Source organism: Trifolium pratense, linkage group LG6 (genome assembly GCF_020283565.1).
Source record: "Trifolium pratense cultivar HEN17-A07 linkage group LG6, ARS_RC_1.1, whole genome shotgun sequence".
In the NCBI taxonomy this organism is placed as follows: Eukaryota; Viridiplantae; Streptophyta; class Magnoliopsida; order Fabales; family Fabaceae; genus Trifolium; species Trifolium pratense.
Genome location: NC_060064.1, coordinates 33474829 through 33546335, shown reverse-complemented (window position 1 = coordinate 33546335; position 71507 = coordinate 33474829). Strand labels below are relative to the sequence as shown.

The following is a 71507-nucleotide window of genomic DNA, read 5'->3' as shown; positions in this document are numbered from 1 at the left end:
CAAAATTTGGAAGAACAAGAGGGGCATAGTTTGCAACAAAACCAACCACTAATATCTTCGCGTAATTTCCTTTTCTCTCTTTCTTTTCTTAAAAAAAATAGAAAGTAAAACTTCACAACAAATTAAAAATGGCTCATAATTCAAAATTGTTCGCTTTTTAAGTTCATTGAAAAACTGATTATTTGGTCTATAATATAAGTCAAATACATCAGTTTTTCAATGAACTTAAAATATTATTTTTTTTGTTTATAATAATGACCGAAGAGAGTCCCAATGTTATGGGAGATGTTGTGAACAACTTGTTTACAATCAAGTTCGATAGACACCGCCGCTAAACCTCGATCACTAATCCAAATTATCGTCTCTCTTATACTGCATGCCCGCCTCTCGTAGACATTCCTTCTTTTTTTGGTTTTCATCACCAGATTCAAGTCCACCGGACCGCCTAAATTGGTTCGACGTTCAGTTCTGACATTAAGTGATTTCACCCTCCTCCCGATCGAACTGTGTTCCTCCCTATAAAGTCTAACGTCAATCACCACCTGACCAACTAACTATTGGGTGTCCATATTCTTTTCCATTTCTATAAGAATCAATATTAATAAAAAATAATAGTTATACCTGTACCAAAAAAAAAATAGTAGTAGTTATACTTATTTAAGACTTTCTAAATTTAAACTGTTTTAGTTCTGCTAAATAAATGGGATCGTTATATATAATCATAATACTACAATATTCTTTCAATTTTTTAAAAATCTAAAATGTATATAAAAATATTGACATAATTCTCCAAAATTTGTATTCTAAAATTCTTCGGTTTAATGAAAATATCTAAGTGAGTTGCATAGAAGCAAGAATTTATTCCTAAAAAAAATATCATTGAAGATGCTATAAGTAAATATTCTCTCCGTCCCAAAATATAAATAAAAGTTGATCAACAAAAATAAATATATATGATCCAAATATTTAACTAGACATATTATGCCACTGAGGGAAAAGTTGATCAAGTTTTTTTTGACACATTTTTACTTATATTATGCCACCGAGGGAGTACACATATATTGATCTTAAGAACATTAAATATGTAACATGCTTTATCACTACAAGAAAAATGTCATTTATTGGCGGCCATAAACCCTCTAAAAGTGAGGAAAACCGCCAGTAAATAACAAAACTGACCAAATTTACTGGCGGCCACAATTCGCCAATAAATAGTTCGTCTGTAAATTTATTGAGGGCCCAAACCGCCACAAAGTGGAAAGCTGAACGTTGACACATTATAGGCGGCCCAAGCCGCCAGGAACTCCTGATAATTAAAAAAAATTAATAAATTGAAATCAGATTCAGATTTTTTTTTTTTTTTAACCAGAAGCATATCTGTTTGTTGGCATGCTAGATCTAGTAATATTCCTTGTTCTTGTTCTTCATGTAATAGAAACTAGATCTGATTTTTTCATGAAACGGAACAAAGAAACCGCGAGCAACCAATTTTTTTCATTCTTCTTGTTCTTCTTGCAAAGCGATGATGTTTGGTTTCTGAACAATGAAACCACAGGGAGGAACGTTTGTTCGAAAAATTGTTGATTGATATTTTTGGATTCTGGTTGTAGAAATAATCGTAATGTTCTTTGTAACGAGAGGTGAAAGGGATGTCGTAGTCGCGGGAGATTTTCCCGATCGGAAGTTTAGTTGAGTGTGGTGTGGTGACTGGTGAGGTTGGAGAGAAATTGAAACGGATGATTTGATTGGTGGAAGAAAGGTGGTGGTGGAAGATTTGAAAAGTTTGATGAGGTGGAGAGTTTTGATTGGTGTATGAGGAAATTGTTGGTGGGAGGGAGTTAAGAGAATAGAGGAAGCCATGGCTGTTGAGTTTGGTGAGTGATGATGTTGCCCTGTGTTCATCCTCGTGAAGAAGTGGAGACAGCTGTGTTTCTCATGCGTTGATTTCTTTTGTTTTTTTTAATATTGGAAAAGATACTGGCGGCTTAGGCCGCCTTTAATTATGTGACAAAATTTTACTGACGGCCTAAGCCGCCACTAAATAACAGCATTTTACTCGTTTCAAGAAGATGTAATTATTGACGGTTTGGTCTGCCAAAAAAGTTTTGTGAGGGTTTTTTTTCATTTTTAGAGGGCTTAAACCGCCAGGAAGTTATTGAGGGCCAAAACCGCCAGTAAATTCTGCCAATAAATTGAAGTATTCTTGTAGTGTATGTACTCCTATTTTTTATTACTAGAACTTTGACCCATGCACCGCATGGGTCTAATTAGGTGTAATATGTAACAATAAAAAATAAAATACAAAAATTCTAAGAGCATTTTCAATAAGAGTAGTATAGGGAATTTCATGGACTAATTATTCTATATTTATTTATGTGCTTATTTTATATTTTATATATTTTTTAAATAAATTTGGAACCACATCATTTTGTTTACTTATTAAAAAAAATTGCTGATAACTAAAGGTTAAAAAATTGATGATAATTAAAGGTTAAAAAAAAATTTAAGACATAATCAATAACATAAACTTAAGTAGACATCCATAAATAAATAAAAATTGTGATTAATTATGTCGTTCAAATTTATTGAAAACGGGGTTAACATATTAGGATTCCTAAATTCTTTCATAATTGAAGCACATGTTTTAGCGGTTGAAAGATTTTATTGTAAGTAAGAGATGCAAGTTCGATGACAAATCTGTATTTTTTTTTTAATATAAAGCTGCAATAAAAAGAAAGAGAAAATGAGAGGGAAAAAATTTTGGTTTAGGGTTAGCTTATGTTAGCAAGCTTATAATATAAGAGATTATTGGTTTTTAATTGTTTAAATTGTGCAATGAAAATTGATGGTGCTTAATTGTCGTATGAAATCTTTCCTATGAAAGTTGATGGAGCTTAACACTTTGTGGACATAATTTACATCACAATTGGTCTGCTAGTGCATATTGTATCAATTGATCATTGGTTAATATTAAATCTGCAATATTAAAATCAAAATAATGAATGTGATTAGTGACATGACTATGGTTGTGTTTTGTTGTATTGCAAAAAAAAATTTGATTTAGCAGAATTGAGTTTGATAATAACTTTTCAAATTACACGTGATAATAACTTTCCAAATCTCACATGATAATTATTCTCTAAATTTATGATCCGGTAGAAAAAAAATAATTGATCAGGAAAGACATAAAAATATTTCGTAATGAATAATATAGTCAACAATAATTTTGATATGATATACTTTTAAAATTGATGGTGCTTATCAATTATTGCACATAATTTTAATCACAATTGGTATATTTGCCATAGTGGTTGGAAATATTGTCTTTCATTGAAGGTTTGTGGGTTCGAATCCTAGTTAAGACAAAATTGTATTATTTTTTAATAAAAATTGCAAGATAAAATGGAGGGAAAACAGGAAAACAAATTAGGGTTTAGAGTTTGCTTGTGTTACACGGTATATAAAAAATTATTATATCGGCACACCAATAAGTATTGTGAAGTTTTATCAAACTCAAACTTCTAAATGTCACCAACGTTGGGCCTATGACGATCCATGTAAGCATGGGAGGCTGTACCGAAGTACTTCTCATTGAGTTATCTTGGAGATGTGAGAATTTCGCAGTGGTATGAATAAGAAGCGTCTTCAGAAATTAAAACCAAGTCATCTTTGTTCATGTGTATGAGAATTAATTTAGAATATTTATCAACAATAGTGACGTAAAAATGTAAAATATTGAACAACGAACACTTGTTCCTCATGTATAATAGTTAATTTAAATATTTTTTTTCAACAACATTATTTCTTGTATCATTTAAATTTTTCATCGCGAACAACTTATTTCCCGTATATAATAGTTAGTTTAAAATTTTGATAAACAATAACTTGTTTCTTGTTTACAATAGTTAATTAAATGTTTTCATCAGGAAAAAATATTCCCAATATATAATATTTAATTTAAGTTTTCATGAGCAAATACCTTGTTCCCCATATATAATAGCTAATTTAAATTTTTCTTTGACAACGACGTATTCCGCGTGAATATTAATTAATGAATTCTTTATAATAATCCATGTAATAATATTTCCCGGTGAGATTATTGTTACCTCTTATTTACATATATGGATATGGATTTTTTTTAAAACAATTCTCTCATTTTAGTCTTGTTTTTATTTGTCTTGGTCCAAACAAAAACCAAGTGATAACGATATTTTAACTAATCTCTTTAGGACAAATATTTATTGAGTAGAGTTGAATACTTATTCCTCGTAAATATTTTCAATAACTTTGAGACTATTCTTACTTCTCACTTTTGATTTACACATACAATTTTATGCATAATTCTTTCCATCCTCTTCCAATTTGTGTGCTCACTTTATAATTGAAATTTGGACAACATCAAGATGCTCATAACATAGTAGTATATTGTTGCATTTAATAGATTTAATATAATCTCCGAATTTTTTAAAATGGTAGATATACAAATCAAATTTGACATATAATAATTTGAAAAAATTATAAATAAAGGACAAAAGTTGAAAAAGTAATAAGAATAACCAAACTAATATTAAGATTCATAAATTAAAATTAGAAGATAGTAGACCATAGATATATGTTTTAAAGATACACATGTGAATTAGAAACAATTTACAAATAAAATATTAAAATTGCCAAAACTAAATGAAAACAACAAAATATTAAGCATGTTTACACATGCAACATGTGAAATAAAAACTACAAATGTTATAAAAGAGAAATAAGGATCACAATATGTTTCTTGGATTGATCGGTTGACTACCAAGATTTTCAAGTGTTTTGATCAGTGGATAATTATCTCGTGTAAGTGCAATTGATTTATGTCATTAACACACATAACACATTGTTGGAATTACTATTTTAAATTATATAAATTTTATTTATGACAAACATTGCATTTTAAATAGTTTATGGACTTTTGTCAAAAAAAAAGTTTATGGACCGATCGAGTCACTATCAACATTTTCAAGTGTGTTGATCGGTGAACAACTCTCTTGTAAATGTGCAATCTATTTGTATCGTTGACACACATTGTTGCAATCACTAAGTTTACAATTTTATTTTTTTGTTCTCTGTATGATATTAAGTCTAAAATATTGTCAAAAAATATATATATTTTAAGTTAAAAAATTTATTTGAGATATCTGGTTTCATATTTGTCTTGTGTATAATAGTTATTTTATAAAATTTACCGGTGAAAACTTATCCCGTGTATAATAGATATTTTAGATTTTTATCGGCAACAATGTATCTCCTGTATAAATTTATCAGTGAAAATTTCCCCCTGCATAATTTATTTTTTTATTAGTAAAGGTGTTTCCTGTGTATAGTACTACTCTGTCCCAAAATATAAGGGAAAATTGGTCAAAGAAAGTTGATGTATTTGGTTAAAAATTTGGACTAGATACATCAACTTTAGTTGACCAATTTTCCCTTATATTTTGGGACGGAGGGAGTAGTTATTAAAATATTTCATCAAAAACAACTTGCTCCTAGTGTATAATGAATAGTAGTAAATTTGAATTTGTCATTAACAACAACTTATTTCCCTTGTATAATAGTTAATATTAATTTTTCTTTCGCGACTACTTGTTCATTGTGTATATAATAGTTACTTAAATTTTTCATCGGCAGAAACTTATTCCTCGTGTATAATAGTTAATTTAAATTGTCCAGCAAAAATAATTTGTTTCCTATGTATATATAAGTAAATATTTGAATTTTTTATAGGCAACATTTTGTCCCTGTATAATTTAAATTGTTAATTTATTATTACTTAATTTATTATAGCGAACCTATTAATTAATAATAATAACAAATAAGAAAATTAAAAAAGTAAGGTAAACTGTATATAATTAACTTTATTTTGGTCAAATAAGAAAATTAAAAAAGTTGTAATAAAATGAAACAGACTTAAAAAAAAAAAAAGAGTGCCTTTATTATAAAAAATAAAATAAAAATATAGTAGTGCTAGTTTGAGCAACTAAGATAAGATTAAGAGTGCCTTTATTATAAAAAATAAAATAAAAATATAGTAGTGCTAGTTTGTGCAACACTGTATGATGTCCATCAAAAGTTGTCATAACATATAACTTTTTAATAGTCTATGAGAGTAGTTATTAGTTAGCTTCTACTTGCATGTTTCCAACACATACATATACAGTACGTTTCTATGATTTGATTGAAGTCCAATATTTTACCATTGCTCTACCATTCTTGCTCGAACCTCGGTGTAGACTATGTGACTTTTACAATTATATATTCCGCAGAAGTTACAATTCTAATTTTTTTGAGAGCTAATCCAGCCCCGCAAAAAAATTTTATGTTTGTATTAAAACAATTTAATTTATATATATCGTCGGCGTAAAGTTATTTTATACATACATTAATAATATATTGACACTTCAAGTAATATGTTTTAGTACGGTGTAAATGTCAACCAATGACAACCATGTATTGCGCCATGTCACCCTACTTCACCCCACTTTCTTCATATGACAAAAATTGGTGATTTCTTAGTGGATGACCGTGTAAAATTATTTTACACCATCAATACATATCAATTAAACTCTATGTTTTAAAACACATAAGTGATTATTTTATGGAAAATGCTAAACAGTGTCCCGGGATGGTCTTTAAGCTTTTAAAATAGTAAGTTTTTTTTTGCAAATTTTGATGAAAATGTGTGAAGTCAACGCATCAGAAATTGAAATGTGTTACTTTTTGAATAAATTATTTCCATAAAAGGAATGCTCAAAGAGTACTCCGGATGCACTCGCTAGCAAACTCTTATTTTATTATGTTATTTTTTTTATAAGAAGTGTTATTATATATTATTAAAATTGTTTAAAATAATTGTTCGCATTCTCCAATGCAATGTTAGCAAAAGAAATGAAATTGCACAGTTTGATTAAGATGGGTCACGTAAACCAACTCATATCTTTCTTCTCAATACACATTTCTCTCTATTACCGTGAACCACCAACACTACTTCTTTCCGGTCACAACCAATTTTTTCCGGCGACCTTTAGGAAAAAATAACTACATATTATTTATCCTCTTCTTCTCCTCTATATTTCTATCAACTCAGATTTTAAAAAGGAGCTTACTTCCATAACTGTAATATTTATAGTCTGTCTGTCCGGTTAGTTTGAAAGTTGAAATGAAATATAGTAATACTCCCTCCGGTCCTTTTTATAAGGAACACTTAGGGCAAAAAATTTGGTCCTTTTTATAAGAAACTTTGACCAATTTTCAAATGTTTTAAATGTTCAATTTCACTTATGCCCTTATTTATTATGAGAGAGAATTTAAAAATAAGTAAGTTAGTTGAATAAAGAGTAATTAAATAAGGGTATACATGGAATAAATTTAAATTTATAAGAGTATTAAATGAAAATAACTATGTTAAATGTGCTTTATTGGTCTGTGTGATTTTTTCAAAGTGTTCCTTATAAAAAGGACCGGAGGGAGTAATATTGTAGAAGTTGAAATTATGAAGAGGGAGAAGTTTTGAATTTCAAATTTGAATTAAAGTAAAAGTAGAAAGGAGAGAGAGAGTTTGGGTGTGGGAGGAAACATAATCTTTTCTTCCTTTCATAAAGCAAAAGTCAAATCAATGTATTTTTGTGGCAATTGGGTAGTGTGTATGAGTTTTGAAATTTCGAAAATGACCTTCAGTTTGTTAATGAAATATTTAAATTTATGTTGTTTCAATGTGGGGTTAAAATAGACAGTTTGTGTAAAATATGGTGAGGAGGAATGTGGTGAAGTTTAGAATTCACTACCAAAAATAACCCTACTTGTTAGTCTAAAACTATTTTTCAGAATTTTTTTTTAGGGTCAATCAAGTAATTTTGACAGCATATTGTTGCCTTAGATTAGTAATTAGTAATAGATAGATTTTGATTTTTTATGGAGGAGACATAAAGTCTCATCTCAACTGTCACACTTAGACTTGTGAATTTTATTTTAATAATAATAATGTAATGTAAGTAATTAATTTTGCCAACTCACTTGTCATGTCTCACTTAACTTTATTCAGTTTATCCTTACACACTTCCATTCATATCATCTTACATTAATATTTTTTTTCCTTACACAGAGTTATGGATTTGTTTTTTCTTGTGTAAGGAAACTTGTTATGCATGAAATGAAATAAAAAAAGCAGAAAAAAATAAAAATCTAGAATAACAAATTATGAATGATGTTTGGTATAACTTTATGTAGCATTTGTCATGATGAATCTAAAGAAAAAAATGGAGTTTACTAAACACAATATGAAGGATTGACAAAAATGAAGAACATAAATTATCAAAGAAACTATTATATATCTTCACGCTTGTTTTTCTTCGGAAAATGAACAAACTTCCTGCAAAATAAACAACAAAGAAACATGAAGATCAGAATAGAAAAAAAAAATTAGATAAATATTTAAACTTCCTGCAAACTTTCAGCTATATTTTTCTTTTATTTGATTTTTTATCAGATGCCTCATGTACAATATTTAAAAAAAAAAAATTATCCAAAAGAAAGTTATTCTGCAACATAAAGTTTACTCAGGTTAGTAAAATAAAAAAATAAAAAAACTTTATTAATTTTCCCCGTATTCTTCGTTTTTTAGTATGATTTTTTTTTTTCATATCTCTTTACTCCCCATTCTTCTTTACATAGTTTTTTTTTTCTTGAATTTCGGTGTGAAAATTGGTTGAGGGCAATCTCAAGCTCCATTTATTTTTATCAATTTATAAAGTTGTGAGAGTACAAAGATTTTTCTTATTAATTTGATTTTATTATTGGACCATTTTTTTATTGCATTAAAAAATGTGTCTGCTTAGTAAGCTAGTGTGAAGATTTTATTATTTAAAAAAAGAAATGATATCAAAAGGAAAAAACAATACTAATGTGTTGTGTCTTTGAGAGCACGGAGTAGTCTTATCTTAGTAGCTTAGTACACTGCAAATCTACTTTTTTTTTAGTCATTATCTATTGTTTTTTCCATCTACTTTTTCTAGTTATATTTGCTTCCATATACTATCATGATCTCCCACCCTAGAATTGGCCTTGCTTTAGAGTGTAAATGATGTTAGGAACTTAAAATTTTTTCTTTTGGCAATCTATATTTTTTTATTGTCATTGTCATGAATGAAATATAGTTGATTTTGTCACTTTTTTAGATCTTAAGAAAGAACAAACTTTTAAATCTCTTTGTAATATGGGTGTTTCTATTTATTTATTTATTTATTATATCGGTTCCTCTTGACATTTTATTTAGATGAAATAAGGAATAAAATGAACAAATACTGAAAAAACAAAAATGATGAAGATTATAGTGAAAAAACAAATATGATGAACAAATAGTGAAAAAACAAATATGATGAACAAATATTTCTTGTCGATGAAGTAGAAGCAAAACTTGCAATTTATTGAAGATTATATGTAAAAAATAAATACATGAAGAAGATAAATCAACAAAGTGTATGTTTGGTTTGGAGTTTGCAGTGCTTGAACGAACGTTTTTCTCCTTAAACGTGGTTTTGTCCTCTTTATATCTTGTTTGGGTTCATGCATTTTAACGTGATTCTCTCTTGCAAACTTGATTATATTGGAAGCTGCAAATTGAAGCTTCTGCGTTGAAGCCAAAACCAATTCTTTATTTATGCTTTGCTAACAAATACATAACTCCTTTTCTTCCTTTATTACTCTTATATGATGGGGCCAAAATCATGACTCGGGTTTTGTAACGCCCTAGTTGCTTTTATTTATTTTATTAAATATAGAGTCTATTTATTTGATTTATTGTATTTATGTGATGTATTTTTAATTGAATGGCTTTATTTTTTTTAATTAATTGTAAGGAGAAGAGTAGTAAAGGGAATAAGTAGAGTTAAGGGGTTGGAATTGGAGTTAGATGGAAATAATAGTATTAAGTGGAATTATTAGGAATTAAATAAGGAAGTGGGAGGTTAAGAAATAGAAGTCACAAAAGAGAAAAACTCTTTCACGTAAAAACAAAAAAAAAAGGGTTTTGGAGAAAAGGGAGAAGCACCAAGAGAGAAGAGGCTTAGAGAATCAAGAGCAGCTGTAGGATTGTTCGTTCATCAAACCTAAGGTAAGGGTGAGAATTTATACTTTAATTATAAGCATGTAGTTCTGAAAATTGATTTAGTATGAGAATTGATGAAAATTGGGAAAACTAGGTTAACTATGAATTTGATTAATAATGGAATAAGAAGCCCCTGAATCATGTTAGAATAACTGTTGTTAGATGATTAGTGATATTGGGTGTTTGATTTCTAAAAAACTAAGAGAGTCTAAGGAGATTATATGAAAAAGGGTTATTATTAAAAAGTGGTTAAATTATGATGAACGGTGAATTTTAGTGAAACTTTAGCTTCTGTACCCGAGTTTGAAATAACAACTGGTATTGATCGGTAAGAAATTGGTCTTAGGTGTAAACACGAAAAATGTAGATACAGATGTTAGCTTTCGAATGGCTTTGGTTTGATACAAAAATTCCTTGTGAATAATTTTATATGAATTTACGAAGTTGTATGATGAATTAGGATGTTGTGGAGTAGAATCCTTGTCGTCGAGTCAAGGTCATATGAGTTGTAAGAAGTTGTCTAAGTTGATTAAGTTGCTGGTTGTCTTGGCATTTTACAGAGTCCACATATGCATTAAAGTTGAGGGCTTGATTCCCTGTGAGCCTATGCTCAAACCCGTTGGGGGCTTGATGCCCTGTGAGCCTACGCTCAAAATTTGTTCGGGGCTTGATGCCCTGATTGGTACCACATGCACGCCGCATAGTCAAGTCGTCTAAGTTGTTTAAGTTGGAGTCATGTTATCTAAGTCGACGAAGCATTGTCGTGTTATCGAGTTGTGATAGAATTAATGAGAGGCATTGAAAAGTTGTGTAGTTAAATGAAGAAATAATATGTTGATGTTTATGATGTTTTAAATTACTAATTCTATGTTGATGAATTATATCCTTATTATTACTGTATATGTATCTCACCCCTTCTGCTGAAATTGCCGCCTTGTGGGCAAGTGCAGATATTCAAGACTAGCTGAAGTTGTGAGTCGACTCCCTCATGGTCTTATGATGCTCTGATACGTAACGGGGCGGGTTTTAATGTTGGATTGTCCTTGTTACGTATTTTTCCTTGAGATTTTATGTTGAAACCATTTAGTTGGATTTTTGTATTAATGTTGAACACGTTGAGGCCTTAGAGCCATATTTTGGTTGAAAAGATTTATGAACACTATTTCCGCTGCGAGGATATTAAAAATGTTATCAGATGATGTTTGATTCATTAATAGAAAATTTTACTCTATTATTTAAGTATTTTACGAAGTGTAGCATTCCGTATACGTTGAAATACTCTAATTTATATGTATGATTTATATTGTTGGGAATACGGGGTGTTACAGGTTTTATCTATAACCATTTCTCCTCTTTATTTACTAGAACGTGAACCTGTAACAAAATACTTATATATTTATATCTTGTTTGGGTTCATGCCTTTTAACGTGATTCTCTCTTGCAAACTTGATTATATTGGAAGCTGCAAATTGAAGCTTCTGCGTTGAAGCCAAAACCAATTCTTTATTTATGCTTTGCTAACAAATACATAACTCCTTTTCTTCCTTTATTACCCTTATATGATGGGGCCAAAATCATGACTCGGGTTTTATCTATAACCATTTCTCCTCTTTATTTGCTAGAACGTGAACCTGTAACAAAATACTTATATATTTAATATATTTAATAGTTTAATTGATATGCATTGACAGTGTAAAATAGTTTTGCACGATCGTCCAATAAACAATCACCATTTTGCCATGTCATATCAAGAAAATTGGGTGAAGTGGAGTGATGTGTCGGAAAACATGGTTGATATTGGTTACCGTCGGTGCATATCAATTAAATCCAAATTTAAATATTTAACTAAAAAAATCTGAAGAAAAATACTTGACTAAAATTGAATAAAAAATTGATACACGTTAAAACCCATTTTGGTCATTTACACACCTAAAAGTAATTTTGGCATAAAGTATCCAAACAACATTTTTCATACAAATCACTTCTAACATAAAGGTATCCAAACATAAATCACTTTACACTGAACTCACTTTTAACCAAAATCAATTCTGTCCAACTCAATTCTACCAAACTCAATTCTAGTCACCGCCAAACCAAACACACACAAAGAAAAAAAATGAGTTTGATCATAATCTTCATACTTTTCCGACGTTCTTCTTTTACTCATATTTTGGTTCATACAGTTCCTACAAAATAAGAAGAAAATAAATGGAGTTTAGAAAAGATTAAAAAGACGACAAAATATAAATAAAAAAAGTGAGAAAGATGAATAATGAAAGAGTTAATTTGTATTGAGTGATATATAACAAAAAAATTAATTTGAAATTTGAATTTGCGTTTTCTCTCCCTCCAAATTGTTTTGACAGTGTAGTTGAGCAAGAAAAAAAAAATATAGCTATGACAAATGAAATGACAACCTTCCCACTTTTCTTTGTTTCTCTCTCTAAGAGCAAGTTTTCACATGTACATTGGTTTAATAAAGCTTAATATTTTGATTAAATAATTAAAGTTTAAAATGATGAATTTGAAGAAGATATGTTAGCTTGTTTTTGTTGTAATGTTGCAAAAAATCTATTTTCTCTCCCGTCTATTCTTTCCAAAGAAAATGAATATTACATGTCAAATATCGAAAGAACAAATAAAAAATAATGAAAACGAAATTGTTATTATAGATTTTTTTGTAATTCTTTTTATGTAAAATCATAATAAACTTTTTAAATGAGATAAGTAAGTAGTAGTCAAATCTTTTGTCTTTCAATTTGTTGCTTGCAAACATCAATTTGGATAAGTGACTCAAAGTCAAATCACATGTGAAGTGATGGGAAGATGACTAATAATTACTTTCAGAATATTTATTATAATATAAAATTAATACACCTATATGAAATTTGTAAAACTCAAAGAAATTACATGAATCTTGTGCATACATGAATATTGTTCTTTTAAATCGAATTATGGCAAAATTTCTCTTTTAGAATCTTATATCTCAATATAATGAATGTATATTGGGCTCGGAGGACCATTATGTGCCATAAATCGAATTTTGGCAAAATTTCTTTTTTAGAATCTTATATCTCAATATAATGAATGTATATTGGGCTCGGAGGACCATTATATGCCATAAATCGAATTTTGGCAAAATTTCTTTTTTAGAATCTTATATCTCAATATAATGAATGTATATTGGGCTCGGAGGACCATTATGTGCCATAAATCGAATTTTGGCAAAATTTTTTTTTTTGAATCTTATATCTCAATATAATGAATCTATATTGGGCTCGGAGAACCATTCTGTGGACGTTGACTTTTTCGTCCCATTACGAACTTGTGAAAGTTCAATAAATCCAAACTACCGAAAACTCGGCCATAAATCGAATTTTAGCAAAATTTCTTTTTTAGAATCTTATATCTCAATATAACGAATGTATATTGGACTCGGAGGACCATTATGTGCCATAAATCGAATTTTGGCAAAATTTCTTTTTTAGAATCTTATATCTCAATATAATGAATGTATATTGGGCTCGGAGGACCATATTGTGTCATAAATTGAATTATGGCAAAATTTCTTTTTTAGAATCTTATATCTCAATATAATGAATGTATATTGGGCTCGGAGTACCATTATGTGCCATAAATCAAATTTTGGCAAAATTTCTTTTTTAGAATCTTATATCTCAATATAATGAATGTATATTGGACTCGGAGGACCATTATGTGCCATAAATCGAATTTTGGCAAAATTTGTTTTTTAGAATCTTATATCTCAATATAATGAATGTATATTGGGCTCGGATGACCATATTGTGTCATAAATCGAATTTTGGCAAAATTTCTTTTTTAGAATCTTATATCTCAATATAATGAATCTTATAACTCATTTTTACTTATATTATGCCACCGAGGGAGTACACATATATTGATCTTAAGAACATTAAATATGTAACATGTTTTATGTACTCCTATTTTTTATTATATGATGTAACAAAATTGTCACGTGTTGACTACTTAGTTTACTAAACATGATCTATTTCGTGGAAAAAGAGCACACACAATTTGACTTCACCAATCATCTTCTTTCACATGAATCTGAATAGGAACAAATAATTACAAATCTCAATAAACCAAACTAAAGTCTAGTATTCTTAAACAACATCACCATCATCTAGACAATTTCGTCACACATTTATGGCTTTCACAAGTCATAACATAAATCACCTGTTCATTAATTTCCTCATATTCTGCACCTTTTGTTCATGTTGTAGTTCAGTCAACGACACAATTACATCATCCAAGTCACTCAAAGACCAAGAGACAATAACCTCAAACAACAAAGACTTCAAGCTAGGATTTTTCAGTCCAATAAATTCAACCAACCGTTACTTAGGAATTTGGTACATCAATGAAACCAACAACATATGGATTGCAAACAGAGATCAACCTCTTAAAGATTCATCTGGAATAGTCACAATTGACACAAATGGAAATCTTGTAATACTGAACAATCAAAATGGTACCATCATTTGGACAACAAATATTTCAAATACTTCAACAAATTCAACAGCTCAACTTGATGATTTAGGAAACTTGATTCTAAGAGACATCAATTCTGGAAGAACAATATGGGATAGTTTCTCACACCCTGCAGATGCAGGTGTTCCAACAATGAAAATTTCTACTAACAAAGTAACAGGTAAGCAAATAGTTTTTGTATCAAGAAAAAGTGACAATGATCCTTCTTCGGGACATTTTTCGATTAGTCTTGAAAGATTGGATGCCCCAGAAGTTTTTATTTGGCATGATAAAAAGATTCATTGGAGAAGTGGTCCATGGAACGGAACAGGTTTTATCGGATCGCCAATAACGTTAACCAAGTATTTATCAGGATGGCATTTATCTGCCATCAATGATGAAACTAATTTAATTTACACTTTCGAAGACAAAACTATATTTGCAATTCTCTCATTGACACCACAAGGAAAACTTAAGTTGGTTGAGTATAAGAATAAAAAGGTAATTTTTAGTATTACTGAAGAAAAAAATGAGTGTGATTTATATGGAAAATGTGGACCGTTTGGGAATTGTGATAAAACTAGTGTACCAATTTGTAGTTGTTTTGAAGGGTTTGAGCCAAAGAATATGGTGGAATGGAATTTAAGAAATTGGACCAATGGTTGTGTGAGGAAAGAAAGATTGAAGTGTGAGATGTTGAAGAATGGATCAAGTGAAGTGAAACAAGATGGTTTTTCTGTGAAACATAATATGAAAGTTCCTGATTTTATTGATTTTATTGACAGCTCAGATGGTAATCAAAATAAGTGTGGAACAGATTGTTTGAAAAATTGTTCTTGTTTGGCACATGCATACGATCCTTACATAGGGTGTATGTATTGGAGTCGAGAGTTAGTTGATTTGCAGAAATTTTCTCCTGGTGCTGGAGTTGATCTCTTCATCCGTGTACCGGCTGAATTAGGTATGATTTCTCTCTTTCTTTCTAAGAATCTTTTGCTTTTGTTTCGAGTAAGATTATCTAGTTTATCTTCTAAAAAGAAATTAATTTTTTTAAGTCAGAGTCTAAAACACATTTGTAGAACATTTAATTTAACCACTCATTCTAATATGTTGGGTACAGCTGCAGTTGCAGATAATAAAAAGAAAAAAGGGCACAACAACAGTTTTATAATCATTCCTACTGTTGGAGGGATAGGAGCACTTACCTTAGTTATATGTGCTTATCTTTTGTGGAGCAAATGTTGTGCTAGACATAAAGGTAGATTTGCATTATTTCTATTTCTTTCTTAAATTTATGAACATTGAGTCATTGACATTTTGCAAGTCCAATAGTGTAAGTTTAAGGGTGAACAATATCGTTTTTTAATTTATTTATATATGAGTTATTTATTTTTGTAAATTTTTACATTATTTTTTGTGCTGACTATATATATTCATGTTAACAAACTGACAAACGTATTCAGAAAGACACTCTCAAAACTCGATTATGAGAAGACAAAAACAAATGAAATTGGATGAGCTACCACTATATGATTTTAAAAAGCTCGAAACTGCCACAAACAATTTTCACATTGATAACATGCTTGGGAAGGGAGGTTTTGGCCCCGTATACAAGGTGAACTTTGTCTAAAATTTTGTATGTAATTTTTTGCACTGTACTCTGCTATAAATTCAATACAGTAATAAATATTCTTCACGCTATCTAGGGCATAATGGAAGATGGTCAAGAAATTGCGGTGAAAAGACTCTCAAAAACATCTGGACAAGGAATAGAAGAATTCATGAATGAAGTATTGGTGATTTCAAAACTTCAACATCGAAATCTTGTAAGACTTCTTGGTTGTTGTGTTGAAAGACGCGAGCAAATGTTGGTTTATGAGTTGATGCCAAATAAGAGTTTGGATGCTTTTCTCTTTGGTAAGTTCTTTTGCCTCTTTTGTATTCTTACTACAAATTAAAATTGTTAGCTAACTTGGTGGTATAGTTCGAAACAATGATGTGCCTAAGTTGTTTTTCAGCTTATATATAATTTATCCGCAATACTTCTTATATTGTAAATCCAAATGTCTCCTAAATATGTTTGTTTCTGTTTATAGTTCTTAAAGTACCCAATTTGGCCTCACATTAATTTTTTTTGGTTTTTTTAAGATCCAATACAAAAGAAAATTTTAGATTGGAGAAAGAGGTCAAACATAATCGAAGGAATAGCTCGAGGTATACTCTATCTTCACAGAGACTCGAGACTAAAGATCATACATAGAGATTTGAAAGCAAGCAACATCTTACTTGATGGCGACATGATTCCAAAAATATCAGACTTTGGTTTAGCTAGAATTGTTAAAGGTGGAGACGATGATGAAGCTAACACAAACAGGGTTGTTGGAACATAGTAAGTAGTTAACTCATTCGATATTATAATGTTGTAATCAATATTACAAATGAATGGTTTAATTTTTACTTGGGTTATTATAATATATGTTCTAAATGCAGTGGTTATATGCCGCCTGAATATGCAATGGAGGGACTTTTCTCTGAGAAATCAGATGTCTATAGCTTTGGAGTTTTATTGCTAGAGATTGTTAGCGGAAGAAGAAACAGTAACTTTTATAACAACGAGGATTCTCTTAGCCTTGTAGGCTTTGTAAGTCTATATAACCCATGCCCTCAATACATGAGATAATAAGTGTTAGAAATACACTGTCATCACTTTATTATTGTCTAAAATTTATGTGGATTTCACTGATCTATTGGGGAAGAAGGCTACTTTAAATTTAACCAACAATAGTGTTGGAAGCATATTCATAAAGAATTTCACTATTATTATTAATAATTTTATTATTATGTTTTTCTAATTAGGCATGGAAGCTATGGTTAGAGGACAACATTATATCTCTAATAGATCCAGAAGTATGGGATGCATGCTTTGAGAGCAACATGTTGAGGTGCATACACATAGGACTACTTTGTGTGCAAGAACTTCCAAGAGAAAGGCCAAATATATCAACTGTTGTTTTGATGCTTATAAGTGAGATTACGCATCTTCCTCCTCCAGGGAAAGTTGCATTTGTTTACAGACGAAGTACACAATCTTCTCAAAAAAGTCATCAATCTAACTCAAACAACAATGTAACTCTGAGTGAAGTTCAAGGCAGATAAATTAATATGCATGGGATCAAAACTATGACATGTGAAGTTAGTGTAATGAAGAACAAGTTGGCTATGGTAATTTGGTGTTAATGGCTAAACCGTAACAATTGGGTTACAACTAGGTACCAGAACAAGGAAACTCCTATACTGTTCGGACTAAATATGTGATGCAGGCTAAGGTGGGAGAGGCTGCAAAACTCCAGCATGTTATTTTTGGGACAAATTGCAAAGTTCTTATTGATGTTGTTTATGGGACCAGATGTGATATATTAGTTAATTTGGGTGTATCGTTTCAAATATTAAGATTTTAAGTTTTATTTGTTACCATGATGATATAGGTACGAAATTTCCACCACCGTTACCAAAACTAAACCTATGGGGCCTACAAAGTGAGTTCTCTCCTCCCAACTGAATTCTTGTCATACACGGGAGTCAGGAATCGGACCACCTGCTTAAGCGGCCCAAGACTCTTACCACTTTGTGGTGAAAGTAACATGCTAAGAAAGAAGCAGCAGATACCAATATCATGGTCAAGATCTTACGCTTAATCTCATCTCTACAATTCCTATAAAACCTTGAAGAACACCGAAAATATCCCTGGTGTTGGTGACATGCCAGCAGCTGAGGAGTAGGCCTAGACTAAGGGAGCAACTTAGTCATTAAATTTAATTATTATAGAAAGAATGAACTAATTTAATTGTTATTAGTTTGATTCTCACACTAAACCAAAGCATTTCATTCGTGAGTAATTTCGATACAAGATGAACAATAACAAAATACTCGATGACTAGCATTAAAACCAATATGCTAGATTCAAATCTGGTTTGTAAGCAAAATTAAATTTAGCAAACCATTAACAATATATGTTATATCCTGTAAAATATATATATATATATATATATATATATATATATATATATATATTAAAAATGCGGCCTTCCCATAGAATAAGTTCTAGCAAAAAGAAGGTGTAGTAGCAAAAATGTGGGGGGTGCAATTATACACGTACACCTATATTCTTCATACCTTGAAGCCAAAAATTTATGTATCCATTTTGTTCTCAAGTCTTCCTTCCGATCTACAGGTCAACGCGTAGTATTTAAATGTGTTACTATCTGACATGATTTCTACGATAATGAATTCAAAGATTCCCCAATTTTTTAATGTCAACTAAAATATTGTGTTCACATCATGTTCTTTTGTTTGTTACTCTTTTTCTAGTAAACTGTTAAGGATAATGACGTAACTAAAAATGTCATTAGAAGAAAATGTATATGCTCGATCCCGTTGAATTGAAATCTTAAGTTAACCTTTGCTAACATTGACTTTCAGTGGCTATCACTAACAGTTGTCCTTTTACATCTTGTAAGTTTCAACTTTCAATTTCGATAAGGAAAGTAATTTCTGCTTAAACAATCACGATCAAACAATTCATAAATTATTGTTTGCTTTTGTAAGTTCATAAATTAATTCATTTTAAATTGTCTATTTTCTAACTCTAAACTGTATTAATTCTTTGGTAAAAAAATATTATTTTATATTCCGACAAACAGTAAATTGTTCTGGTGGTAAGGGTCTTGAGGCTATTAACAAGATGTCAATAGTTTGATTTATGACTCGTTAGAATGTAAGAATTCACTTTTTGTGTTGTACATATTCGTAAAAACTTCGTACTTATATTAATAATAATTAAAAAAAACATATGTAATGACACCGATGTAATATATGAGTAATGTTATGTAATTCTTTTCTTACTAATATTTGTTCGTCTTGTGCAAAAACCTGATTAATAATATATTTTGCCATAAAAAAAATGTATGAGTAATGTTACACCATATGTACGTAATACGTATTGTTTGCGAAAACTCAAATAATTTGAAGTTTGGTCGAGAGCTAGACAAAGTCTGGCCACAAAGGGTTTATTTCTTGAATTGAATTTCTACTACTGTTTAACGATGATTTATACTTGTCAAAAAATTTGTAAGATACATAGATGAGTTCTCTTCTCCCATTTCAATTTATCCACAAGAGTCACCTCTAAGAGTCTTTTTTTTTTTTTGGAAAAGTCACCTCTAAGAATCTATTTAAATTTTAAACAGTTTAACCACTTAAATCAATTCATTAATGTTGAATTGGCTAATCCTTCCATCCTTAGACTCGTTCAAAGTTTGATGAATAAGTAAAGTCTAAAAATCAATAATCACAAATTAATGTAGTATTATTAACTCAAGAACACGCTCACAAAAATAGAGTGAGTGAAATGACTCAAATCCATCACGGAAACTCACCTTAGCCACAAAAGAGTCTTCTTTGCAACAAAACAAAGACAAACATTAGTGATGAGTGTCACATGTTATTTGTTTCCACCAAGCTACAAATCATTGATCTAAGAATTGCTTGTGAATGAAATTCAAACTCACAATCACAACGTCGGCATTATAATAAGTTAATAATAATTATTAACTATTTTCTTTTCTTTGTCGACTTTTTTTTTATAATTATTATCACTTCTCTCGGAATCAATATCAATATTACTATATATGTATCATAAAATTTCCCTAATTTTATACAAGTAACCATCATTTTAAGTTACATCTCATAAATAAAATTTACAAGAAATTATAAGCAAGGGACAAAAAAAATCATTTTATCTAGGCTTTTGTACTTCGAGATCGACTCTTGCATAATGCAAGTCTAAGGACCGACTATACTTTGTTAAGTTGGAGTTGGACTTAATTGACTTAGTTTTGAGTGTTACCCGTCAACACTTATAATGATTGGTCACACTCCAAATTGTCACTAGTTGACTTTAGTGGAAAAATAGCTACCCCATGACATGAGCAGACACAATTTGGCTTCTTAATAAACAATCTCAACGACTACACAATATGTCACCAAACTAAAATCTAGTATTCCTCAAAAAACATCATCATATTTTTGTTACACATCTATGGCTTCCCTAAATCATAACATAAATCACTTGTTCATTACTTTGCTCATATTTTGTACCTTTTTTTCATGTTATAGTTCACTCAACGACACAATTACATCATCCAAATCACTCAAAGACCAACAAACAATAACCTCAAACAACACAAACTTCAAGCTAGGATTTTTCAGCCCAATAAATTCAACAAACCGTTACCTAGGAATTTGGTACATCAATGAAACCAACAACATATGGATTGCAAACAGAGATCAACCTCTTAAAGATTCAAATGGAATAGTCTCAATTGACAAAGATGGAAATCTTGTAATATTGAACAATCAAAATGGTACCATCATTTGGACAACAAATATTTCAAATACTTCAACAAATTCAACAGCTCAACTTAATGATTCAGGAAACTTGATTCTAAGGGACAACAATTCTGGAATAATAATTTGGGATAGTTTCTCACACCCTGCAGATGCAGCTGTTCCAACTATGAGAATTTCTACTAATAAAATAACAGGTAAGAAAATAGCTTTTGTAGCAAGAAAAAGTGACAATGATCCTTCTTCAGGACCATTTTCAGCCAGTATTGAAAGATTGGGTACCCCGGAAGTGTTTATTTGGCATGATACAAATATTCATTGGAGAACTGGTCCATGGAATGGAAGAGTTTTTCTCGGATCGCCAAGAATGTTAACCTTGTATTTATCCGGTTGGCGTTTAGTTCAGGACGATGATGAAACTTATTTAACTTACGATTTCAACGACAAAACTATGTTTGCAATTCTCTCATTGACACCACATGGAAAACTTAGGTTGTTTGAATATAGGAATAAAAAGGTAACTGTTAATATTACTGTTGGTCAAAATGAGTGTGATTTATATGGAAAATGTGGACCTTTTGGGAATTGTGATAATTCTAGAGTACCAATTTGTAGCTGTTTTGAGGGGTTTGAGCCAACGAATTTGGTGGAGTGGAGTTTAAATAACTGGACTAATGGTTGTGTGAGGAAAGAAGGATTTAACTTCAAGTGTGAGATGTTGAAGATTAATGGATCAAGTGAATTCAAACAAGATGGATTTTTGGTGAAACAAAATATGAAAGTTCCTGATTTTATTGAGAGATCAGATGGTGATCAAAACAAGTGTGGACCAGATTGTTTGGCAAATTGTTCTTGTTTGGCACATGCATACGATCCTAACATAGGTTGTATGTATTGGAGTCGAGAGTTAGTTGATTTGCAAAAATTTCCTTTTGGAGGAGTTGATCTCTTCATTCGTGTACCGGCTGAAATAGGTATCATTTTTCTCTTTTTAAGATTATTTTTCTTTTGTTTCAAGGAAGATTATCTAGTTTAACCACTCATTCTAATATGTTGGGTACAACTGCAGTTGCAGATAATAAAAAGAAAAAAGAGCTCAACAAGAGTTTTATAATCATTCCTATTGTTGGAGGGATAGGAGCATTTACCTTGGTTATATGTGCTTACCTTTTGTGGAGGAAATGTTCTGCTAGACATAGAGGTAAATTTTCCTTATTTCTATTTCTTTCTTAAATTGAAGAGCATTGAGTCATTGACTATATTAAAATCATTTTTCTTGAGATTTGATGAGGGTGAGCTAATATATTAAAATCAACATATGATAAACTAACAATTAAGGGTGACCTAAATGCTTTTTATTTATATAGAGAATAATTTTTGAAGATTTTTACAGTATTTTTTGTGTTGACTATATGTGTTCTTGTTAACAAACTGACAAACGCATTCAGAAAGACATCCTCAAAAATCGATTATGAGAGGACAAAATCAAATGAAATTGGATGAGCTACCACTATATGATTTCAAAAAGCTCGAAACTGCCACAAACAGTTTTCACATTGGTAATATGCTCGGAAAGGGAGGTTTTGGACCAGTATACAAGGTGATTTTGTCTAAGAATTTGTATGTCATTTTTTGTATTATACCATAAATTCAATATTAAAATATTTGTCACACTACCTAGGGAATAATGGAAGATGGTCATGAAATTGCGGTGAAAAGACTCTCAAAAGCATCTGGACAAGGAATAGAAGAATTCATGAATGAAGTATTAGTGATTTCAAAACTTCAACATCGAAATCTTGTGAGACTTCTTGGTTGTTGTGTTGAAAACGGCGAACAAATTTTGGTTTATGAGTTCATGCCAAATAAGAGTTTGGATGCCTTTCTCTTTGGTAAGTTCTTTTTCCTCTTTTGTATTCTTACTTCAAATTAAAATTGTTAGCTCACTTGTGGTAGATTGAAAAAATATTGAATAATTTCTTCACATGCTAACTAATTTTTGAACACTCCTCCTGTTCAAAAATTTTTGAACACTCCTTATATCTTGCCCCTAGGTTGTTTTTCAGTTTATATATAAGTTTATCCTCATTAGCTCTTCAATTGTCCAGATAGTTTATTCATCAGCACTTAATTATGTTGTATATCCGAATATGTTTGTTTTTATTTGTAGTTGTTAAAGTACACAATTTGGAATCACTTTAATTTATTTTATTTTTTTAAGATCCACTACAAAACAAAATTTTAGATTGGAGAAAGAGGTCAAACATAATCGAAGGAATAGCTCGAGGTATACTCTATCTTCATAGAGACTCGAGACTAAAGATCATACATAGAGATTTGAAAGCAAGCAACATCTTACTTGATGGTGACATGATTCCAAAAATATCAGACTTTGGTTTAGCTAGAATTGTTAAAGGAGGCGAAGATGACGAAGCTAACACAAACAGAGTTGTTGGAACATAGTATGTAATCCTGTACCATTTGACTTTATAATGTTAGAATTGGTGATTTGACTTTTACTTGTGTTATTATAACATATGTTCAAAATGCAGTGGTTATATGCCGCCTGAATATGCAATGGAGGGACTTTTCTCTGAGAAATCAGATGTCTATAGCTTTGGGGTTTTATTGCTAGAGATTGTTAGCGGAAGAAGAAATAGTAGCTTTTATAACCACGAGGATTCTCTTAGTCTCATAGGCTTTGTAAGTCTATATATTTCATGCCCTTAATACATATGAGATACCAAGTGCTAGAAATACACTCAAGTCTCAACACTTTATTATAGTCTAAAATTTATGTGGATTTCACTGATCTATTAGGGGAAAAGCCTACTTAAATTTTAAACAATAATAGTGTTGGAAGCATATTCACAAATAATCTCACTATTTTTATGTTTTTCTTATTAGGCATGGAAGCTATGGTTAGAAGACAACATTATATCTCTAATAGATCCAGAAGTATGGGATGCATGCAATGAGAGCAGCATGTTGAGGTGCATACAAATAGGACTTCTTTGTGTGCAAGAACTTCCAAGAGAAAGACCAAATATATCAACTGTTGTTTTGATGCTCATAAGTGAGATTACACATCTTCCTCCTCCAGGGAAAGTTGCATTTGTTTACAAGCAAAATCCAAGTACAAAATCTTCTCAAAAAAGTCATGAATCTAACTCAAACAACAATGTAACTCTGAGTGAAGTTCATGGCAGATAAACTATGACATGTGAAGTTAGTGTGATGAAGACCAAGCTGCTAAGGTGATTATATTGTTCGGACTAAATTTGTGATGCAGGCTAAGAAGGGAGAGGCTGCAACATTCCAGCATGTTCTTTTTGAGACAAATTGCAAAGTTCTTATTGATGTTGTTTATGGGACCAGCTGTGATATATGAGTTAATTTGGGTTTCTCTTTTTATATATTAAGATTTTATGTTTTTGTTACCATGATATAGGTACGAGTTTCCACCGCCATTACCGATGACTAATTTCCGTCAAGGAACCTGTGTGACACACAAAGTGAGTTATCTCCTCCCAACTGATTTTTTTCCATACATGGAGTCAGGAATCGAACTTCTGACCACCTGCTTAAGGGGCCAGGACCCTTACCACTTTGTGGTGAAAGTAACATGCTAGGAAAGAAACAGCAGATAACATGGTCAAGAGCCATAAACATGATCTTACACTTAATCTCATCTCTAAAATTCCACTAAAACCTGGAAAAACACCGAGAATATCTCTGGTGTTGGTGACATGCCTGCAGGGTACCCTCTGTTTATGAGTAGTAGGCTTAGTCTTAGAGAGCAACAACTTAGTCATTAAATTATGAGTGCAATTACAGCTAACCAAATAAGAAGGGGCAGAAGTTGCTACAAAACCAACCACTAATATTTTAGACACTCCGACTAACACATTTTCAGCAACATACTCTGCTGGATTTACAATTTAAAATTATTCACATGAATAAATACATGAATTTAGAAGCTCGTGATCTCGTGAAAATCATCTAATTTTTCTAAATATGTAGAATTTTACAAGCACAAGAAACACAATAACCTCAACCATTACAAGCATTAACAACTTAATTTCATACAAAACTAATTAAAACCTATCATACTTCGTTTCATTTACATAAAGTTTGGTTGAAACATTTTAGCAAACAGAAAATGAGCATTGTACTATGAGGCACAACAACAGCAAAATCAAAACAACATAATACAAAAATGACTTCAACTGAACTATGTTTTCAACGTGAAAAAGAAAACAAGATATTAGAACAATGAGATTACCTTTGGCGGAAACTGGCAGACGGAGATGCGAAACACCTGATCATGCAATCCCATGAGAAAGATCGTAGAGTACTCATATCATATCATATGTTTAGTACAGTGATATGTAGGATACAGTTGAATGATTTATAGGTGTACCCTACAAATTAACATAAGTTTTTTATTTCTTCACGGTGATAAATTTGGTAACTTGTTGTTTCAAATTTTGGTTTTTATAGTTGTTGGATAAGTCGAATCTTGTTTGGCGCGGATTAAGCTTTCTTAAGGTTGAATTAAGTCAGAGAAGCCATACCTCAAGCGAGTAGCTTTTCTTTTTCACTATTAACTACTATTAAAAATTAAAAAAATTAAGAGGAGAGGGTAACGATTAAAAAGAAAACAATTATTGTAAAAAAAAAAAAAAAAAACACGTATAGTCAACAAATTATAGCTCAATCAACAAAAAAAATATTGAAATTGTTTAGACTCTATAATTTGAGTTCGAATCTCGGCTCCCGTACTTTTATGTGAGTTACGTATTTTTAAAAATAACACTAGTAATATATAGAATCGAAAAAATATATAATATAAAATAAAAGAAATAATAAATACAATATTGTGAAGAAAAATTGTTGATGTGTCAAATTTTAAATAAAAAATATGACCAAAAGAATGTAGGGTACTTGACCTAAGTATTTTCCTATTGTGAATGAGTATGACATTTGTTGGTTCAGTTTGAAGTTTGAAATTTTTATTACTCAATTTGAACTTTGAACTTAAAATAAACATTTTTTTTTTGTTGCAAAATAAACATTTTATTTAAGTAAACGTAACTCATTTTATTTCATCAAAAGATAATAGATGAAATATAATTTAGAGGTACAAAAAACGTATTAGGGATAGACTGTAATACATTATTGTATATGACCAAATTGTTAAAAAAAAAAAATAAAGGACAAAAATGTTACAAAAAAAAAGAAGATAAAAAACCTTTAGTGTAATTTTTCCTATTTTTATTAAAAACATAGGTAAAAAAATGGCACAAGGCTCTTTTATACTCCCTTCGGTCACAATTATAAGTAAAAAATTACTTTTTAGGTTTATTAAAAAGTTGATGTATCTGACCTATACTATGGACCAAATACATATATTTATCAATGAATCTAAAAAGATGTTTTTTGCTTATAATAGTAACCGGAGAGGATATTTTATATCTCAGTCAGAAAAAAAAATGTTACATTAAAAAAAGGAAAATGTTAAACAGTGTCCCCGGGGCACTGGTTAAGCATCTTAATGTAGAAATTTTGTCTTGAAAATTGTGCATTCAATACATTGAAATTGTACAAAATTGTTTTATTACCATTAATTTTATATTTTCTTTCTTTTTTTAGCATGCTTAACAAGTGCCTCAGGACACTATTTAACATGACCCTTAAAAAAATACTCGTGTATATATATTAAACATGCAACCCTCCCATAGAAACATCGAGGCCTAACTCATCATCACAAAACCGACTTGTAAGGTGATGATTGCCTCCTCTTTATAAACTCTTATCAAGAATCCTATCTATCCGATGTGAGACTAAATCCCACCGAGTGTTGGTTGCTAACACCCTCCCTCACACTTCAGCCGGGCGAATGGGCTTGAAGCGTGGCCGATGGAGGAAGCCCAACGATAGACTCGATAGACTCTGATACCATGTCACGAATATCGAGGTTTAACTCATCCTCACAAAACCGGCTTGTAAAGTGAGAATTGTCTCCTCTTTATAAACTCTTATCAAGAATCTTATCTATGTGGGACTAAAAGCTCTAGCTCTAGCAATCCCGTGAGCTTAGCTCGGTTGGTTGGACATCGCATTATATATGCAGGGGGCCAGGGTTCGAACCCTGGTCATCCCACTTATCCACCTTATGGGTGGAATTTCTAGCCAATAGGCTCTTTGAAAGGAAAAAAAAAAAAAAACAGCTCTAGCAAAAAGGTGTATTAGGAAGAAAGTGGGGTGCAAATATAGACTGCACCTATATTCTTATTACCTTCAAACCAAAAATTTGTACCCACTTGTTGTTCTCAAGTCTTCCTATCATCTACAGGTCAACGATGTAAGTACTTGGCAAACGCGTATTTAAATGTGTTGATATGCGACATGATTTCTACGACCATGAATTCAAACATTCCCCAATTTTTTAATGTCAACATAAATATTGTGTTCACATCATTTTCTTTTGTTTGTTACTCTCTCTTTCTCTAGTTCATTGTTAAGGTACTGAGGATAATGATGTAACTAAAAATGTCATTAGAAGAAAATGTATATGCTCGATCCCGTTGAATTGAAATCTTAAGTTAACCTTTCCTAACGTTGACTTTCAGTGGCTATCACTAACAGTTGTCCTTTTACATCTTGTAAGTTTCAACTTTGATAAGGAAACTAATTTCTGCTTAAACAATCACGATCAAACAAATTATTGTTTGCTCTTGTAACTTCATAAATTAATTCATTTTAAATTGTCTATTTTCTAACTCTAAACCGTACTATTAATTCTTTGTAAAAAAAATATTATTTTATATGTTACTAATCGTTAGTTGGTTCAGTGGTGATTGACGCCGAACTTGATAGGGAGGACCACGGTTCGATCCCCCGCAACTGCGATCGGAAGGGGACTAGAATCACTTGATACTAGGGGTGCTCAAATCCAATCCAATCCAAATAAAAACCGTAAACCGATAAAAAAAAACCGAAAACCGAAAAAACCGAATATTTTTGGATGTGTTTGGATGCTATTTTGTGAAAACCGCTGGATCGGATCGGATTTTGGATTGATTTTTCAAAACCGATTCAAACCGAACTAAACCGCATACATATATTTTAATACCTATTTAACTTTTTATTGGTATGATATATTGCATTTACTTATTATTTTTTTGGTTTTCAACTTTTTTAGTATTACTTATTATTTCAATTTAATCAATATCTTTTTACTATTTTATTATGTTTCAAATGTATCGATAATTGTCATTTCAAAACATTAATTTTTAATATAAAATATGTTATATTTTATATCAAATATTATTTTACCGTGCGATTTATGATGTTAATATTTAATAAAAAAAATTAAAATTTGTAATTTGGATATCCAAAAACCGATCCAAATTAAACCGCACAAAATTGGATCGGATTTTTTTTAAGTGGTCATCCAAAACCGAACCAAACCGCTTGTAATTTTAACTTTGGATCGGATGACTTTTTACCTCAAAACCGATCCAAACCGAACCGCGAGCACCCCTACTTGATACCAGAACTGACCCCTGAACCATATTAAACTAGTGGTGAAAACCAAAAAAAAAATAAATAAATTGTTCTGGTGGTGGTAAGGGTCTTGAGGCTATTAACCAGATGTCAAAGGTTTGATTTATGACTCGTTAGAATGTAAGAACTCACCTTGTGTGTCGTACAAATTCATAAAAACTTCATACTTATCTATAACAATAATAAAGGCAAAACATTGTTTTGGTGTAGCCTTTTTTTCTTCCAAATATACCCTTTTCAGTTTTTTTTTTCATTTAAAATTTAACTTCCCTTCAACTTACTATTTCATTGGTAGTTTTTTTTCTTTTCATATCTCTTTCTCTCTATTATCTTTAACCCATTGTATATCTTCAACACAAACTTCAAAATAACTGATACATTATCAATTATGCTTCTCTTCCTCTCTTTTCCATGTTTCTCTAATATCTATTTTACTTCACAACGAGGGTACATGCGTTGCAATGTATAAGCACTTGGTATGTGCTCTTTTTTTTTCCTTTTCTTTTCATCGAAACAAATTTAATTTACTTTGTCAAAGGTGTTGGGGTTGATTGCAATGTAAGTCCCACATTGCTAATGAAGAGAAATAAAGGTCAAAGAAATTATATTGAAGAAGTCTCACATCGCTTAGAATTGTGAAGCAATGAGGGAATCAAGACTATATAATGGACCTAAGTTCTTTGTTTATAATTGCACCAAGCAATAACACTTGTAAACACTTTAAGTTTATATTTGTGTCTTTTTGCTTTTCTCTTATGCTCTTGTTTAAGAGTATTTGAGATGTAGTTCAAATATTTACTTTGGAGAGTGTGAGTGTAGTGGGGCATGGGGTGGTTGAGAGTGAAGTCTATGTGTTGTAATAATTTTCACATAATGTTTATTCTCTGGTTGTCGGTTTTGACAACGGCCGTGGTTTTTTCTCCGGTTTGGAGTTTTCACGTTATATTCTTGTGTTGTTGATTGCGTTCATTTATTTTCTCTATGCCGGTTTTTCCCAACAACTGGTATCAGAGCTCTTGGTTTGATTCAGGAGGAGGGAGTTCCGCTGTGAAGTTTAGGCTAGAGAAAATTGATGTTTGGCTTGTAGAAAATCAAGTCAAGGATGTGTTGATGCAATCAGGGTTACACATGGTCAGCTTGGAGAGGCGGTGGTAATAATACTCGACATCAGCCTGGAGAGGCGGTGGTAATAATACTCAACATCAGTCTGGAGAGGCGGTGCTAAGAATACTCGGGTTACGTCTGAAACAACAACTTATTATGAGGATGCGGAGGTGCTAGTGGAAGTTGGGAATCGGTGGAGTGTTGAGTCATATGGACTTTGGAAGCTCCTATCACATGTGTTTGAAGAAGAAATACTTTTGAATCCCTATAGCTAGTTGAAGGTGGAGTTGTTCATCTTGGTGACGGAAAGCTTGTAAGGTTCAAGGTATGGGTGAGTTTCTTTTAACACAATGCGAGGTATTTTCTTGAACTTTGATGCATAGATAGTAGGTAGATTACTTGTTAGATAGTTCTACTATTATTGGTTATGCATCTGTTACTAGTGGTGATTCTCATGTTTTGGTTAAGTTGTGGATCTTCGGGTGGGTACTTGTTAGTGACATGAGTTTGGTTGGACTAGTGATACAAGGTTTACTAGGTGATGTAACTAAACTGGAATTGTTGGATCCTAACAATGGCCTGAAGGTGGTTTCACAGATGTTTGAAGTTGTTCAAGTGACACATGGGCATCGGTTGACATAGATGCAAGGTGTGTGATGATAGCGTGCAGGCATTGGTTGGCATTGATGCAAGGTATGCGGTTATCTCGATGGCTGATGAACTTCCGGAGAAAGCCAACATGGAAGTTGCACCATAAATTTTCAGCGAGGTTTCGAGATGAAATTCTTGGGATGGCTTGGTTCCAAGTGAAGCAAAATCTTGGGATGGTTTAGTTCCAAGTGAATAAAATTCTTGGGATGGTTTAGTTCCAAGTGGAGTGTACTTTTTATGGTGGAGTATGATAATTTAATTTGTTGGTATAGACAATGAGAATTATGATTGTCGGTGAAGACAATGATTGTCGGTATAGACAATGGAAGCATAAGATAATAATTGTCGGTGTAGACAATGAAGATTGAAGACCATTACAATCAAGGTGGAGATTGTTGGGGTTGATTGCAATGTAAGTCCCACATTGCTAATGAAGAGAAATAAAGGTCAAAGAAATTATATTGAAGAAGTCTCACATCGCTTAGAATTGTGAAGCAATGAGGGAATCAAGGCTATATAATGGACCTAAGTTCTTTGTTTATAATTGCACCAAGCAATAACACTTGTAAACACTTTAAGTTTATATTTGTGTCTTTTTGCTTTTCTCTTATGCTCTTGTTTAAGAGTATTTGAGATGTAGTTCAAATATTTACTTTGGAGAGTGTGAGTGTAGTGGGGCATGGGGTGGTTGAGAGTGAAGTCTATGTGTTGTAATAATTTTCACATAATGTTTATTCTCTGGTTGTCGGTTTTGACAACGGCCGTGGTTTTTTCTCCGGTTTTTGGAGTTTCCACGTTATATTCTTGTGTTGTTGATTGCGTTCATTTATTTTCTCTATGCCGGTTTTTCCCAACAAAAGGAAACCATAAAATTTCACTTACTTGCAAGCAATCAATTTTTATTTCAAAGTTTTTCTTTTTCCTTTTGTTTGGATGTCATGTCGTTGTCTATGGATTTAAGATTTTTTTTAATTGTTTTGTAGGCATATTGTATGGACATGTTTCAAATCAAAGATAAGATTGAAGTAAAGAATTATGTTAAATTTTTTATTTCTTAACTATTTATATGAATTTGTTCATGGTGCACTTATGTGACTTTGTTTTCTTAACTTTTTTTTTTTTACAGAATTTTTAGAAGAAAACTTAATAAACACAGATATGGTTATCATCCTCCAAACTAACTCTCATGCATTGTTGTTGCCAAAAGAAATTGACGGAATAAAATAGTACGTAACCGTATCAAAATAAATTGCTTTGTTACTTTTTTGATCGATCTATTTCATTGGTTTTACATTTTTTTCTATGTTATTCTTCTATGCATATTCACTTCAATGTCATTGTTTTTGCATCTTTTATTTCTTTGCAATTTTTGTTCAAATGATGTGAAGATTCATAGGTAAAAACTTATTCAAATTGTTTTTTTTTTCAAAAGTTTATTCATAGAAAACATGGACACGCACTATATCTTCTCTATCTTTTCCAAAACTTTATTCAAATTGTTTTTTTTACCAAAAATTTATTTTGAGAGAAAAGTCAGAAAAAGAAAGAAATAAGATGATGAGAGTGTGAAATGAATGGAAAATTAGAGCAGTCTTGCTTGCCACCGGAGAATCCCAGTCCCAATTTGCTATTAAAACTAATATTTTATCTAGCTCTTTTGTTAATTTTTATTGGGTTTGTTGATGTTTTGTCTACCATGGTTCTATAGGGAATTTCAAGTGTGGATGAATGGCGTTACATTGCACAAGATATTTGACAACAAAAATTAATGATACAAAGGTTACTACACATGCAAAGGGATGTACACACCTTTTACTACAATGTAACTCATGGAAAGATCCCCTTTAATTGAAAAGGAAATTGTATATTCATAGTAAAGAATCAAACATCAAGTATGCATGTGTTTCTCTTATTTATTTTGCATCAAAACAAATTCAATTAAATTTGTCAAAGAAAAGTTTAAAATTCTAATCTTTTGCAAGCAATAAAGTATGAACCACTTAATTTTTGTACTTATTTTTATTTTTGTCAAGAAACCACTCGATTTCTAAAGGCATATTACATTGTTGTGAACATCGACTAATTGATTAAATCATATTCTTTCTTGCCTTTTTTAAATAAAAAAAATATTTTTGTATAGATGTCATTAATTTGTGTTTGCATTTATCATTCCTTAAATTTTTTGTTAACATCTTCTATAAATATGGTTCAATGGTAGATTATAATTTATATACACTAGCGCAATAGAAAACTGCGTATCACACAAACGGGCACGGAACGTGCCCGTTTGGCCACTAGTATTATAATAATTAAAAAACTTATGTAATGACACCGGTGTAATATATGTGTAATGTTACGTCATATGTAATGAGCTTTTCTTATGACGTATTGTATTCGTGAAAACTCAAATTTAATAATTTGAAGTTTGGCCGAGAGCCAAATAAAATTTGGCCACGAATAACTTCTTCCTTGAATCAAATTTAACTACTGTATTCAATCACTCAGTTGATCCTTCTAGTATTTTTACCATGTTATAGGTACCAAATTTTAACTACCGTTTAGCGATGATTTATCTCCGTGAAAAATTTGTAAGACACAGGGTACGTAAGTTCTCCCACTTCAATTTATCCGCAAGAGTCACCTCTAAGAATCTATTTAAAGAGTTTAACCACTTAAATTAAATCAATTCATTAATGTTGAATTGGCTAATTAATCCTTCCATCCTTAGACTCGTTCAAAGTTTGATGAATAAGTAAAGTCTAAAAATCAATAATCACAACTTAATGTAGCATAGCATTATTAACTCAAGAACACGCTCACCAAGTTGTTTGAGCTCCAGTGACAAGGAGCTCCTTCCAAGGATGTACCCGGAGAATATCGGATTCGATTCCCAGGAGAACAAAGCTTAGTCAGTGCGCATGCTTCTCCGCATGAGCTGAATTAGTCGTCCACCTTTGGTGGGTCGGAACGAGTGCGAAAAAAAAAGAGTGAGTGAAATGACTCAAATCCATCACGGAAACTCACCTTAGCCACAAAAGAGTCTTCTTTGCAACAAAACAAAGACAAACATGAGTGAGTGTGACATTTTAATTGTTTCCACCAAAGCTACAAATCATTGATCTAAGAATTGCTTGTGAATGAAATTCAAGCTCACAATCACAATGTCGGCATAATAATAATGATTAACTATTTTCTTTGTCGACTTTCTTTTTTTAATTATCACTCCTATCGGAATCAATATCAATATTAATATAATTTTATAAAGGTAACCGTTTAAATTACATCTCATAAAAAAACAGTTACAAGAAATTATATGTACTTTAAACGTGAGACAAAAAGAATCATCTAATATCCAATGCAAACTTTTTTATTTAAGGCTCGATATTGAGTCTAAGGATCGACTAATTTAAAAGACACCAATCTCATCCTTTATTTGTGGGGTGTGCAAGTTTCGTTTTGTATAAACTGACCCAACACAAGAAATGACACTGAAATGATTCAAATTTGAGACCACGAAAGGACCAAACTACAATGTTTGAGACTAATTCAAATGACATCAATCTCACCGTCCATTTTTAGGATGTTTAAGCTTCATTGTGCATAAACTATGCAACATAGAAAGTGACACTAAGATGATTTAAATTTGAGACCGTAAAAGAAACAAACTATAACGTCTCAAATCTTTACCACCGATTGAACTCATGTTGTTTAAGAAAGTAATTCAAATTAAACTAAACCTTAGGCTGAATCAAATCAGCTTTTATTTCAAAATTGTTCCAAATTAAACCCCTAACACCCCTTGTCACACCCCTCCAAATTGTAACGAGTTGACTTCATAGTTCTTTGGTTTTTATTTTGTGGAAAAATAGCCACCCACAAGCATCCATAATTGGCTTCATAATAAAGAATCTCAATGACTCCATAATTCCACAATAACAACTACAAAAACATCTTCTTTCACATGACTATGATTAGGAAAAAGTTACAAATTACAAACCTCATCAAACCAAACTAATATTATAGTATTCCTCGAAAAACATAATCATCTAAACAATTTTGTTACACATTTATGGCTTTCTTTAGTCATAACATAAATCACTTGTTCATCACTTTCCTCATATTTTGCACCTTTTGTTCATGTTATAGTTCCATCAATGACACCATTACTTTATCCAAATCACTCAAAGACCAAGAGACAATAACCTCAAACAGCACAAACTTCAAGCTGGGATTTTTCAGCCCATTAAACTCAACAAACCGTTACCTAGGAATTTGGTACATCAATGAAACAAACAACATATGGATTGCAAACAGAGACCAACCCATCAAAGATTCAAATGGAATTGTCTCAATTCACAAAGATGGTAATCTTGTTATCTTAAACAAACAAAAGGGTGACATCATTTGGTCAACAAAAATTTCAACTTCAACAAATTCAACAGCTCAACTTGAAGATACTGGAAACTTGGTCCTAAGAGACATCAATTCAGGAGAAACAATTTGGGATAGTTTCTCACATCCTGCAGATGCAGCTGTTCCAACTATGAGAATTGGTGCTAACAAAATAACAGGTAAGAAAATAACTTTTGTATCAAGAAAGAGTGAAAATGATCTTTCTTCAGGAGATTATTCAGCTAGTCTTGAAAGATTGGATGCACCAGAAGTTTTTATTTGGCATGATAAAAATATTCATTGGAGAACTGGTCCATGGAATGGAAGAGTTTTTCTTGGATCGCCGAGAATGTTAACCGAGTATTTATTCGGTTGGCGTTTAGATCATGACGGTGATGGAACTGATTATATAACTTACAATTTTGCTGACAAAAGTAAGTTCGGAATTCTCTCATTGACACCACATGGAACACTTAAGTTGGTTGAGTATATTGATAAAAAGGAAATTTTGAGGCTTGAGGTTGATCAAAATGAGTGTGATTTTTAGGGTTGATCAATGCTTTATGCGTCTGAAAATGATAATTTAATTTCTAAGCCAAACAATATTTTTGAAAATATTGATATTTTTGGGTAAATTGTGAATCAAATTGTGGCTATGAGAAACGGTTTTTGAAACCGTAGAAAAATGGTTATTTTCAAACCATGATTTTTGAGAAACCAATATCTTGAATGTTCAAATTAAATTTTGATGAAACACTTTGCCATGCATGATACTAACATGAAATTTGTTTTTAAAATTGGTAAAGTGATCAAAATTTTGTTGATCTTATCAAGTATGAAAAGATAATCGAAATATTGGTCAAACATGGTTCGAGAGATGCTGTAAAATTGGTCGAATTTTCCTATTGTTTATCTCATTCTAAGAATGATGTTCTGGACCAAACATTTTATTAAGATGTAACTCTATTTTTGACCAAAACAATGGTATAGTCATACCATGTTTCTTTCGACGTAAAAAAAAAGTGATGACAAAAAGTCGAAATCATCTTTAAAATTTGGCTATGTTTCTTTTAAAAGAGGTCATTAAGGGTTTTGTCTAAATTGTTGACATGATTAAAAATGTTATTCCTCTCACTTCATTCGAGAAACAACATTTTTGGGGGCCTCTGTTGACACCAAAGTTATAAAATTAATGGTATTGAGAAAGTCTTAGTGTTAGAATTTGAAAAGAAAAAAAAACCATTTCGATGGTTTATGCATTTCGATGGTTTATGTGAATTTTAATTGGAGTAGATTCTACCAATTTAATTGGAAATGAAGAAACTGGTCGAAGATGCCAACTATATTTTAGTTGAAGATGCAATTTGGTCTCAACTTTGATGTATGTTGGTCGAATTATATTGATTGGCCTTGGATTAAAAAAGGCTAATATATAATAGCAATTATCAACACCAGGACAAGCAATATTGGAGCATTAACGTGAAGCAACACGTCAAGCATTGAAGCAACACGTCGTCAAGCATTGGAAGTTATTTTTCTATATATTGTAATTTGCCAAGTGTATGGTTTTGGCATAGGGAGTTATATCTTGTTTTAACTTAGACCGTAGGATCTAGTGGTAGTTTTTCCTGCAAGGTCTATATATATCTGTTTGTAATAAGAACAAAGGGTTGAATCCTATTTTCTAAAAACTCTCCAATGCCCACGCCACGGAGCAAACGGGTTCAAAGAGTGCATAGGAATGGATTCCAACCACCCTTTACATTTAATGCAATTTAATATATTGCTTTGTTCTTGCCTTATTTTCTTTTTCTTTTGCAATTTTCATCTTCTTTATTTTTCTTTCTTTTCAATGCTCACTTGAGTATTTTTTCTATCATGTTGTCATGAGACAACTTGTTATTAAAAGTGTTGGATGCGATTCTAACACTAAAAGGAACAATGATTTTGTTCTTAAAGACGCATGAATTACATCGTAAATCCCGAGACTTGAACGAATACTATAAAAGGACTTCTATCCGGTCCCAAAGTTTTTATGGATAGCGGTTGTTTACATTACCAAAAATCGGTGTAAACAAATTGGTACGGTGAGCGTGGAGTTTCAAGTTTAGGGTTGATCAATGCTTTATGCGTCTGAAAATGATAATTTAATCTCTAAGCCAAACAATATTTTTGGGTAAATTGTGAATCAAATTGTGGCTATGAGAAACGGTTTTTGAAACCGTAGAAAAATGGTTATTTTCAAACCATGATTTTTGAGAAACCAATATCTTGAATGTTCAAATTAAATTTTGATGAAACACTTTGCCATGCATGATACTAACATGAAATTTGTTTTTAAAATTGGTAAAGTGATCAAAATTTTGTTGATCTTATCAAGTATGAAAAGATAATCGAAATATTGGTCAAACATGGTTCGAGAGATGCTGTAAAATTGGTCGAATTTTCCTATTGTTTATCTCATTCTAAGAATGATGTTCTGGACCAAACATTTTATTAAGATGTAACTCTATTTTTGACCAAAACAATGGTATAGTCATACCATGTTTCTTTCGACGTAAAAAAAAAGTGATGACAAAAAGTCGAAATCATCTTTAAAATTTGGCTATGTTTCTTTTAAAAGAGGTCATTAAGGGTTTTGTCTAAATTGTTGACATGATTAAAAATGTTATTCCTCTCACTTCATTCGAGAAACAACATTTTTGGGGGCCTCTGTTGACACCAAAGTTATAAAATTAATGGTATTGAGAAAGTCTTAGTGTTAGAATTTGAAAAGAAAAAAAAACCATTTCGATGGTTTATCCATTTCGATGGTTTATGTGAATTTTAATTGGAGTAGATTCTACCAATTTAATTGGAAATGAAGAAACTGGTCGAAGATGCCAACTATATTTTAGTTGAAGATGCAATTTGGTCTCAACTTTGATGTATGTTGGTCGAATTATATTGATTGGCCTTGGATTAAAAAAGGCTAATATATAATAGCAATTATCAACACCAGGACAAGCAATATTGGAGCATTAACGTGAAGCAACACGTCAAGCATTGAAGCAACACGTCGTCAAGCATTGGAAGTTATTTTTCTATATATTGTAATTTGCCAAGTGTATGGTTTTGGCATAGGGAGTTATATCTTGTTTTAACTTAGACCGTAGGATCTAGTGGTAGTTTTTCCTGCAAGGTCTATATATATCTGTTTGTAATAAGAACAAAGGGTTGAATCCTATTTTCTAAAAACTCTCCAATGCCCACGCCACGGAGCAAACGGGTTCAAAGAGTGCATAGGAATGGATTCCAACCACCCTTTACATTTAATGCAATTTAATATAATGCTTTGTTCTTGCCTTATTTTCTTTTTCTTTTGCAATTTTCATCTTCTTTATTTTTCTTTCTTTTCAATGCTCACTTGAGTATTTTTTCTATCATGTTGTCATGAGACAACTTGTTATTAAAAGTGTTGGATGCGATTCTAACACTAAAAGGAACAATGATTTTGTTCTTAAAGACGCATGAATTACATCGTAAATCCCGAGACTTGAACGAATACTATAAAAGGACTTCTATCCGGTCCCAAAGTTTTTATGGATAGCGGTTGTTTACATTACCAAAAATCGGTGTAAACAAATTGGTACGGTGAGCGTGGAGTTTCAAGTTTAGGGTTGATCAATGCTTTATGCGTCTGAAAATGATAATTTAATCTCTAAGCCAAACAATATTTTTGGGTAAATTGTGAATCAAATTGTGGCTATGAGAAACGGTTTTTGAAACCGTAGAAAAATGGTTATTTTCAAACCATGATTTTTGAGAAACCAATATCTTGAATGTTCAAATTAAATTTTGATGAAACACTTTGCCATGCATGATACTAACATGAAATTTGTTTTTAAAATTGGTAAAGTGATCAAAATTTTGTTGATCTTATCAAGTATGAAAAGATAATCGAAATATTGGTCAAACATGGTTCGAGAGATGCTGTAAAATTGGTCGAATTTTCCTATTGTTTATCTCATTCTAAGAATGATGTTCTGGACCAAACATTTTATTAAGATGTAACTCTATTTTTGACCAAAACAATGGTATAGTCATACCATGTTTCTTTCGACGTAAAAAAAAAGTGATGACAAAAAGTCGAAATCATCTTTAAAATTTGGCTATATATGTTTCTTTTAAAAGAGGTCATTAAGGGTTTTGTCTAAATTGTTGACATGATTAAAAATGTTATTCCTCTCACTTCATTCGAGAAACAACATTTTTGGGGGCCTCTGTTGACACCAAAATTATAAAATTAATGGTATTGAGAAAGTCTTAGTGTTAGAATTTGAAAAGAAAAAAAAACCATTTCGATGGTTTATCCATTTCGATGGTTTATGTGAATTTTAATTGGAGTAGATTCTACCAATTTAATTGGAAATGAAGAAACTGGTCGAAGACGCCAACTATATTTTAGTCGAAGATGCAATTTGGTCTCAACTTTGATGTATGTTGGTCGAATTATATTGATTGGCCTTGCATTAAAAAAGGCTAATATATAATAGCAATTATCAACACCAGGACAAGCAATATTGGAGCATTAACGTGAAGCAACACGTCAAGCATTGAAGCAACACGTCGTCAAGCATTGGAAGTTATTTTTCTATATATTGTAATTTGCCAAGTGTATGGTTTTGGCATAGGGAGTTATATCTTGTTTTAACTTAGACCGTAGGATCTAGTGGTAGTTTTTCCTGCAAGGTCTATATATATCTGTTTGTAATAAGAACAAAGGGTTGAATCCTATTTTCTAAAAACTCTCCAATGCCCACGCCACGGAGCAAACGGGTTCAAAGAGTGCATAGGAATGGATTCCAACCACCCTTTACATTTAATGCAATTTAATATATTGCTTTGTTCTTGCCTTATTTTCTTTTTCTTTTGCAATTTTCATCTTCTTTATTTTTCTTTCTTTTCAATGCTCACTTGAGTATTTTTTCTATCATGTTGTCATGAGACAACTTGTTATTAAAAGTGTTGGATGCGATTCTAACACTAAAAGGAACAATGATTTTGTTCTTAAAGACGCATGAATTACATCGTAAATCCTGAGACTTGAACGAATACTATAAAAGGACTTCTATCCGGTCCCAAAGTTTTTATGGATAGCGGTTGTTTACATTACCAAAAATCGGTGTAAACAGTGACCTGGAAAATATTGAACTACGCCGGGTGCGTGGTAGGTGAACGCGCGGCGCAGGAAGGGTCACGCGCGGCGTGACTGCGATCTGCATAAATAGGAAGTTCATTTTCTGCACAAGGGTTCGAATTTTTGGAGTTTTGGCTTGATCTTGAAGCATATTGGGTTCATTTTCGTCCCTGATCTTGGTTTCTACTGGCTTGGATTGAAGATCTAGCATCATGAGGAGCAATTCTTATGGAGTTGGAGCTTTGGTTATGTTGTGTAGCATGAGGAACTAAACTCCTCAAAGGGGTTGGATCCCAAATATGATCTAAGCTTGTAACCCTCTTGTAATCTCTATCTATGTACTGAATTCATCTTTTATAGTGTTATTCAATGTTTATCCATGTTTAATGCCTTTCAATTTCTGATCAACTTTGGATTGATTTTAGATTTTAACTATGTATGAGAATATGAGTTAGAATTGGATATGATAGCATTGAGCACTTGAGTGTTTCCGGTCGAGAGATTGAAACATAGAGTGTAACACACGATCAACGCGTTTTAAAATACTTCGTCACCGGTAGCTTCCATCCGAGAGATTGGAGAAGTATCGGTGAAGAATAGGGTAAATCTATCAAGAGATTGAGGTTCACCACTATGTTGATCTAGTTGTAACACTTGATGGTTCAGTTCATGAATGGTAGATTGCATGAGATTACTTTGCTTAGGGAGTATTTGATGATTCAACCCCTGTTTCTTTATCATTGTTAATTCAATCGTTTCGTTACCGAACCAACTTGCAACTTAAACCCCCTTTTATGTGTTTTATAATTCAAAATGTTTCTAGATACAATTCCTTGCTTTGACGACGCAATCCCTGTGGATCGATAATCTTTTAATTACTAATTGACGACATTTGTACACTTGCAAAGAGTCAATCAAGTTTTTGGCGCCGTTGCCGGGGATTGTTGATTCGTCAACAAGGCAATTGTGTTTAGACTTTTTCTGTTTTGCTTTTATTTTTCTGTTTTTGAATTTTTCTGTCAAAGAGGTTTTCTACTTGTTTGCTCTATTGTGCATGCGGAGTACAGGTACAAGCGAGTTGAGATTTGACCCAGAGATCGAGAAAACAGCTCGGGCACTTAGGAAAGCAACAAGAGAAGCTCGGTTAGCTTCTAGAGGCGAAGCAAGTTCTAGTGGTGCTCTTATTGGTGAGGAGCAGAATTTTTCAGTCATGGACGAAGACCAAGAGGTTCCATTGCCTCCTCCTCCTCCTCCTCCTCCGATAAACCCGGTTTCATTTGACATTAAAAATACGGTTCTCTCCGCCCTTAAAGAGAATCCGTATTCGGGGTCCGAAGCTCAGTGTCCGAATCTACACCTTTCTCATTTTTATGAAGCTTGCGACTATACCGATCCGCCCGGTGTGAGCGAATCGGATAAAAGACTCCGTTTGTTCAAGCACTCGTTGACCGGTAGAGCCAAAGATTGGCTAGACACCATCCCCTCCGGGACGATTGCAACTTGGCGACAATTGGAAAGAAAGTTTTTGGATAGGTACTTTCCGATTCATAAGTTCTTGGAGAGGAGGGCTGAAATTAGCAACTTTGAGCAAAGCGACAATGAGACTTTGTATGATGCTTGGGAGAGATTCAAGGTATGTTTGAAGCGGTGCCCTAACCATGGATTTGACGGACATAGTCAAATGCAAATGTTCACCCAAGGTTTGAGGCCGCAAACAAGAATGATTTTAGATGCATCCGCGGGAGGATCATTGAAGAACCGTGACGAAGGCGAGGTTAGAGAATTGGTGGAAAGCATGGCGCAAAATGAGTATCGTGCTCAAAATGACCGTGGAGCCAAGAAAAAGGGAGGTTTGTTAGAGCTTGATACACAAGCTGCCCTTTTAGCTCAACAAAAGCTCATGACTAGTCAAATGGAAGCCATGATGAAGCTTATTTCCAACTCTCAATCTCAAACTTCATCGGTTGGTAAAATTGAAAATGATAGATGTGACTTTTGCCTTCAAGACCATCCTAACGGTGGTTGCTTTCCGGAAGGATCCGAAGAAGCGAGGTATTTGGCCAATTTTAGGAAGAGCTATCCACCCAACAACTCCGGTTGGGGCAATCAAGGCCAAGTTTCAAATCCTACCCAACAAAGGCCTCCTTCAAGGATGGAAGAATCTCTTGCTAATTTTGCACAAATGACTCAAAAGAACTTTGAAGCCATGAAGACAAGCCAAGAAGTGTCAAACAAAAATCATGAAGCTTCAATCAAGAACTTGGAAATGCAAATGGGACAACTCTCTAGACAATTCTCCAATTTACAAAACAACGGAGGATTTGGGGGAAACACTAGAGACAATCCCAAGAATGAGTCTTGCAATGGTATAACTTTGAGAAGTAGAGTGATTCCGGAAGTGGAGAAGGTTGTAAAGAAAAGAGTGCATGAGGGAGAAGTTGAAAAAAATAAAGAGAAGGAAGTTTTAGTTGAAAATGAGTGTGATGAGGAAGAGTTAGTTGAAAAGAAAGGTGATGAACTTGAAAAATTGAGTGATGATGAGGGAGATGTAGTTGAAAAAGAGAGGGAGTCAAAAGAGAGTGAGAACAAGAAGTGTGAGAAAGGCAAGGGGGTCGATGATTCACATTATTCAAGGGTGCCATACCCTAGGAAGGTAAGAGTGAAGAATCTAGACCGAGAGAAGGACTTCAAGAAGTTTATGAAGGTTCTAAACAAGTTGGAAATGGCTATCCCTTTGGTTGAGGCATTGGAGCAAATGCCACTTTATGCAAAGTTTCTCAAAGAACTTCTCACCAAGAAGAGGAAGCCATTGGATGATGAAATGGTAAGCATGACCGAGGAATGTAGTGCTCTTATTCAAAGGAAGCTTCCCCAAAAGAGAAAAGATCCCGGGAGTTTTACTATTCCATGTTCTATTGGTAATCTAGCTATTGGTAAGGCACTATGTGATCTTGGAGCAAATATTAACTTGATGCCACTTTCTATGATGAAGAAGATACCGGGAGCTATTGCAAAACCCACCAAAATGAGTCTTTCTTTGGCGGATAGGTCAATAGTGCACCCGGAAGGTATTTTACATGATGTGCTTGTTAGAGTGGCCGGCTTTGTGTTCCCGGCTGATTTTGTGGTTCTTGACATGGAAGAAGATGCTAATTGGGAGCCTTTACTCCTTGGTAGGCCTTTCTTGGCTACTAGCCGTGCTCTTATTGATGTTGAATTAGGAGAGTTGATGTTAAGGACGGAGGATCAAAAGATTGTGTTTAATGTGTTTGAGACTATGAAAAGCTATGAGGGAGACCCACATGATGTGCAAGACAACATGGGTGATGGTTTGGTCAAAGATGAATGCAAGATGGATGTGATGAAGTCTCCATGGCCACCGGGTGGCACTCCTTTTCCATAGCCCTTAGGGGTATTGGACGTCAAGCATCGGGACGTTAAACAAGCGCTGGTTGGGAGGCAACCCAACGTTTTTACTAATGCTTAGTTTTTATGTTTTCGTGTTTTGTAGGTTTGGCAAAGAAAAGGAGCAAAACTGAAAAACAGGGGAACTGCACATTATACTACGTGTGGCGCGTAGGACAGGCCACGCGCGGCGAGATAATGGGGTAAGGAAGTGTAAGCCCCGGCCTTGGTCACGCGCGGCGTGAGAGCCCTCACGCGCGGCGTGAGTTTGAAAAAAATGACCGTTACGCAGGAAAATTGCACTGCGCACGGCGTGGTGCATGGTCACGCGCTGCGTGACAAGTCTGAAGCATTGTGTTATTTCGAAATCTTCATCTTCTCCAACCATTACAACTCATTTCCATTACTTCCATTCGTCTTCCAACTTGTCCAAACACCACATAACTCCATTTCAACCATCAAAACCCCTCAATAACCATCACATCTTCTCCCAATCACTCATATATTCATCAATCACCCACCAATTCCTTCAATTTCACAATCAAATCCTCTTTTCACCACCAATCTCTCATCAATCCATTATAACTCAAACCCTCACCTTCACCTCACCCAAATTTCGAATTGCACAATGTCTTCCATGTTGACAAGGCTCACCGGAAAGGGAAAGAAGAAGGACACCACACCTCCACAAGAACCGGCAAAGAAGAAGAGGTTTTCCCGTTCAACTTCTAAAAAGGGACAATCTTCAAGTGCTCAACAACAAGTCCCTCGTGAAGAGTCTCCACCACCTCCAGTTGCCGTGCTCCGTCCAACCGACCCATCCCTTCCTCTCATTGACAACCGGTTCATTAGTGATGCTCATCAAAAGAGGTATGGAAAAATTCGTACTTTTAACATTAATCAAGAAAAGGGATTTGGGGATGATTTGTTGAATGGGGTTCCGGAATTGAAAGCTTCTTTGAGAACTTGGAAGTGGACTAAGTTTAATAGGTTGATGATTAAGGATGAAGATAATCCCGGTAATGCTATGTGGGTTAGGGAGTTTATTGCTAATGCCTATGATCCTACTATGTCGGGTGTGCCTACTTTTTCTACGGTTGTAAGAGGGAAGAAAGTGAATTTTCATCCGGATGCGATTAATGCTTTGTTAGGGTGTACTAGTAAGGAGCCTTGTCAGTTTATAGTTCAAAGGAATAGAGTCAACAAGGGTGCTTTGGCTCATAGAGAGGAATTGAGAAATATTGTTTGTAGGCCGGGGGGAGAATGGTTACCCTATGCGGCTAATTCGGTTCCTACAAGGTTGAGTTTGACTTCTTTTAAGCCCCTTCATCGTGCTTGGGGTGAATTTTGGTTGAAGAATGTTCGTGTTGTTGGTAATAGTTCTGAAATTCAAATTGATAATATTGCGGCTGTTGATTTGCTTGTGTCTGGAGGTCACATTGACTTGGGGTATTGGTTGGCCATTGATTTGAATGAAATGGCTCAAAACAAATACACTACTTTCACCCTTGGTCATTGTAATCTTATCACCGCCTTGTGCAAGGCTAGTGGAGTTGCTGCAGGTACCACTGATGCCGATTACCACCCCGTTCGTCCGTTATCTTTGAGTTACTTTAGTAACAAATATGAGAGAGGCCCTGTTATGCCTCGTGGTGGTGGTGGTGGTGGTGCTAGAGATGATGCGGAAAGAGAAGAGGAAGAGATTAACCGTTTTGAAGATGGTGTTCATCCGGATCAACAAGGTAATCCGGAAAATCAAGAGAATCCGGCACAACCTCCTCCTCTCTACACTCATGATGTTAACTTCCTTGCGGGCATGTTGCACAACATGGAGATTTCTCATTACTCCGGTCTTCCCAACATGTACTATGATACTTCCTCTATGGCTTACTCCGAGGCTATGACTTACCGTGCTACTTTCCCTCCTCCTACTTTTGGTACTCTATATCCGGTTGATGCGGAATGGGAAGCACATCAAGCTAGGGAGATGACTACCTTTCAAAACCGTCAATCCTACAATTCTAGCTTGAGGTATTCCGAGCTTGAGGAGATTGCAAGAAGACGCCGTGTGGAAGAGGAAGAGGCAGCTGCTATGCAAAGGGAGATGATGGACGAGGATGGCTTGAACTTGAATTTGCACTACAATTACACCGATTTCTTCACCAACACCACTCCGCAACAACAACAACAACCTCAAGATGATGAATGATTGGCTTGTTCTTTGGTTCCTTGGATGATGGCTCTACTACTTGTTCCCTTTTTTCTCTATGCTCTCTACTACTTTGCTCCTACTACTACTATCTTGCTACTTTTGGAATAATTTGTTGATGTTCCTTGGATATTTGATTTGCTTGGATGACTGTACTTTAATCTTGGATTTGAATATTTTCTTGTTTAATTGTGGAATGCTTTTACCTTATGAATTTGTTTCAATATCTTGGCATGTTCTTTTTATGTACTTGAGTATCAATTGTTTGATTCTATCCGTGTGTGAGTTGTGATGCTTGCAGTGCAATTGCTTGTTGCACTCATGTGATCAAGAGGCAAAGGAAAAGAATTCACACTTTTTACCGGCTCAATGATTCGACCCAACCGTGAGGTATTGAGCCAAACACTCTCATTATTTCTATGTGTGATATCCACCCTTGTATTGTCTCTCGCTTTTGCTTGTGTTCTTTTTAGTTAATTGATGATTTTGTTGCACACACGAGGCATGTTGATTGGTACCACTTAGCCTAAATATCCACCCTTACATATTATATCCTTTGCTTAACCAATTTGAGCCGAAAGAAAATGTTGTTTTTGAAAACCTTTAAGAAAAAAAAATTTCAATGAAAAAAAGGAATGACTTTCTTGGAAGTTAGACGCCTACTTCGTGGTTGATGCGCAATGCTCACCACTAAGTTTGGGGTTGCTCTTTGGAATTAGCAAATCTTAAAGTTTGGGGTGAGGGTACTAGAGAACTTATGATATTTTGGTGTGAAAAATTTGAAAATTTTGAAAAAAAAATTCAAGGCTATGCATCAATAAAAAAAAACAAGAAGAGAAAAACAAGATAAGAAAATCAAAAGAAAAGAAGAAGTATGTTGAAAAGAAAAAGAAACACAAAAAGAAATGCAATAAGATTGTGATAGCCTTGAATGCAAAAAGATTGGAAAAAATTGTTGGTTTATGTGAAAAGTTCTCTAGTCCATTGTTATTTGAAAAAGAAAAAGGGTTTTGGTTTTGAATTGTTTTTGACCATAGGTGTTCTACTCCAAGTTTTTCTACTACCTATCCTAAATGACACCATCCACCTTAACCAAGCCACGTTATAACCCTAAAAGTCCTCTAATGTGTGTGCACAAAGTTAATTGATTGAATTTTTAGAATACTTGCAAAATCATTGTTGACTTGCTAGGTGTGTTGATTTGAGTGACTTGAACCATGATTGAAGAGTGTATGTCAGTTTGTGACGTGATCATTGAGTATCGGTGGAAAGTGTGAAATTCTTGAATATGCCTTAAGTGAATTGAAGTGCGATTGGTTGTTGCTTGTGAGTGGATCAATTAGCATCAGGTAAGTCTCACGCATGTATGATTTGAGTACTCCAAGGAAAATGCCAAAGTATTGACACAAAAGCTTGAGGTAAAGGTTGTTTCCTTGAGGACAAGGAAAGGTTTAAGTTTGGGGTTGTGATGACACATCGTCACACATGGTCATTCATGCTTAATTAAGGGACATTGGACACCTTTTAGTCACTTTCTACTCAAATAAATAAGAGAAATCAGCCCTAATTTGAGATTACTTGAAGATGAAGAAAAGCAGAAAATTTGCAGAAATTCAGAGTTTTGCACTACGCGCCGGGCGTGGAAGATGTCACGCGCCGCGCAGTGCATTTGGTTGAAAAACAGGGTTTTGTCAGTTTGAACTACGCGTGGCGCGTGAGATGTCACGCCGCGCGAAATACTTGGCCAAAAGAAGTGTTCCTCTCTGACTTAGTCACGCGCAGCGTGAGGAGGGTCACGCGCGGCGTGACCTGGAAAATATTGAACTACGCCGGGTGCGTGGTAGGTGAACGCGCGGCGTAGCTTGGGTTTCAGCAGTCACGCGCGGCGCAGGAAGGGTCACGCGCGGCGTGACTGCGATCTGCATAAATAGGAAGTTCATTTTCTGCACAAGGGTTCGAATTTTTGGAGTTTTGGCTTGATCTTGAAGCATATTGGGTTCATTTTCGTCCCTGATCTTGGTTTCTACTGGCTTGGATTGAAGATCTAGCATCATGAGGAGCAATTCTTATGGAGTTGGAGCTTTGGTTATGTTGTGTAGCATGAGGAACTAAACTCCTCAAAGGGGTTGGATCCCAAATATGATCTAAGCTTGTAACCCTCTTGTAATCTCTATCTATGTACTGAATTCATCTTTTATAGTGTTATTCAATGTTTATCCATGTTTAATGCCTTTCAATTTCTGATCAACTTTGGATTGATTTTAGATTTTAACTATGTATGAGAATATGAGTTAGAATTGGATATGATAGCATTGAGCACTTGAGTGTTTCCGGTCGAGAGATTGAAACATAGAGTGTAACACACGATCAACGCGTTTTAAAATACTTCGTCACCGGTAGCTTCCATCCGAGAGATTGGAGAAGTATCAGTGAAGAATAGGGTGAATCTATCAAGAGATTGAGGTTCACCACTATGTTGATCTAGTTGTAACACTTGATGGTTCAGTTCATGAATGGTAGATTGCATGCGATTACTTTGCTTAGGGAGTATTTGATGATTCAACCCCTGTTTCTTTATCATTGTTAATTCAATCGTTTCGTTACCGAACCAACTTGCAACTTAAACCCCCCTTTTATGTGTTTTATAATTCAAAATGTTTCTAGATACAATTCCTTGCTTTGACGATGCAATCCCTGTGGATCGATAATCTTTTTATTACTAATTGATGACATTTGTACACTTGCAAAGAGTCAATCATAGTGGGTACATGCCGCCTGAATACGCAATGGAGGGGCTTTTCTCTGAGAAATCAGACGTTTATAGCTTTGGAGTTTTGTTGCTAGAGATTGTTAGCGGAATGTGGTGTACCTGATTCCTTAGTCCTTATGAACACTTAGCTTAGATCCAGACGTAAGGAGTACCTTAAGATATATTTTGGATGTAGGTATCTCGACACAAGGGGTAATTTTTTTTTTTAAAACAACACAAGAGGTAATGTTGGAACAATTATTAATGGTAAAAGTGACGAACTCATTTGAGGAAAGAGAATTTATTGGTAGGAGGAAAGAAACCCAAGAGAGTTTTAAAACGGTTTGTGATTTAACAAAAGATATGTGTCAACTGTGGTAGTCAACAAAGAGAAACGTTTTGTGTTAAGGCACTCGGGGGTAAGCTAAGTGTTGATTTGGAAATAATGCAGACACATAAGAGATTGATTTTTGGAAGTTTGACAATTATATAAATGGAGCCCAAGTGACGTAGATGTATAGTTTGGCTATTGCTAGGAAAGTTTGGGAATCTTTGGTCACCAACCAGATGTTGGGATGATATTGTTAAGACTGAGATTGGAACATGAACATACAGTTCGGCGCAGTTATGAGATTAAAGGAAATTAAGGACAATTGGACATTGGTGAAGTTGTTCTACAAAGATGACAACTTCTTTCGGAGTGTATGGTTTGGGACGTACTTGTTGTAGTGGTATTGCACTTACTATTGGATGATACTCAACGGATGTCTCGTGCTAAGTGAGCAAATAAGAGATTAGGTAACATGTTTTTGACGATTGCATCTCATTGAGGAGATCGAGGTAGTAAGAAATTGAGGAAATGTTTAGTAAACCTCGAAGGAATTGTTGGACCCTTGTGCCTCAGATGATCTTGATCACAAGTGGCTGGAAGCACTATTGTAGTTTGGAAAAGACGGTCTATGCCACCATCATGATTGTCGGCTATCTATTGACAAATTGAGGACCTGGTCGTCCTTAATCTATTGTTAATAGTAGACGGAATCGTGTTGACTGGAATAAACTAGTTTTGCCAGCTTTGTTAGTGTGTGGAGTTTTTGGTGATTTTTTTTTGGAGGGTAGCCAGTCACCGTTTTGCGTGAACTTAGTGGAATGGGCTATGATGCTGAGGCATAAAATGTGACCATGGAAACTTTGTGTGTTGACCATAGGATCCTTGTGGACCTAGATTTTGTGAACTTTCTTTAGTAAAGTTGATTTTGAGTGGTAAACTTATTGTCTGATGTCTAGCTTTGTGTCTAGAGTTTGAAACCAGTGCGACTTTGTAGAGGGTCGTGGTAGGGGCACGTTTGTGTCAGTATTGGTGTTTGTAATGACTTGTTGAGTTGTTACTCTTGCCTTTAGTTTTGAGGACGAAACTTCTTTTTGGAGGGTAGTAATTAATGTAAGACCCGTAGTATTAGCTAGTGATAGAACGAGAGTCAATATCTTTTTGTGTCTTTAATTCTAAAATTTGTGTATTTGTCGTCGGTAAAATTAGAGATTTTGTTGAGATTGTGCCAGCGCATTATTTTAATATCTGAAAAATTGGCGATTTTGTGAGCTTTAAATGTTTATAGAAATGTTTTTGTCTCGTCGGAATTTCGAAAATACTTTTCTATTGATAATTGAGAAAACGGGTAAGATATACCCGCTGTTTAAAATTTTACTATCTTCAATTCCCGTCAAAATTTAAACCGAGACTTTATATATCGACTGTGATGAGAATTTGATCTCATTATATTTTTATGAGCTAAGGAGCGAATATTTATTCGGAATAAAATTTATTTGAAAGTTTGTGGATTATTTTAATTAAGAGGTTTATGATAGAATTTTTCTGTTTCCGTAAAGTTTATCGGTACGCGAGATACAATTTTTTTAAATGCGATCGGGGGAAACTGAGCGAGATGAGGTGGCACTAGTCACAAAATATCTAGATATTTAAGAGGGAAATTTTTATTATATTGTTTTGAGTTAATGAAATGTAGGGTTAGGATTGAATCTTAGAACATGCACTATTAGATCCAAAGGCCATGATCAATTGAGTGGGTCTATTTAAGGAATGGCAAGATCATTTAATTCACCCTTTTCCATTTCTCAGCCGAGAGCTCCCTTCTCCCTCCTTCATTCATTATTAAAAAAAATTAAGTGTAGAAAACATAGAAAAAATTGTGAGTTATGCTCTGACCAATTGAAGAGAAGTGGATTCAATAGCTTGATTATGAACTAGACCTATTCTTAAGTGGTAAGAAATTATCCCTTCTCTCTTTTTCCTTAAATGGCCGTGAGGCTCATATTAGTTGGAAGGTTGATATTTTCAATTATCCCCTTTGTTAATATCATAAATTCATGCTAGTTATTCGTAGATCCAAAAGAAAAAATTGTGATTTGAATTATTGGATTTTGTGTTAAAGTAAAATTTTTCAAGCTTTGATTTTCTTGCTCATTTCCTTGAGAATAATGTTGTAGAATGAGTTTATGTGCTTATAGATCTAAAAGAAAATTTTGATTTTGAGTATTTGAAAATAATTTGTGATTTTTGAAAATGTTTGAAAAGAATTAGTGACATGGTTCCTTGCAATTGAAGCTAGCACTAGTTGTTTTAATAGTTCAATTTTTGAAAGAAATGTTATGAAAAGAAAAGCCCCATTTTTTTGTTAGTTTTGAAGTTTCAGTTTTTGGAAAAAGTTTTAAGTGTAGAGTTAAATTAATTTGAGTTGGTCTATATGCAATTAATAATTGTATAAGTATTTTAACTATGTTTGTTTTTTTTGAAAACAATGTTTTTGAGGTATTTCAATTCTGGCCGAAATTATAAAGGGCATTTTGGTCATTATGAATTTGTTTTTGTGTCCTAAAAAGTTAACCATTTAATCCGTCATTTTGAGACGATGAATTTGACATATGGTTCGCTTTGTTCGGACAAAAATTGACCGAGTTATGGTCGTTTTAATTTGAACCTGTTTTGTCGATGATTGTGTTTTAAAAAGGTTTGGACTTGTAAAAAGTATAAGTGGTTGAAAAAGTTTTCTTTTGGAAATGTTTTCAAAATAGTTGAGATTTATTTAGGAAAATGCTAAACAATGCCCTTGGGGCACTCGTTAAGAATGCAAAAATAGTAATTTGGCATTGAAGTTTGTGCAGTCAACTTCTCGAAAGTTTAAAAAGTGTTCTTTTCTTTTCAAAACTTTCTGTTTTTGGTTTCCTTAACCAGTGCCCCGGGGGCACCGGTTAGCATGACCCATTTATTTAATGAGGTTTTTGTGATGCAAACTATTTTATTAGAGCATTAATGTTTTCAAAAGAGTTGTTTTGAAAACTACTTGAGCCTAGTTAGTTGTGAGGGAGAGCAACCATAGGTCTTGATCCATTTGCAGCCGAGCTAGGACTTATTTGAGTGATCAATTAGAATTGTGTATTAACTTAGATAAGTTATATGTTTTAAAAATGTTAAGAGGATTAGCCGGATTGAGAACTTTGTCGAGAGAGACGGGTGTGCTCGCGTAGCGTAAATTGAAAGTGTTGGAAGCTTGCCGAGGTAAGGACACTTTCTAACGATTTCATATACCTCGAAATATCGAGTGCTTTTTATACATGTGTAATTGGTTTCTTGAATATGTGTTTTGCTTGATGTGATGCAATATGGATTATGAGCATGTTTGTTGTGTGATGTATTCTCGTGACGAGAACTTGTTTGAGAGCATGCTATATTCTACACATGTTTGAGTGGTTGTTGTAAATTTCATATGATTGAATAATATGAAATGTTGATGCATGTACTTGATTGAATATCTGGCTGTACATGATGTTTATTTGTCTTACATATGATTTTGTTAAATATATGTATTGACATGTTGTGGTTGTGGTGAGTTACATATGCTTGTATGATATGTAATTGTTGCATGAGCATATATGGAACGTGTAAGTCGGTTGGAGACTACACGAGGTTTGTCGGTTGGAGACTACCCTATATATGTGAAAATAGAAAATATATGCCATGCATTTCATAGTCGTGTATGTCGGTTGGAGACTACACGGGGTGTGTCGGTTGGAGACCACCTAATCCTGTGGGATTTTATTTAGTCGGTGTTTGTCGGTTGGAGACTTCACTATTGTGTACGTCGGTTGGAGACTACACATTTAGTAGGGGTTGGACCTACGACTCTCTGCGGAGAGGTTAAATCCCGGAATTCATGCATGTGATAAACTGGTTGGAGGTTGTATCAAACATATAGAGTCTGCATTGATAGGCTAATTGTGCATTTGAATAACTCTGTGTGATTGATAGAATAATTGTGCACCTGAATTCTATGATGATGACGTCATATGCAAATATTCTTTGCTATAAAGAATACAAGGACGTTGGGCAAAATTCTACTTCAAATTCTTGAATATTTTTCTAAGTATTTTTCTTCCTTTTAGTCTTCAATCTTCTATCTCTTTGCTATATCAGTTCTCTTCAAATATTCTTTTCTTTGACCATGAATTACTACTAAAACTAACTAAGATACTATTAAATAATAATTAAAATAATGAAATGACCGAATGTCATCACAACCCCAAACTTGAACCGTTACTTGTCCTCAACTGACATGCCTGTCAAAACAAAACTGTCAGGGAATTAACAAATTAATTTGAATGATAAAAATCTCACTAGTTTTTTCTCTTCATCCGGTAATGAAACCACCGGTATTAACTTCAGTGATCCTGCTCAATCAACAATCTGGCTCTTGAGACTTCAATCAAATCCAGTCCAATGAACTTTCTACACGACATTCCAAACTCAACTTTTTCTCTCACTCACAAGTTCTCTCAAAATTTGAATAGGGTATTCAATCAATCAACACGCAAATGCTATTTTACCATAAGCTTGCAAAAAATTCTAAACGTCAATCAAAGTAAGTACATCACACACATTTTTGAGGTCTTAAGGGTTATAACTTGGCTTGGGTAATGGGTGGATAAATTTGGGAAAGTAGGCTAAATTGGAGTAAGATATCAACTACTATTCCTTGATAAAAATACCACTACCGGGGCTCGATTTCAATGATAATAATCAGGTACTTAGAGAACTTTTTTTTTTTTTTGAAGATACCACTATTTTTCATGATTAATGGTTCTTTTTTTATTTTTTGTAAGAGACTCTTTTATTTTGATTGTTTTTTTTTTTTTGTCTCTTTTTTTTTCTATATTTTTTTTTAGTTCTCTAGTACCCTACCCCAAACTTAATAAGTTGCTAATTCCAGAAGCAACCCCAAACTTAAACTTTTGACATGACAAGGAAATTTATAGCTTCTACCTAACTCCAAGGAGGGTAAACAGATAAAAATTTTCAAGTTCAAAAGATTTTTAATTTATTGGTTTGTCATCGAAAGAAAGGGGGATATTTTTTTTTTGGCTCAAAGTGGTTTAGCAAAGGGAAAATAATATAAAGGGTACTTTGAAGTACCAAACAAATGTGCCTCTATATGTGTACATGTAAAACCAATCAACAGTAAAGAATAGTCGCAAGTTCTAGAAAATATACAAAGCATGGATACATTCATAATATGCGAAAGAAAGGGGTATACCATGGAATTCATTTGGCTCAATATGCTCACCAGCTGAGGTATCTGAAAGTTAAGTTGGTACACCGTGCAAAACTTCATTTTTTCCTACTCGTCTCTCCGTCTCTCAAACCATCTCATTTCCAAGAGCAGTCACACTTCAGTTGTTCTTGTATCTGTAAGCTTGAGAGATTTTCATCATGCAAATTCAGGTATTAACACACCGACAATTCTGAAAAGACATAAAAACATTCAACTTGATAATAAACAAGATAACATATATATGAGAACATGGGTTGTCAGCAGATGATATTCTTGATATTTTTTTTTTCTTTTTCTTTTTTTTTCATTTTTTTTAATAAACTAAAATAATAAAACTAGAAATTATAAAATCTACCGGATGGGTTGCCTCCCATCAAGCGCTATTTTACCGTCATTAGCTTGACGCTTCAACCACTGTAAGGGTGGCCTAAATGATAGCAAAAACACGTCATCCTTCTTCTTCCTCTTGTTAGTTAAGAATTCCATGAACTTAGCATAAAGAAGCAAATGTTCTCATCTTCCAACAACTAAGCTCTTAGAATTTGCACCTTTCCACTTTAGAGAAGAATGAAACTTCTTTGGCAAATGATTTCTCTCTTGAAACTCCATTGGTTGAGAATCAAATGTCCCATAAAGATCAACACGGTTCACTCTTCTAATGTCATTATTCTTGTTTTTCAATTTTTCTCCTTCTACCACAATGGTACGTTGTTGCATCTCAACCAATTTGCTTTCTCCATGAGATTACCACATTGCACTTCAAATCTTTCACAGGGAACTTGATTGGACTTCCATAATTCATCCAAAATATTTTCGAGTTGTGAATTGTAATTGATCATGATCACTTGTGGCTCTTCATCCTTACTACAAGGTTTCTCATTATATTCACAATCATGATTTTGATCACAATAAACACATCTCTCCTTTAGCCTCTTTATATCTATCTCCCTGTATCTTTCCTCAAGTCTTGATCTTAATAATTGATAACGAAGAATATTTACTTCTTCATTATCAATAAGTATATCCCGATCCCATATTCCTGTCATTACTACAAAACTCAAGGAAATTTTTCAGTAACAAAGCACAATGAAATAAACATAAGAAAAAAAAATTTATATACAAAATAAGATGAAAATAAATAAAAATCCTAAATACAATAAACTGTTTGGTCAAAATTACTCAACAATCCCTGACAACGGCGCCATTTGGTGAAGTATCAAAGTAAGTATTTTTAAGTTATCGTATCCACAGGGATTGTTTCAATTTCAACTAAACAATTAAATTAAATTTAGGATTTAAATAAACCGTAAAGGGGGGTTTTGATGTTTGAAGTAGCAATAATTAAATTGCAAGAAAATAAAATGATAACTTTTTTAGTAGAGAAAGGCGATTAGGAATTGTTTCGAATCCTCTCTGTACTCCTATTTGGTACTCTAGGTTCCAATCCACAACAATCAAACGCTAATAGTTACGATAATTTAACAAAATAGATTAAGTCCAATTCCTTGGCTCATGATCCCTTTTATCTAATAAAGTACCTTAATTCCTTAGGTGAAACTAATATTATCAAAAGCTTTATTGAACGTTAAATTCTTAATCATACCAACTAACCCTTTATTCCTAAAGCGATTACGATTGATAAACAATTAATCTAGTTCTAGTCATAAACCTACTGTCAATAGTGATTTATCACTTAAAATCAATTCGGAAGTGATCAATTAACGAAAAGCATTAAACACAAAATTAACTGAATAACTATTAGTTTTGATTGCATAAATAAGAAACACGTAGTTACATGGTTCAAATAGGTTTACAGAGAATCATCTTCAATTCCTAACCTGATGAGTTTAGTTACTCATAATAATAATTGACATAACAAAATATTATTAATAATAACCGGTCTTGCACAAGACGAAAAGAAGCCGGGATAAACGGAATTACAAAATAGAGGTGTCGTAAATAAGAAAAAATTCATATTGTTTTCGATATTTTCTCTCTAACCAAACCAAACCCTTAAAACTCATCTTCCTTCCTCACTTTCTCTGCAACCAACCATCATCAACCCGCCACGACCGCCTACTTACTATGGCGGCGGCAGCATCATCTCCTTCTCCATCACAAATCCTATCACTTGCCCGCTCTTTCATACGAGTATCTCGTCAATTTCCAGATTACAACATCAGAGAATACACAAAACGACGCGCCATCGATGCGTTTCGTCAAAACGCTAAACTTTCTGAACCTTCTTCAATTTCTGAAGCTTTCTCATTCGGAAAGTCTCAGCTTGATGTTGCTAAAAGACAAGCTGTTGTTTACTCTCTTTATGTTCCTCCTCTTCCCAGTGTCATGGATCTTCCTAATAAACCCTTTTAATCAAGGTTCGATTTTTTTTATACCCCTTTTTCATAAGACTCGATTTTTTGTTTGTTTATGGGTTTTAGGTTTTGTTTCCTGAAAGTTGGGAATTTGGGCATGATGACTTAGGGCCTGTTTCAATTGGGTTATTTTTTTAGCTTATGTGAAAGAGCTTATGCAAATAAAGTAAAGTAAGCTTTTTTGTATTATTATAAGCTTATCAATATAGTTTATGAAAAAACAGCTTATGAAGATACAATTTTTGTCACTGACAGGTTATGAATTAACATAAAAGCTTATTTATTTGCCTAAGCTATTTTTCATTAGCTCAAAAATTTGTCAATCCAAACGGGCCCTTAATTTCTAACTCAAGGGTTATGTTTGAATGAACTATAAAATTAAATAATGTAAATGGATAGCCCTAAATTTAATTATGTTATTTTGTTGATGCATTTTATTGTTTCTGTATTGGTATGCTGGGATAGGAGACAGTGCAAGTGTTTGAATGAAAGATGGGATTTTTTCTTATGACAAAACACTTATTGGTGTTTCCAATTGAGTATTGCCATACAATAATAGTTTGTTAAAATTCCGCGCCTACGTGAGTGTTTAGAAATTGAACATGTTATGAAAATAGTGTATGTTGTACCCATAAGCTGGTAGATTATGTGTTTGTTTGGATTAACTTATTTGATAAGAACCCTTTGTAGTCATAGTTTGATTTCTCTTAACCCCCCTGTCTCAAAAGACTCAATTTTTATTGTGGGTTTTAGGTTTTGTGTGTATAATTATTGTGGGTTTTAGGTTTTGTGTAATAATTGTGGATGATTGAATTTGCAACTCAATTTTCTTCTGTATTAGCTCTGCATTTTAGAGTTATATTTGAATGAACTTGCTGATAGATTTATGGGGAAATTACGTTGACCTCCCCCTCTAGTTTTTAAATAGACACCAACTACCTTTATCTGTGTGATGTGACATATTCCACCCCTCTCCGTGCCTGTTTGTTGACAAAAATGGAACCGATCTTTTCTTACACACGCTCGACTGCAACTTTACTATGCGATTTTGAGTTGAAGGACCTTACACATGCTAACGCGGTAGTGTTGTAGAACTAGTGCTACATAACATAATTGATTTAAGGATTAAGTAGTGGTGTTGTACAAATTGAAGGCAATTTGAGTTATTGGGTTTGTTCATTTTATGAAAATGTGTGGCTTAGCAAGCTTGGACTTGGGTTTCTTCCTCCTCAGCCTCAAGGGTTTGTTCAAAAAGCTAGTCACGTTTGATCCATCTTGCACTAAATTTGATTTTGAGCACAATTTGAGTGAGAATATTGGGTTTGTCAATTAACCCCATTTTTTTATTGAAGCTAGGAGTGTTGATAGTTTTATTGAAGAGTGAAGACAAATTCAAAGAAGCCATGTAGTTTTATTCTACAAGTTATTATTTTTAAAGTTTTGTGCACTCGCGCATGATGCATACAAGGCTTGTGAGAAAGTTAGTAGGTGTAGCCATTGCAAAACACGCGAAAAAGACAATTTTTCACATATTAGAAGCAATGAGTGCAGAACGAAAATTTGTATGTGGGGTGTAGTTTCCCGCTTTAGGTAACGGCTGCCAAACGGAGTTAATATTAGGGGAGGTCATTTTCAATTGAAAACTAAAGGAGGCCGTGTCGAACATTACAATGTTTATATAAAATAAAATAATCTAAACAGGTAGTCCTAATTATGTTATTTAATTGAAGCATTCTGTTGTTTTTCTATTGGTAGTATGTGTTTCAACCTCAAATTCGTTGAATTGTTTTTCTGTTTGCTCTAGGTCTTACGTTGAGTAGGGTAAATGTTTATAAACTAGGCTTAGTCTCGAATTTCAAGCAACTTTTTGGTGTACATTATGAACAGCGTGCTACGAGGGAAGACAATGCAAGTGTTTGTAAAAATATTTGATTTATCGTATGACATAAAGTTGCATGAGTGTTTGAAACAAACTATAAAAACCGCTTATGATATACTCATAAGCTGGTAGCTTATTTTCATAAGCGTATTTTCTTATTTTATCAGAGTAGCTTATGCAGAGTTCACCCAGAGATCCCCCTAGTTTCCTGTTCCTTTGTTGAAACAATTTATTCACAAATGCTTTTACGACAAACAGTTAATGATAAATTGAGGGTAGGCACATTTCAATTTATGCATTTTATAGTTAAACTCACTTTAAAACACCCTTATCCATTTCTGACGAGTCTGCAATAGATGTTAAAACTTCTTTTAATCATTTTATTAAGGTTTCCTGACTAGCTACAGCAGACTAATTATCATGGTGCACAATTTGCTTATCATCTCTACAATTTGATCATATATATATTATACACATTTGAACAAAAGAGATTGAAAATAGATTAAGTGGGGCTGGTTTTCTGGTCTGATAAACCTTGGAACGTGTTGTTTGCTATAGTATGAACATTATGCAAAGGTTCATGTTGTAAATTGCTTCTGTGACTCATGTCTGCTTTTTTAGTTGCTAGTACATTGTTGTATTCACTCATTTGTGATTGGAATTGCTGCAGGTTAAGTTCTGTTGAGGATAGGATAGGACAAGCGGAAATGTGTGTTTCCTTATTTTGCAGTCATCTATTATGGAACAGGCCGTGAAGTGAGAATCTTGAAGTTGCAACTTTCTCTGGGAAAGAGATAACTTCTCTTTAATAGACAACACTCATATTATTAGAGGACAATTTTATGTATGCTTATTTAAATTTGAGTGGCATTCCCTATTAATAAATTAAAAACCAGTTTTATGTTGTTTGGTAGAATTAGAATAATTATAGTTGGCTGTATGTAAATCAACTATTTGATTTGATTTGGATATATAATGATGTTGATGATGTTCAACTTCACTATAATTTGATGCATCATAATTTTGATTTATTTGTGCTCATATTAAGGTGAATTAATCTCATTGTCTTAAACAATCAATAAAACTCTGAAAGATTTCTACATTCAATTTGAATGAACATGTAAACATTTGCTTCATGACCAATGGTAAGCTGAATGTGGAGAAAATTTGTGGATCACTCCTACTTTAGGAAGGGTAAGCAGACTAAGAGATACAAAATCATTTACTCCTTTATGCGGTGTTGACTTCAGCAAAGGGAAAAAGATAGAAGAAACTTTAATTGAGAGAAGGGAGGGAAAGGAAATGTGAGGTTTTAAATAAATATTGTTTGTGTGAAAAAAATGGATATTTTGTTTGGTTGAGAGTATAGGAAATAAATGAGCCTAATGTCCTCCTTTGGTTAACAAGGGAAGGAAATGAGTTTTACAATTAAGTTACTTTTTGTGCTCTTTTTATAAAGTCAATTTTTTTTAATATATTAGATATTTTGACTCTTAAATGCAGCTACTAATATTTTGCAAATATACAATTTCTGGAACAAACTTTAACCTTTAAGATGAGCATGAGCCTATTGTCAATGCAGAGGCTCATGCTTTCTATAATACAAAATTCTAAGTTGTTTTTGGAAGAGGAATGCTATTAACACATCCTCTAACACCATCTTATTGTGTTGGCTAACATACTGATGGTGATTTTACTCTGAATAACACTCACAGTGAAGGATAATGCTAGGTTGGGGTAGTGCTAACCGAGGTTAGTGATGATATACAACTGTAAAATAAAATAGAAACAAAGAGTTCAAACTTTTTTAATAGGTTAAACTGTAAGGGATTAGAAAAAATAGGTCATGTGAGTTTAATTTCAGTGGATTACCACTTCATCTAAGACCAAAAAAAATAAAAGGTCATGTGGCTCAACAGATGAGTGTCTCGCAGTGCGTCTTTAGCATTCTCTTCGAAAATGCAAGTATATGCTGCTTCATGACAAGATACATATCAGCTCCACAACTCAATGTTTTCATATGGTTACATCAAATGTTCAAAGATTATGAATCTTAATTCACAGGTCAAGTCAACTACCAGGAGACAATGTAGAGATTTTCATCTGATAACTCATAACAACTAACATTTAGAAAACGACTGAAGTCAATTCAACAATTGCTGAGAACAGCGATAGTATGTAACTAGTAAACAACGATTGAAGTGGAACAATACAAATCCATTTATAGAAACCAAAGATCAATTAGACACACAGATGATCTACCAATTACCAAACAATCTAAAGTCGAAATGAAATTCTCATAGAATACAATCAAACATTACAAATCAAATGTAAACAAAACCTAACTCATGATAATGACATAATGTTAACTTCTCACGACAAAATTTTCACACCTTTACTCTTCAAATCAGTTCTGTTTTCCATCTTAAGTGGCAATGGAGCAGAGAACAGAAGTTTCTCTTGGTGCTGCTCTTTAACTATATCTCCGTCGTCTCTACTACGTGTCGACCCTCCACTGTCCTCCACCAGCGCTTCCTCGTCATCATCAACACCTTGAGACGAATCCACGACATCTACAACTACAAACTTTCTATTCTCCAGAACCTCGCCTCGGTCGTCATTCGATGAACTTCCATCTGATTCACAAGTTCTTGTGCTATAAACCTCACAAACATTACCATTCTCGGCAAATCTCACACTTTTCTTCACTCTAGGTTGAATCTCTTGCCTTTTAACAAAGACCCCATTTTTGTTCCTATCCCTTCTACCAATCAAAACATCGGTAACTCCATCATCATCGTCATAATCATCACCATGATTATGAACGCCATCCTCAGCCTCTAAACCTTCCTCATCATCTCCATAAGCCTCACACAATTTGCTAATCTTCTCAACCCTCCCCCTCAAATTCTTCAAAAGCTTCTTCTTCTCAGCATCATCACCATCTGAATTTCTTGGTCTCTGAACTTTCTGGCCAGTCCTAGAACTCTTCACTGCTTTAACATAATGTATACGCTTTTTCGCAGCAACCTCTTCAATCGAGTCCAAAAACTGAACCAGATCTCTACTAATCAACCTTTTCCCATCCACAATCGTTGTATCACGATCCTAATGCCAAATTTTCAAAAAATCATTTTCATGTTCATGGTATAAATAAAAAATGAAATTCCCCCCAAAAAATAGAACTATTTCTATTCATTCAAAATCATTGTATCACAACCCTAAAGACAAAGTTCAAATTTTTATTTTCAGGGCACACTTAAAAGAAGAAATTCCCAAAAAATAACACAAAATAAACTAGAATAGAACTATTTCCTATTAATTCACAATCATTGTATTACTATTACAACCCTAAAGACAAAGATCAAATTTTTATTTTCAGGGCACAATTAAAAGAAATAATTCCCAAAACAATAACACAATAAACTAGAATAGAACTTATTTCCTATGAATTCACAATCATTGTATTACTATTACAACCCTAAAGACAAAGATCAAATTTTTATTTTCAGGGTATAATTAAAACAAGAAATTCCCAATAAATAACACAAAATAATTAAAAAATTATAAAAACCCAATATTTTATTACCTGAATGGAATCAAGTTGAATGAGCAAGTTTACAGCTTTGAGAGAAAGAGCTGGAAAATCGAAATGGGTATGTGTTGAAAAAGAGGATCTGATCGAAATGAAAGAGGATTTAATAGATGCAAGTTGTTTAAGGTTTCTTAGGGTTCTTGATCTACGAACAAGGAAAGAACGAAAATGGGTTTGGATGACACGTGCAGCAGAGTGACGGAGTGAATAAGATTGATGATTGAGAGAAGATTCAAGTGATTCAATGCGGTTAAGGAGAGAAGAGATTGTTATAGATTGGTGTTTGAGATTGTGATTTTGATTTTGATTGTGATGATAAAGGGTTTGTGATTTGGGGTGGTGGTGGAATTGAGTAGGATTAAGGTTGTTGTTGTTGTTGTGTACGAGGTGGTCGTGTTGTTGAGACAGGATGAGTGAGGAAATGATGTGTACGAGGTGGTCGTGTTGTTGGGGGGTGCAGCAAGTGTAGGAAGGGGTGCAGCAGCAATGAGTTGGAGGAGGAGGAGGTGGTGGTGGTGGTGGTTGGTGGTGGCTGTGATGGTGGTGGTTGTAGTGGTGGTGAGAAGCCATTCAGCTGAGTGTGCACTAGATTGTGTTTTGTGTCTCTGTCTGTGTTTTTGAGTGTGGCTGCTACTTCCAAGTTCCAATTCAAAAGAGAATATTAAGGACAGGGACTCTTTTCAATTAATTGCACTTAATTGTTGTGCAATTTTATACCTTCCTGTTTAATGGTACAGATTCTGAATTTACTGTCATTAATTTTATTTTATTTTTACTAAAATTAAATGATACAGTATTGTCAAAAAAAAGTTAATTATTTGTTTATTGTTGGTGTAACTGCAAAAATTAATCTCTCGTGTTAGTGTCAAAGAGTCTAAGACCGAATGGATTTCCATGAAACACAATTGAGGACAAAAGTGGAATACTGGAGTGAATTTGGTAGGATAAGCCTTGTCATTTCAAGTTACTACAAGTGATGAAAAAACTTTGGAGTTTTATTCGGTTTCTCCTTACAACCGGCAATTTGGACAGACATATGAGGGACGCGGTAATTTTTAGATAAAATTTAATTCAAAATTATATCTAGTCACAAAACTATTAGGAGAATTGAGTTTTATTTTCCTAATAGTTTTTTAAACTCAAATCTCGTAATAGTTTTGTGACTAGATATATTCTGAATTAAATTTTATCTAAAAATTACTGCGGCGCTCATAAGTCTGTCCAAATTACCAGTTGTAAGGAGAAACTGAATAAAACTCCAAAGTTTTTTCATCACTTGTAGTAACTTGAAATGACAAAGTTTGTCCTACCAAATTCACTCCAGTATTATACTTTTGTCCCCAATTGTGTTTCATGGGAATCCATTCGGTCTTAGAACCTTAGACACTAACACGATAAACATCACCAACATTGGCAACATTGAACACCAAAACAAACAAGAAAGTAGGGTTTTCGTTGATCTCAAACCTAACATCCCCCTTGTTTGACACATGAAACACGACGATATTTAACGGGTATGACACCGCCTTTTTCGTAGGCAATTGAAGTGACCATTTTATAACTCTAAGTCAAGGTGTTTTTGCGGTGGATTACACCAAATGTCAGTGATTTTGGAGTAATCTGAGGACAAAAATTTGTTGCGGTTACCGTGATTGGTCTTGCACCCTTTATGCACCATTGAGGATCATTGACAAGTAGCTCCATTATTGAATAGAGTTGTGCTTAGTGCGGTGTTTGCAAGTCTATATCCTTGTTTATAGAGATCACCATAACCACAAGCCTCATCTGCATAAACACAAGAAAAGATTAGCGACACAGCTTGTTGCATGTTTTGTTCTTCCTTCATGTATAATAACTAATAAGAAATAGTCATTTGAACTTCATCTAACACATAACATATGATGTAAAAAATTGAAATATGGTTTTTTTATTTATTTTATAATCGTATGTGGGTGAGGAATATTAGACAAAAAAAAATGTAGATTCATAGTTGTTTATTGTTGAGAGTCTAAATTACATATAAGCAATTTATATCATCTAAAAACTCATAAATAAAAAGAAGTTTAACTTTAGAACTTACGTATGGTTCCAGCTCCTGAAGGACCACCATAGAAAATTGCATGAGCATCGTACCAATTTGGGTCAATGCTAGCTGTGGCCTGTATGAGGAGCAATATGAAAAAGGCCAAAGGAATGAAAGAGTGAGACATAGTCATGACTAAGGTACGTAAAAGACACACAAAAAGACTGTGCAATATTTGCATGTTATGTGGTGAATAAATGGTGGATGGATCTAATTCAATTCTCAATACAAATAAAGAAATAAAATCAATTCTCAAGAAATAAAAAATCAATTCTTATCCAAAAAAAAAATATAAGAAATTCATAAAAGAATTAACATTTGAATGTATAGGTCAATTCTAAAATCATAAATATATTTCTTGCAAAAATTTAGGCCCAAAAATAAATATAAGTCAATTCTAAAATTTAGACCCTCTAAAAAATGGATCATGATTGCCTACAAGCTTCTAGCGGTAATGAATATCAATCGTTGATTTGAGATCAGACGGTCTAGATTACACAGTTAAATCATACAGTAAAATGATCTCAACCATCGATCTAAATCGGATGGCTGAGAGTTGTAACTGCGTTATAGCAGTAAATCCAATTCCCTAAAAAATGTAGGCCCAAAAACATTAATTAACATTTGCTGAATTTTAGCGTATGCACATCACCATATGCAAAATATTAGGCTCTAAAAAATCACTAAAATTGTTATTTTTTTGTTCTGGACTGGACAAAGCGCATAAAGCTAGTGGTCCATTCGTATCTCAAGTCCAACCACCTTCTGCGTCATCCTTGCTAAGGCGTGTCGTCCTCATGATACCTCACCCACAACACATAAATGACCCATTTATTGGATCACCGTATTCTTATGTTGTGTTGCCCATAACGGATAAATGACATCTGTCAAGAGATATTTATTCCTCATTCCATTCATATAGTCGGACACATGAAATGATTATTCCATCATTCTCTTACATATACGCGGCACTCATTCTCAAAGTAAACACATCTCACCCATTTCATACACTCTCATGTACCAGGGGCGGGCTTGGCAGACCCTACCCAAGTCTCTCTTTTTTCTAATAAAAAAAAATAGTTTTTACCAGCGATGCGATGAGTTCCAGTGGTAGTGAAGGGCACCCAATTGTGAGATTATTCCTCTTGATATTGAGAATTACTACTATTTGATTTGATGAGTGACATGTTAACTTTGTTTTTGTAAAAAGTTAAGTATTTCAAATAGAATTCTATCTCAAATAGATTGTGAATGAGAAATTACATTAATTTTCTCATATTTCCTTTCATGCTAATACTAGGCCAAAATATCGAAGAACACTTAGATGAGATGACGTGGATCTCTTCTAGCTTAACCAAGCTTAACCAAGGTTTTGGGTTCGTTCCCTGGCTTGAGCATGCAGCAGTGTTAAAACTCTTAGGGAGAGTTTGCCACCTATTTGGATCCCACAAGGCTCGAGGAATTAGTCTCTGCAGTTACGCGCAGTGGATACCCAGTTTAAAAAAAAAAAAAAAACTAGGCCAAAATATTTTTCCCAAAAGTTGAAAACTATAACCAACTTAATAATAAAAGCATATTAATCAAACAAAAGTACAGTCATACAGTAATGTATGTGTGAGTACAAAAACAAAGTAATTAAACATAAAGCTTCCCAACATTCCTATGGGAAAGTGAAGAAGGTAAAGATAAAAAACAAAAATCTTAACAAAAAATATTAAAGAATCAAACTGAGTGCCTCAACTCAATACTTGACTTTTTCATTGTTGAATCAATGATCTATATTCTTATGCCACAGCTGGCATATCCTTGAGCCATGCATCCAATGGTTTTCCAATTGAATAAACAATGAAACCAATCTCACGTAGCTTCTCAGCATCGACAATGTTCCTTCCATCAAAAACAAATGCTGGTTTTTGCATGTTCTCATAAATCCTTTGATAATCAAGATTCTTGAATTCATCCCATTCAGTAAGAATGCAAATACCATGTGCATCTTTTGTTGCTTCATATGCATCCCAAACAACACTCACTTTCTTCACAGTTGTTGGACTAGTTGGCTGCAAATGGATAGGATGGTCCCAGTCAAACTTGTTCATGGATAGATCCCTCTGGATTTGGTCCTCGGTAACTTGTGGGTCGAATATGCTCAGGTTGGCTTTATCGCCAAGTAGTCCCTGGCACACATCAATGGCGGGAGTCTCCCTTGTGTCACCGGTATCTTTCTTGAATGCGAATCCAAGAATAGCAATCTTTTTGTTTGAAACCGTGTTGAACATAGATGCAACTACACGGTTCACAAAACGGCTCTTCTGATAATCGTTAATCTTGATAACTTGTTTCCAGTACTCCGCAACCTCAGGAAGGCCGTTGCACTCACAGATGTAGACAAGGTTCAAGATATCCTTCTGGAAGCAGGATCCACCAAAACCGACACTAGCGTTGAGGAACTTGGGTCCAATCCTTGAGTCAGTGCCGACAGCAAAGGACACTTGTTGAACATTTGCACCGGTTGCCTCGCAAAGTGCTGACATTGCATTAACAGACGAAATCCTCTGAGCCAAAAAGGCGTTAGCAGCAAGCTTAGAGAGCTCTGCAGACCAAAGATTTGTGGTTAGTATTTGCTCCTCGGGAACCCATTGAGCATAAACACTCTTCAATGTTTCAACAGCTTTCAGGCCTTCGGGAGTTTCCCTGCCTCCGATAAGAACACGGTCTGGATTAAAAAGATCTCTGATTGCGGTTCCCTCAGCAAGGAATTCTGGGTTTGATAGAATCTGGAATTTGATTCCCTTGCTATTGTGAGTCAAAATTTTCTCGATTGCCTCAGCAGTTTTGACAGGGACAGTTGATTTCTCCACAACGATTTTGTCAGACTTTGAGACATCAGCAATCATACGAGCAGCGCTCTCCCAATAGGTCAAATCTGCTGCTTTGCCAGCACCGAGACCCTGAGTTTTAGTCGGGGTGTTAACAGAGACAAACACTATGTCAGCCTCAAAGACATGCTTTTCAACATCAGTGCTGAAGAAGAGGTTCTTGCCACGGCATTGCTTGACAACATCGTCAAGACCAGGTTCATAGATCGGAAGCACTTCACTGTTCCAGGCTGCAATGCGGGATATAGATATGTCAACAACAGCCACTTCAATGGATGGACACTTAAGTGCAATGACTGCCATTGTTGGACCACCGACATATCCGGCACCAATGCAGCAAATCTTCACCATTTTGCTTTTCTAAACAACCTATCCAAATCAAGATTCAAACAGATCATTAAAAAACAAAAGCATAAAATAGTTTACAATGATATGCGAACAATATGCATTATATCGGTGTAAAATAGTTTTACACTGATATCTGATAAGAACTCATAAATTATTATTCCCACGTAAACTCACTTTGTAACTACAATTTGAAGATTAAAATGATTGATTATGATTAGACGTCACAGTAAAACTAATTTACACTGACGGTGCATATTCATTTTGAGTTCAGATTCAGAATCAACACCATGTGAATTGTTTTGCATATAAAAGAAATATAAAATCAGATCATGAATCATCATTGGAAGATCCATAACATGAAAATGACATCAATGACATGTATGGATCATGAAACCGTAAAACATCATCGAAGAATACAGATCTAACATACACATGCATGAGTAAATGATTTGATGAAAATATTTTCAGTTTGACTATAAGTTGACCATTCAGACCAATCTAACCAAAGCAGATCTATCATCTATCAAATTGAATTCACAATGAGCTAAATTCACATGAATTCAATTAAAAATAAGCACTTAATTTCATCAGATCCATTACAAATTAACTTCATAACAAGTCCAAAACCAAAACCCACCAACAAAATCACACCAAAAAATCAAATCAACCTCAAAATTGAACAACAAAACAAAACTCAAAACTGAAAATTGTCACAGATCCATCTCATTTTAACACAAACCCAATAATCAAAATGAACATATAACAAAAAGTAAACAAACCCATCAAGCAAAATCACAAGTAAACACTAAAAATAAGCTAAATTTACAATTCAAAATGTGTGATCAAACAAAAATTAACACAAAAATTAAACTTTTAACAGCATAAAGATGAAGTTGTAGTGTTAAAAAATTTACCTTGATAGATGAATGATGAAAACCCTTTTGACAAAAAGGGAAAAGAGAAAGAAAGAAATGGTTTTTTGTGTGTTTGTTATGTGAAAGAAAGATGAACGTGAGAAAGCTTATATATACGCAACGAAAATCTAGCTTCAGAATGTGTTATTACCAAAATGGACTCGTTTGGTGTAGGTGTCCAAAATTACATACTTTCTATTTTAATTGTTTTTTGACAATAGAAAAAAAAACTATTTTCTAGTTTAGAAATGTTTTTTTTTTTTTAAATTATTTTTCTCTTTGACTTAAAATAAATCAATTATATTTTTTTTGAACCAAAAAAAATAATTTATTTTTCTCTTCTTGGATTAATAAACAAATATTTAAAATTGCATGTTTAAATTTTTTTTTACTCAATGTTTAAAAATATATTTGGGTCAAAGAGAAGATTATTTCCATTTACTCTTCTAAATATTTAAAATTTCATGTTTACATATTTATTTTAGAGGTTCCTTTTTTTAAGAATTTGGGAGAGATATAATTTAATCCAACAAAATCATCTTATAATTGGTGATGGTTACCTCACTTATAAGATTCTTAACACACATACACCGACATTTAGGATCAGGGATATTTAGGGCATGTCATGATAACAGAAATCATATAGTTGAAGATTCAATAGATCTAAGAGATTCTGACTCAATCTTATAAAACTAGTTTATGATATAAAAATTACTTTATAAACATATTTTAAACCATTTTTTATTGAAAGTGAAACTCTTAACAATTTTATTTTTTTGGCATTGAAAAACTCTTAATACTTTATTTGAGGTAATTATATCCAAGACCTTTTGTCGAAAATTAAATATATGCATATTTCTCCATAGAGATTCAAACATAAATTAATATATATTGTGGAAGACTTTTAATATTTTTGGTTCCATAAATTTTCGTTCTGTTAGAAATAATTTTATTTAATCTTGTGGCCGAATTATAAATTATCAAACTCATTTAATTAGAAATTAGAGGATTAACAAAGAAATTAGAGGATTAACAAAAAAAATATTAAATCTATGTTAATATATATATTGAATATTGGTTCGTTGTAGGAGTCTGAAGATTTGTTTGTCTGCTAGACTTTGACAATATAGTAGTAAAATGTCGGTTGGGCCAATTCAAAACTAAAATATTCTTTTCATAAAAAAGACTTTCACAATTTTATTTCGTACGTAAAGTGTGAAACAAGGGCAAATTGGGAACTAGTGCTTAAATATCATATCCACGAATTTCAGCTCAAAGTTTTTTTTTTTTTTTTGTTTATTATATGCAACTGGCAAATGGCAAAAACAAGTTCACAGCTTCTTAACACGTTTTGGCTGTGTGTCGAACGGTCAACTTCAACTTCAAGCACCACATTCTCATCACTACCACCTTCCTGATGTTCATTTTATTGTAAATTTGTAATATGAGATATTATTACATTATATTATGAATTTAATTGTTTTGCATTGTCGGTGTAAATTTTTTTACACATACATCCAATGATGTGTTGCCACATCATTTAATGAATGTGACATATCATGTGTTTTTAATTACCATACATGATATGTCGGTATGTTATTAGAGGAATGTGCAAAATAACTTTACACCGACAGTACATATAAATTAAATTCTTATATTATTATAAGAAAAAAATTATAATTAATAACGATGACATTAATAGTCATTTTACAATTATTCTTTATGAAATTTCAACTCCGTCACTTGAATTTATAAATTACTACTAAGTTAATAGTTCTGTCGTTTGATTTCGCATCTTATTATAGTATTCGTTCAGTTCGAATCGATAAATTAACTTCATTCAACTATTAATTTAAAGAGTAACTAAATTGTTACTAACATTGTAAAACAAAAAAAATAAATATTTCGAACACTTTAATTGTTACACTTTGGATGAATTTAGTAAAAGAAATATTTATGATACATAGTAAATATTAAATAAATATATAATTCTATTGGAGGAGAATAACAACAGCAAGAGTGTGCATCTTACTTTTCTCTATCTACTAAGAATATGATTAACTACTATGAGCTGTAAATTAAGAAATTTCTCGAGCTGGCTACATTCTATATTATTTGTACCTTATACAATGGGAATGTACGTACGATGGGAATACGCACAATTAGATGTAAAATGTGTGATTCAAGTAAAGATTTTTGGATTGTGTAAATGGAGCATGCATATAAAATTTTTAGGTACAAGACATGGACTGGACTAGGAATTGGAGAAATTAAAAATCGTAGTCATGTACTCCATACTTTTCACTTCCCATCATCATGCTTCAAGATCTACCACACTTTTTTGCTATTTAATTTTTAGGCGGTGTTTAAAGATGTTTTCAATATATGTTTATAAGTGAGAACAATCTTAATCTTAATCTTACAAATTGATTTTTTACGATACAAAATTAAAATGTATTAATCATAACCATTAATGATCATTTTTTACAAAATTATTTTCTCTTTATTTTACTCTGCTCTCTCCCAAACTCCTTCTATGTCCTCTCCTCCAAACTTTCAAACTTGCCCTAACCGAAATTTAATGTTTGTTTTATCATATCGTAAGAGTCTAACTCATTCCACTAAGCTCAACTCATGTTGGTATATGTGGTGTTTAAGTTAACATAATGATAAGGAAAATGCTACATCTAGCGAAAATATTTTCACGAAGTCATCACGACACGTGAATTGCACTATTGTATCCGGATGCTTTCCACTTTGACCCCACCGATGTTATTTATATGGGGTGTGGATTCCCGCTCCCATTCCTCAAAGCCCGACAGCAGAGTCAACCCCTCCATCGGTCGGTTCATGAGCTGCCAAAAGCAAACTCTATGCTCGTTTCCGCTAAGTGGAAATCTAATGCTCAGAAATAGTTCGCGATACGTTCGTGATAATACAATTCGTGATGAATAGCACAACTCTAATGATAAACCTTAGATGCATCTATACATAAAGAACAATTTACCATGGGGTATTTGTTTCATGTCTAAGAATCACATTCACGGGCACATGACTAGGGAATAACATCTCATAACCTCCATAATTCCCATGTCAGAAGGTGAAAATGTGCATTTTCATGAAGTTCTATAAAGAAAGATTTGAGAAGGTGAAAAGTACATTTTCATGAAGTTTTAATTTATCTAGATTTTCTTTAAAAAGATTATAGCCAACAATTTTCTAAGGTGAAAATGTACATTTTCATTAATTTCGAAAGGAAGGAAAAGAGAGCTTATATTTCTATTCTAAATTAGTGACACTATAAAGCATTTTTAAAAATGAATTAATTGCTTCGTCAAAAAAAAAATGAACTAAATGTTATTGAAGTATTTTATGATTATTTAGCATGTTATGAGAAATTGAACTGCGGTCCTTCCTATCAAGTCTCGCGTCAATCATCACTGAAACAACTAACTATTAGTTATCACTAAATATTTTAGAGAAAAGAAGAAAGA

At 33.2% G+C, this 71507-nt stretch overlaps 7 protein-coding genes and 2 long non-coding RNA genes across 10 annotated transcripts; 7 read left to right on the top strand and 2 right to left on the bottom strand.

The window, feature by feature from the left end:
* Positions 1-9779: 9779 nt before the first annotated feature.
* LOC123891239 lies at positions 9780-11383 on the top strand. The gene is made up of 2 exons (XR_006803034.1): positions 9780-10147; positions 11092-11383. It is a non-coding gene; the product is annotated as an uncharacterized LOC123891239 (long non-coding RNA).
* Positions 11384-14208: 2825 nt separating this feature from the next.
* On the top strand, positions 14209-18579 carry LOC123891238 (G-type lectin S-receptor-like serine/threonine-protein kinase At1g11330). The gene is made up of 7 exons (XM_045941082.1): positions 14209-15614; positions 15774-15911; positions 16117-16268; positions 16360-16570; positions 16802-17042; positions 17144-17294; positions 17510-18579. Exons 1-7 carry the CDS (start codon positions 14330-14332, stop codon positions 17807-17809), a joined length of 2478 nt encoding a protein of 825 aa, XP_045797038.1. The 5' UTR covers positions 14209-14329; the 3' UTR covers positions 17810-18579.
* A 2117-nt stretch (positions 18580-20696) lies between these two features.
* LOC123892707 (G-type lectin S-receptor-like serine/threonine-protein kinase At1g11330) lies at positions 20697-24472 on the top strand. Of its 2 annotated transcripts, none has more exons than XM_045942559.1 (7): positions 20697-22032; positions 22128-22259; positions 22507-22658; positions 22740-22950; positions 23280-23520; positions 23611-23761; positions 23966-24472. In XM_045942559.1, the coding sequence occupies exons 1-7, from the start codon at positions 20751-20753 to the stop codon at positions 24269-24271; spliced, it is 2475 nt and encodes an 824-aa protein (XP_045798515.1). In that variant the 5' UTR covers positions 20697-20750; the 3' UTR covers positions 24272-24472. The 2 variants fall into 2 exon arrangements, with proteins under 2 accessions (XP_045798515.1, XP_045798516.1); XM_045942560.1 differs by having other exon boundaries at positions 20700-22032; positions 23304-23520.
* A 6894-nt stretch (positions 24473-31366) lies between these two features.
* On the top strand, positions 31367-32353 carry LOC123892993. The gene is made up of 3 exons (XR_006803323.1): positions 31367-31410; positions 31512-31611; positions 32094-32353. It is a non-coding gene; the product is annotated as an uncharacterized LOC123892993 (long non-coding RNA).
* Positions 32354-34210: 1857 nt separating this feature from the next.
* LOC123889977 (G-type lectin S-receptor-like serine/threonine-protein kinase At1g11300) lies at positions 34211-35407 on the top strand. The gene has a single exon (XM_045939510.1). The coding sequence runs from the start codon at positions 34455-34457 to the stop codon at positions 35322-35324; it is 870 nt and encodes a 289-aa protein (XP_045795466.1). The 5' UTR covers positions 34211-34454; the 3' UTR covers positions 35325-35407.
* Positions 35408-41010: 5603 nt separating this feature from the next.
* Positions 41011-43359, top strand: LOC123892134. The gene is made up of 2 exons (XM_045941964.1): positions 41011-42363; positions 42445-43359. The coding sequence occupies exons 1-2, from the start codon at positions 41011-41013 to the stop codon at positions 43357-43359; spliced, it is 2268 nt and encodes a 755-aa protein (XP_045797920.1).
* Positions 43360-55918: 12559 nt separating this feature from the next.
* LOC123892742 (LYR motif-containing protein 4B) lies at positions 55919-59203 on the top strand. The gene is made up of 2 exons (XM_045942600.1): positions 55919-56321; positions 58868-59203. The coding sequence occupies exon 1, from the start codon at positions 56029-56031 to the stop codon at positions 56314-56316; it is 288 nt and encodes a 95-aa protein (XP_045798556.1). The 5' UTR covers positions 55919-56028; the 3' UTR covers positions 56317-56321; positions 58868-59203.
* A 1214-nt stretch (positions 59204-60417) lies between these two features.
* LOC123893021 (BAG family molecular chaperone regulator 8, chloroplastic) lies at positions 60418-62488 on the bottom strand. Its single transcript, XM_045942937.1, has 2 exons — positions 61787-62488; positions 60418-61305 (listed from the first exon to the last, which is right to left on the bottom strand). Exons 1-2 carry the CDS (start codon positions 62360-62362, stop codon positions 60571-60573), a joined length of 1311 nt encoding a protein of 436 aa, XP_045798893.1. The 5' UTR covers positions 62363-62488; the 3' UTR covers positions 60418-60570.
* A 2915-nt stretch (positions 62489-65403) lies between these two features.
* LOC123893303 (UDP-glucose 6-dehydrogenase 1) lies at positions 65404-68180 on the bottom strand. The gene is made up of 2 exons (XM_045943239.1): positions 68014-68180; positions 65404-67120 (listed from the first exon to the last, which is right to left on the bottom strand). The coding sequence occupies exon 2, from the start codon at positions 67100-67102 to the stop codon at positions 65660-65662; it is 1443 nt and encodes a 480-aa protein (XP_045799195.1). The 5' UTR covers positions 67103-67120; positions 68014-68180; the 3' UTR covers positions 65404-65659.
* Positions 68181-71507: the final 3327 nt, after the last annotated feature.

What these genes read in the sequence shown, in the direction of transcription:
- LOC123892707 (XM_045942559.1), top strand. Translation starts at nt 20,751, where the DNA reads ATGGCTTCCCTAAATCATAACATAAATCACTTGTTCATTACTTTGCTC. An exon ending in GTTTTGGACCAGTATACAAG is followed by an intron (nt 22,659 to 22,739) that starts GTGATTTTGTCT and finishes CACACTACCTAG; the next exon opens with GGAATAATGGAAGATGGTCA. An exon ending in TTTGGATGCCTTTCTCTTTG is followed by an intron (nt 22,951 to 23,279) that starts GTAAGTTCTTTT and finishes TATTTTTTTAAG; the next exon opens with ATCCACTACAAAACAAAATT.
- LOC123892134 (XM_045941964.1), top strand. Translation starts at nt 41,011, where the DNA reads ATGCGGAGTACAGGTACAAGCGAGTTGAGATTTGACCCAGAGATCGAG. An exon ending in TGATTCCGGAAGTGGAGAAG is followed by an intron (nt 42,364 to 42,444) that starts GTTGTAAAGAAA and finishes GAGTGTGATGAG; the next exon opens with GAAGAGTTAGTTGAAAAGAA.
- LOC123889977 (XM_045939510.1), top strand. Translation starts at nt 34,455, where the DNA reads ATGGCTTTCTTTAGTCATAACATAAATCACTTGTTCATCACTTTCCTC.
- LOC123893303 (XM_045943239.1), bottom strand. Translation starts at nt 67,102, where the DNA reads ATGGTGAAGATTTGCTGCATTGGTGCCGGATATGTCGGTGGTCCAACA.
- LOC123893021 (XM_045942937.1), bottom strand. Translation starts at nt 62,362, where the DNA reads ATGGCTTCTCACCACCACTACAACCACCACCATCACAGCCACCACCAA. An exon ending in TTCAACTTGATTCCATTCAG is followed by an intron (nt 61,306 to 61,786) that starts GTAATAAAATAT and finishes ATTTGGCATTAG; the next exon opens with GATCGTGATACAACGATTGT.
- LOC123891238 (XM_045941082.1), top strand. Translation starts at nt 14,330, where the DNA reads ATGGCTTTCACAAGTCATAACATAAATCACCTGTTCATTAATTTCCTC. An exon ending in ATGTTGTGCTAGACATAAAG is followed by an intron (nt 15,912 to 16,116) that starts GTAGATTTGCAT and finishes AAACGTATTCAG; the next exon opens with AAAGACACTCTCAAAACTCG. An exon ending in AACAGGGTTGTTGGAACATA is followed by an intron (nt 17,043 to 17,143) that starts GTAAGTAGTTAA and finishes TTCTAAATGCAG; the next exon opens with TGGTTATATGCCGCCTGAAT.
- LOC123892742 (XM_045942600.1), top strand. Translation starts at nt 56,029, where the DNA reads ATGGCGGCGGCAGCATCATCTCCTTCTCCATCACAAATCCTATCACTT.